Consider the following 57,182-nt stretch of genomic DNA (forward strand, 5'->3'; position numbering starts at 1 on the left):
CAATGACAGGTAGTGCCAATTCTAGTTTTGCCCCTGCTGAGTTCTATAATGCCAAGACGGATGCTAAGAAGGAAGAAATGAACAGGTAGGGCCGTCCCACCCCCACCCCCAACAGGATGCAAGTAAAAAGGCAGGCAGGTAGGGTCTGGCTAAGGGGAGACTGAGGTTGATTAGTGGAGCACTGTCCCATTTGCCTTAAAGGACCAGCCTTCCCCACTGGTATGCAGTTGTGGCTGTTGGCTATTGGGACCACCTGGGCCAAAAACAGTAGGTGAAGCCAGAAGTCAAATGCAGGCAGGGGCAACTAATTCCCCCTCTTCCTTACTGAAGGCAGACTGAGGCTGATGCAACGGTGCTCCATTCTCCTTAGTGGACCTGCCTCTACATGTGGCATTGACAGGGGTCTTCATTGCATTGCCAAACCACTTCAAATCTCATTTGCAATGCAGACAGATATAGGTCCAATAGAAATTCAATTTAAGCAACAATGATGAACTGATCTCTTGCTCAAATTTCACTCTTTCCAGATTTCTCCTACTAAAAACCTTTATAGTAATGCTGCCTTTGTGCCAACGCTTTAAAGTTGGAGCATTAATTGCCCTTCCTTTCTTATATGACTTTTCTCTTCATTGTTATAGTAAATTAGGAACTACTTGGGCTGGTATTAGAAAATGTTGTGAATACTCATGCTAGAATTGTTTTAACAGTGCCAATTAAGCCTTGACCAAAAGCACCGGTTTATTTTTCAGAATTAAAAGGGTTTTTTATATTTAAAAAATCCTGATAGATTGCATGAAAAATACCCTATCATTTTTCTGGCAAGGCACCAGTACTACTAATGTCCCAGTTTAATTGTATTGCCTTAAATGAGCCTTTTTCTGGAGAGGTAGATAAGTTTATTGCTCCCCACCCCCATTCATATATCAATTTTACATTGATCCCTGCCAAGCTTTTGTCTACAGTGAAGAATATTTCTATCATAGAGCGCTCTGAAGGTAACCGTTTGGCATTAATTGCTTCCTGATTTTCTTGTATTCGCTATTAATTTTATGTTTTATTGTGTTCTGGCTATTGTGCTCAGAATGTTTTCTCATTGAAATGATGGGAAATTATAGGGCTAATAGAATAGGCAAGTCATGTAGATTCACACCTTGTGCTGAGGTAGAAGTTCTATATTGGAAACAGAAAATCAGGTGCAATCATATGCATGGTTACACAACAGTAAGTCCCACTCATCGCAATGTGACATAAGAGTACAGTGATACCAGTTCCTTGGTTCTCGAATTTAATCTGTTCCAGGAGTCCGTTTGACTCTCGAAACAGTTCAAAAACCAAGGCGCAGCTTCCGATTGGCTGCAGGAGCCTCCTGCACTCAATTGGAAGCCACGGAAGCCGCATCAGACATTTGGCTTCTGAAAAACGTTCGCAAATCGGAACGCTAACTTCCAGGTTTGTGGTGTTTGGGAGCCAATTTGGGAGTCAAGCCGTTCGACTACCATGGTGCCACTGTATATAATATTGTAGCTGGAGGCACATCCAGCAAATACACTTACCTAAGAAGAGTCTGGCTGGATGAGATCAAAGTCACATCTAGTTCAGCATCTTGTTCACAGTGGTCAAACATTTCTCTATGCAAAGCTCACAAGTAGGGCCACGATCTCACTCTAGGAGTTTGATGGCATTTGATCAGATAATAAAGTCTACATACCCAGATACCCCAACTGTGATAGTACTGATGCCCCAAACTGTAGGGCATCTGGGATTGCCTTGAGTTTCCAGGGATGTATCTTATCTATGCAGACCTAGGCCTGCACATTTGCAGGAAATTCCTCCATCAAGTTATGTAGGTCCTTCTGGTACTCCTCATCTGAGTATGAGGACAAGGGGACTATAAGATGTGCTTTTGGAGAGTTACTTCTCAGACACTCGTATGTAGTTCAACTTGTTTATGATGACAGCCCCCTTCCCTTTTTTTGGCTTCTTTAATTATGATGTCAGGATTGTTTCTGAGTCAGACTGTTGGTGGCATGCTCTGCATAGCTGAGACTGAGTAGGAAACTTGTCCCAAAGTGGAAAGGAGCAGAAGTCCCAGTAAAGGAAGAATGGATACAAAAACGTACGCAATATGCAGAAATGGCGAAACTCACTGGAAGAATAAGAAATCAAGATAACAAACTTTTCATAAAAGAATGGAAATGGTTTATTTAATATTTACAGATAAATTGTAAACAGACAAAAACATTAGCAGGGTTATTGTAATAACCTGCAGTTTCATAAGAGCATATGTTTACAGTAGATAATTAAATGAGCAAGTTAAATGAATTTGGATATGCAGAAGATATTTTTAAAAATAAATTTAAGGAACCGCAGAAAGAGGGGGAAGGAAGTCAAATTTCGAGATGTTAAATTGATTGTAAAACTAATGAAATGTATAAACTTGAAAAGTATAAATAAAAACTAATTTTAAAAAGACATTTGAGAATATTAGAGAGAGAGAGAAAGGGGGCCCTCAACTGGGGCATATTAGCAAAAGCAATCTAGGTAAAATTCAAACGTGTGCTTACTGATACATTTTTGAAAATGATATTGTCAGTGCCTGCAAGGAGTGCCATTATAGCATGCTTAATCACCCATTAAAGTTTTCCAGAGCTAAATCCAGGAACAGAACCTGACAGATCCTATTTATGATGTTATACTGTAATGTTAGTCTACATGTAATGCTTTTATATAGAGGTGCCCATGTGATCACTAGAAAACGTCTGTCCCTGAACACATTGGGCATTTAAATCAGAAATAGCCTTTTGACTGCCATTAATCTGCCTCCAACTTGCTTTTGGTGTAGCCTTGCCATATTTCCTTGGCCATGTTGGACAGGAGAGGCATTTCTAAGGAATAAGGGCAGCATTTTGCTCAAGGGGGTTTACTGACAGGGATGTACAGCAGTGTGGAAGCATTCCTGGCAGGCAGCCATTCTCGAGGGTTTCCACCCAACCCCCAGCCAAAGCAACAGCTTCTGCATTGGGATTGCTTTGTGCAAGAGTTGGTTGAGCAAGAGATGGGGAAGGAAAAGAGAGCAAGTGAGTGTTCCTGACTGTACAAGCACGATAGTGAGATGGACAGGAGACACTAGTGGCTTATGGCTGGTGGGTTCTACAAGTCATCCACCAAATGACAGTGGATTGGTACTTTATCAGCAATTGTGTTTGCTGCAGATAGGCTGTGGTTTCCTGCAGAAAATGCAGTGTTGGAAAACAGGCGTATTTGCTCCTATACCCATATACACTGGTCTGGGAGCCCTGGTTAGGTACAGCCCTATGACACATTAAGGAAGAGTATCTATGCATCTGTTGTGGGGAACACCAACAGTAAGCATGTGCCTGCTTGAAATGTGTAGTTGTGCTTAGATTCTGCTTTGTTAATAGCTGTTGCGAGACACTGTCACTGTGCTTACCTGCTCAGGTAAACTGCCTGATGCGTGAGACATCCTAAAGCCATTTAAGCAGGGAAGGGGGAGTTGAATGGCCATGGCTGCACACTCTACCACTTGTGGGATGAACCTGAGAGAGAAGTCTTTTTTTTTCATTTAGTGGCATAGCATGCAGGAAATGGCCCTTGGATTCCAAGAACACAACAGTGCCACCACACTTTCCCTTCTTGCTCTCCTGCAGTATCAGCCCCTTTGCCACATGCACAAAAGCCTTCATTGCCAAGGCTAGTGCCATATGCACAACATTTGTCTATGTTGCCTGGAAACCATGGTGCAGATCCATTACTAGCTCTGTAATTTCTGTTTGAAAAGCTGTATCATTGCAAACATGCTCCTGATCTTAATAGGAGAAGGGCTTTGGAAGCTCACTGGCACTAAACACTACAGTGGGACCTCGACTTATGAATTTAATCCGTTCCGAATGCACACTCATAGGTCGAAAACTTCGTAAGTCGAGTTTCCCATAGGAAAAGCGGTTTCCCATAGGAATGCATTGGAAACGAAAAAATTCGTTAAGTCGAGGAAACCACATCTAAAAATTCAGAAGTCGAGGAAACTGCATCTAGCAGTGGACGGGTTTTCCATTCGGATGTCAAAAAAATCGTAAGCGCGCAGCCACTTTTTCTGCTCGTAAGTCAAAACGTCGGATGTCGAGTAGTTCGTAAATCGAGGTCCCACTATATTTCCTTGAGTTAGCTACCTGCTTACCTGTGTCAGCTCCTGTCTTTGATTGACAACTGATTGGGGACAAGACTGTAGTTGGATGTACAGCCCCACTAAAATTAAAGTGTGTCCATATTGGTGTCAGAGAATAACAGCTGAAACTAGTGCTGTGCTAAAGCCTCTCTTCCAGTTTCTCAAGTTTCTTCCCATTGGGCTGAGCCTAACCCCCTCCCCCCCGTCTTATTCACAGGGGTGCTTTAGAATTTCAGATCTGGGGTTAGGGATGGAGGGGATTTTTTTTAGAAAAAAAACCAATTTTTTATTGAAAGTTTGCAACATGAAATACAATAAAAGTCAAACTAATCTAAAGAGAAGGAAAGAATAAAGCAAGAACAATAGAAACTATTAAAGAAAGAAATAGGAGAAGAAAGGAAGAAAGAACAGAAAGAGAACATTGTTCTCTGATAAAATCTTTGACATGTTTTGAATAACTTCTGCAACGAAATACTCTACCAAGAATATGGACAATTAACGTTAAGTTAAAAAATATATGCAAATGTGCAGTCAACAAGGTAATGATGGACCCATATTAAGGATGATGGAAATCACAATATATGGAACAATATATGAAAGAATCATATTTTCTATGTAAAAAATTATTTGTATGTGAGGTGATTTGTTTTCTTTTTATGTCTTGTGGTGGAGGGATTTAATATCTAAAATCAATAAACATTAAAATTAAAAAAAAGAACAGAAAGAAAAGAAAAAGGTAGAAAGGACTTCTAACTATCTGTCTGTCAGATATAAATTCAATAGTTCTGCAGAATAGTCAAATGTTCAGTCAAAATTCATATTCAGAAGCTCCCCCTCTGCTTGGTGATTTTCCAGTCTTCGATCCAGGACTCTCCAGTTCATTAATTCTTTCAATTCAAGAAGTCTGAGGAATATTCTCCAAATAAAATTATAAAAGTCTACAATAGTTATCCTCCAGTGCAACATCACAACGTTGCCTCCAATATTAGGAAACATTCGATCCATCTTCTTTATTTCCTGGATGGAGGAGAAATTTGATTCAGTTCACATTTAAAGGTAAAGTTGCCTAATTAACACTTTCCAAAAGAGAAGGGGAACTGAAACGCAGCCATCCTTCCAAAGCTGCACATTTCCAAATTTTGTGGTGCTGTTCTCCAGCAGAGTACTGTGCACAACAATGTATACACTAAGGGAAATGTTTCTGTTAGTGAAAACAATATAGAACGAAGTATGATACTGGGGAAATTTGCATTGCAAAAATGCATTTACAGTATTAGAATAAATACTCATGAAAATGCTGGTGAATTTTCATCATGAGAACTTTTTAAAAAGAACAACAACAACAACAACAACAACAACAACAACAACAACAACTTGCAGACTGACGTGGAAATGTAGCAAACTGAAGATTGGAAAAAATGAGAAACCGAAAGAAATTGAAATTAACATGTTCACATATCCCTGTTTGGCACTGAGCTTACATTATTGTTGGGTTGTGAGGTAGCCAAGAGTGGTGTGTTTCCTCCTCCTGCTTTCCATTAAACATTTCTCCTTTGCTTTGCAGTCTCCCTAGCTGCCCACACTTCCTGATCTGAAAAAGCCCCATGGGAGGAGTTGCCTAAACATCTTCCCCCAGCTTGAAGAAGATGTGGGAAGCGCTGGAGGCTGGTTATTGCGCCTGAGTTCAGTGCACTCAGTGATTTTGTTTCTAAGGGGAGACTTTTACCATTAAAAACAGTTCCACAATGATTTCTTTGAAAAAAATGATATTTTTTTAAAAAATGAACAGCTGTCTAGAGCATGGTGGACAGCTTCCAAGGATTCTCCTGCTTAAAGGAAAGCCCATCTGCAGAAGTTATGGGGTTTTCAGAAAGTGTGGGCACCTGGCAAGGCTGCAGAATGCAGGCCACTGGAGATAAGATTTGGAGAATGAAAGAAATGATGCTCAGAAAGCCGCTTGGTCACCTGAAAGGCACAGCAAGCACAACAAATACCCTACATCCTATGAATGGGACCCCCACTGGAATTTACCCTCCTATTTGATGGTTGGCTTGTATCCAGTGCAGTTCTACATTAGCATCCCATCAGCACAAGGATTCCCACTTGCACCAGGAGGCTCCCCCCCCCATTGCTCCTCCCTGCCCTCCCCCCCATTCACTCCCTAAATCTGTTTTGGGTGTTCCCTTAAACCTCTGGAGCAGAGTTGGGGAGAGCAGGGGGAGGAGATGGGGGGATGTCCCATTGTGCAAGTGGGAATCCTTGTGCTTATGGGATGCTTCCTTAGCACTGCATTGGATATATAAGCCCTTGAATTCTCCCATTAGTTGATGGAGAATGGCCAGAGAAAATGGGGAATAAGTTTTTGGCACAGCCCTAGCTAATTGCCCTTCATTGCCCATTGCTCTATAGTGCTCTTCAATATGCCTGTAAATTAATGTGCATGCCCTATCTTTAACATCTCGGAAGTACTTCACCACCACTACTGCTGGGCTAAAGGACAACAACCACATCCAGAAGAGGATGTTGACTGGCAATATTCTAATACTGGGAAATAATATATAATGAATTGAAAAAAATGTTTAAAAGTACCCTTTTTTTAAAAAAAAAAAAAGTCCTTTTTGTTGGGGATAATTCAGAGGGAAATCCCCAGGTGTCAAAAAAGACTATTTATGTACACCACTACTATGTCTTGTTAGTTAGCCCAAAAATGGAAAATGTGTGAGGTCCCAGCCAAAGAAGAATGACAACTTAAACTAATGGAATATGCGCAGCTTGCAGACTTAACATATAGAATAAGAGAACAAGAAGAATGCACATTTAAAGAAGACTGGTAAATGTTTACAGAATATATGGGTAAAAACTGTTTTCATTTTAAAATGCTGGTAGCATTAAGATAAATTCAACAGTGTAAATAAGTTTTGATAGATGTAATAATGGATTTTTGAATGGTTTAGTTCATAGTGGTTTTCCTGTTCCTGCTGCTACAGTTTAACATGACTACATTTAACAATGTGTTTGTTGTATGCATGCACACTTTCCACCAGAAGAGAAACAATAGCATCTCCCACCAGGGGTGGAGGAAGGGGGGTGCGGTGGGGGCAGGCCGCCCCGAGTGTCTTCACTGAGGGGGGTGACATTTGGCAGTCGCGGGCGGGCGGCACACCAAATGTCCACCATCGGCGGCTCACTCTGCCCTCTGCTGCAGGGCACATGTACTGCTCTGTCCACCCGAGCGGCTATCCCGTGCGTGGGAGGGCACCCTCCGTGCCCCGCCCTCCTTGGGAGTGCGCCCTCCCTGGGCAGCTTGGGCATATGCTCCGCCGCTGCCTCCTACTTTGATATTTTATCCCTTGGCTCAGAAAACACAGCCAAAAAATCTTATGAGCATATAAAGACGGATGAAGCTGAAACACCACACTGTCCCTAGTCTCAGGCGGCAACAGGTACAAACAGCAGGTATGGAGGGCGATTTGTCGGAACTGCAAATGACAGCAATTGAGCCGAAATGCAGGTCTCCACTGCGACTGCAGTGGGAAGCAATCCAAATCTGAAAACAGAACTTTGCATTTCATATACATTCTGATCCAGGGGTGTTTTAAGATGCCAGAGCTGCGGAAAGAACCCCTGCTGACTACTCACTAAGGGGTGCTGATGAGAAGCAGGGGCAATATGCTCTAAGCAGGTGGGAGGGCAGAAAAGCTGGTAGCTGTGTGGGAAAACATGCCTCATTCATGCTGTGCCCATCATCACTTCTCAGCCTTTGGGCTAAGATCGGGTGGTATTGTAATAGATAAAGGGCAGTGGGTCAATTCACACATGCGCAAAGTCACTTGATCGCAAAGTCACTTGTTTCCCCAGCCACTCTGGGCGGTTCCCAACAGAATATTAAAAATACAATAAAAACATCAAACATTAAAAACTTTCCTAAACAGGGCTGCCTTCAGATGTCTCTTAAAAGTGAGATAGTTGTTTATTTCCTTGACATCTGATGGGAGGGCATTCCACAGGTCGGATGCCACCACTGAGAAGGCTCTCTGCCTGGTTCCCTGTAACCGCACTTCTCACAGTGAGAGAACCGCCAGAAGGCCTTTGAGGAGGACCTCAGTGTCCAGGCTGGACAATGGGGGTGGAGACACTCCTTCAGGTATACAGGCCCAAGGCCGTTTAGGGCTTTAAAGGTCAGCACCAAGACTTTGAATTGTGCTCAGAAATGTACTGTATCTGACCTCTGCTCTGGCTCTTTCACACATGCATGTTATTCACAGATATTTCAGGCAGGAAGTGATGAAGAGGCCATAGTATTTTCTCTGGCAATGTGTCTGAAGCAGCTGGGTTTTGGGATGCTTTGTGCCAGTAAAAACCTTTAGTCATCTGGGCACTTGGCATCTAATTAGCATTCCACTCCCATCCCATTTCTTAGCACAAAAGTCAATACCTCATAAAATGTGTGCTAACCTGACTGAGAAGTCTCTTATGATTGTTTGGGCAAACACACCATCATGACTCTCACTTCAGCTCTTGTCCTAACCCTCAAGCTCCATCTTAATCAAAGCTCCTTTTGTGCAAACCAATCTCTGCATCAAACTCTCTGCCTCTAGATGCATGTTCTGTTCCATTTCCCCGGCTTTCGATCTCGCGTGGACAAACAACACTCCTCATTTTTTTTGCAGTGCGGAGGGTGCACACTCCAGAAAAAAACCCCACACTTTTTTATATTTATAGGGGTATTCAGCTGTTTTCTATGCACATTTAGCATTTGTAAAAATAATAATAATTCTGGCCAGAAGCCACCCACTGATTCAAAAGGAGGAAACACAATTATTCAGAAAACACATTAAGATGTATACAGGAATTTCAAGCAACAGGAAACAAGCTCAGATGCTAAGAACAGCTGGGGGGTGAGGTGGGGGATACAAAACATACCTTCCATCAAACCCAAGGCCACCCATCTAGCTTCCTTCAGTGGGGCACCCTCCATTAAACAGCATCAAAGGCCAGCCCAATACATTTTGGCACTTGAGGTGGAGCTCAAAATGGAACCCCCCTCCCCACCAGGGAAGAAGGGGCGAGGGAAGATCTACAATCAGGAACAAGGGGAAGAAAGATTGACAATGGGATCTGCTGCCCCAGTGGAGCCTGACGCCTGAGGCAGTCACCTCACCTTGCCTCATGTGTGGGGCAGCCCTGAGTTGTGCCATCCCCGATGTTGTGATCTCCTCAGAACTATTAGAATTGCACTTCTAGTACCTGCTCTGTACCTGCGCACACTCCAGGAAGTTACTTTCTCAGAAGAGTTTGATGTCTTGTGTTTCTGATGAAGCACCCCAAGGATGAATTCAGATGACATGGTTTCCAGAAATGGGACAGCTCCCATGAGGATCTAGCTCAAGGTTTCAGCAAGAAGCAATTTCCATGCATATGCCAGTCATACAATGTGCGTCAAGTTACAGAAATGGTTTGGGGCCGCTGTCCTATGCCTGCCGTATGAAGGAGCCTGGACCTTGCCTTGTTGGTGAGCTTTGACAAGGTCACAGAGCCAAGATGGTGTTGGCTGCTGCAGATTGAACTGTGCCTAATACAAAAAAAACACAATTAGGATCCTCGATCCAGATACGATACGCAGTGTCTTCGAGACAGCCGTTTCCACATTGTTCCATCTACCCAGTAACCTGGGTTATAAATGGACAAGCATTTATTGTACAACAAAAGCTAAGGATAATCTCTCTGAGGCTAGTATAAACCCTTTCACTTCTAGCAACAAACACTCTTTGGACTTCAATGCCTGGTACGATGGTATCACATCCACCACAGAAAAGGGTATCTTTAATTAAATGAAAACAATCTTTTAGAGAATTGTGTTCTCTCTCTCCCCACCCCACCCCTACCGCCCCAATTTCTCTTTCTTTTAACTTATAAAGTCATACCCACATGTTGTTTGAGATTGTGCTTTATTCCTTTGGAAACAAACGTTAGACCTGACAAGAGCTGGCAGGTACGATTCAAAATGTGCAGAAGTCCCCCCCCCCCTCGCCCCAATCCTGATCTTGAAATGTGTTCTTTGTAATGTGAAATGTTTCAAAGCTATTTTGTTGCTCAGACATTTTTTAATGATGTGTGCCTTGTCACCTCTGATTGGAATAAAGGCATTTAATGTCGGGGTTCTATTTTCTTGCACTGTGGGCATTCCCACCTCTTCCAACATAGAGAGGCTACATTTAGTGCAAGGCAGACATATGAACTAGGGAACTAGGAAACAGAGAACAACTACAGAGAAATTGTTCACGCACAAAAGACAGAGTAACTCCACCAAACCGTCCAAACCCTGTTGTTTCCAGTGTACTTATTTATTCATTTCCATATAATAAGCATGCTTATATATTTGAAGTCTAATCTTTCTCAATGATGTTTTTCTGCTTCTTTCTTTTTCTGGAAGAATGGACTTGGCTCTTCTGACTTTGGTTGGATTATCTGGATCCATCCGTTATAGAATGAAAGAACAGTTGCGCTGGAAAAGTTCTGACTGTTGAAAAGTCTGACCACTCCCATGCTATAGTATCACTTGTTCTATATTACCCCTCGCTATGGCACATTCCACTCAAATACTTATTACATATTAGTCCATATCTTTCAGACTACATTTAGGGGGCATGTGAATTCCACGGCAAGTGCCAAAAAAAAACTACAGAATTTGGTTCTGGGTACCATAGCTGCCAAGTTTTCCCTTTTCTTGCGAGGAAGCCTATTCAGCATAATGGAAAATCCCTTTAAAAAAGGGATAACTTGGCAGCTATGCTGGGTACTGAATCCAGAATTTAATTTTTAAGAACAAGTTTCTAGGCCACATGGTTGCAAAGCTGGCTTGTGGCAACCTCCAGTGAAATCTCTGAAACTGCAGAGGAACCCAGTAAATTTCCCAGTGCTCAGCAGTTATGACTTCAGTGGCTTACAGTGCTATTTGAACCATGTCTACTCAGATGTAACTCCTACTCAATGCAATGCAATGCAGGGTAGTCCCAAGTAAATGGGGTCAGTGTTGCAGTCTTACATAGCTCCTCATCTCTCTCCATGGTTACCTAGGGTTGCCAGACTCAATAGAGGACAGGACTTCTGTGCCTTTAATTGCCCTGCTCTCTTTTGAGTCTGGAAACCTTAAGGAGAAACCAGGAGACCCTTTGCTTGGAAATTAAACAAAGGGTCTGCTGGTTTCTCTTTAAGGTTTCCAGACTCAAAAGAGAGCAGGGCAATTAAAGGCACAGAAGTCCTGTCCACTATTGAGTCTGACAACCCTATGGTTACCAGAAAGAGAATAACTTGTTCCAAATAAGCAAAATTATGTAAAATTTTCGTAATTTATGCAGATCACAGAATTGGTGCAGAATACGGCTAAACATTTTATTTTATTTTATTTTATTAATGCAGAGTATAGATTGCCTTGGTATTACACCACCCTGTCTGTGCCAACTTAAGCTGAGCATTGGGAAGGAGTCATGAGGCTCTGGCAGGGTCCTAAAGCCCACCTACCTCCTTCCCAAAGCCTGGTAAGCACTTGCTCGGCTTTGGGAAGGAGAAAGGAGGACTCTAGAACCCTGTGAGAGCCCTATGCCTCCTCCTTGAAGCTGGTCCAGTGCTAAATGGGCTTTGAGAAGGTGCCTTCCTCAGCTGCGCAGTGTGACCACGCCACTCGCACTGCCCTAAATCTGCCTCTGTACATAGCCAACAATGTGGTAATTCTGTGCCATAGGGCAGTGACTACTTCCTTTACATTATTAATTAATTCCTATATACATCTGTACGTACCCTTGAATAAAACGAAAAAGAGGAAAAACCAAAATGGGACGTTGCAAGCAAAAAGAAGCAGGTTTTTACACATATACCTTAAACATAAGGGGGTCAGTTATATAATGGGAACATGAACATGCTAACCGGCATAGCTGCCAAGTTTTCCCTTTTCTCGCGAGGAAGCCTATTCAGCATAAGGGAAAATCCCTTTTAAAAAGGGATAACTTGGCAGCTATGGCTAACCGGCTGGGTGTTTTTTTATTTTAAAAAAGCTCAATGCTGATTACACTTCTGTTGTCACAAAAAGGTAGAAGGTAAAGCCACAAATCAACAACATTAACATAAAGAGGGGAGGGGAGGAAGAAGCGCACTTCCTGGTAACAGAGAATATTTGCCACATTTGAATGGATTTAAATCACACCTTAGGAGTCAAAAAGCTGAAACAACAAACTGACTCAGAAACGCTGGCAGTTATTTTGAGCCTTCATTGAAGTTAGACATGGTGCTGGGAGTCTGGGAAAAGGTAAGGATAATTCCTATGTTTTGAAATGGGGGAAATTATTATACAGGAAATTATAGACCAATCACTTTAATTTCAGTATTTAACCATATGCTAGAATATGAAACAGCTGCCCTTTGTGCACGTAGCAGTAGTGTGCCATTAGGAACAGCCGAAATGGATTTACTTATACATTGAAGTGGAATGTTTCTCTAGGTGGCATAAAAAATGGAGGGATTGCACCAGCCTAGGTATGGTAAGCTTTGAAAAACCAATAGAATGAAATGCAAGAAACTCTCATGAAAGAATAACTAAACATGCAATGGAGGATAACCAGCTCAATTTCACACTCCTGTAAATCTGGCTAATACCATTTAGAATGCAGCAGGAATAATAAATGTATGGCAAGGAGGACTTCCAGGTCCAAGCAAGGGGAAATGCTTTTGATGGAGACCATTTGGTGTCAGAGTAGCCTGGTTTGGTCTTTTTTTACTCTCACAGCATGCTTAGTGTGTTATCTGAAGCCAGGCTCATGGTTAAGCTTCCTCTTCAATAACCATGCACTGTAGCCAAGGTTTTTGGCTAGGCTAGGCTAGGCTAGGACAAGCTCAGTATGATGTGGGAGGGGGGAAAGACGCTGGAGGAACAAAGTAGCTGTGAGGTCTTCTTTGGGAAGCTGCAGGTTTGCATGGTTGCACTATGCCATAGTTTGACTGACTGTGACACTTGTGACAGTCAACATGTCTTGATTGTAATGCTGGGTTTGGGTTTGGGCTAGATCCCTTGGCATCCCTTCCAACTGGCTGATTTGTGATTCTTAAGATTTCTGTGAATGGGCTTCTGATCAGTGTAGGTTGCCTGAGGCACACCTGAGCAGAGCATTGGACTTGCTAATAGTTCTGGCAAAGCTGCCAGCAAAGGTAAGGTAAAGGACCCCTGGACGGTTAAGTCCAGTCAAATGCGACTATGGGGTTATGGCGCTCATCTCATTTTCAGGCCGAGGGAGCTGGCGTTTGCCCACAGTCAGCTTTCCGGGTCATGTGGCCAGCATGACTATACCCCTTCTGGTGCAACGGAACACCGTGATGGAAACCAGAGCGCACAGAAACACTGTTTACCTTCCCACCTCAGTGGTGCCTATTTATCTACTTGCACTGGTGTGTTTTTGAACTGCTAGGTAGGCAGGAGCTGGGACAGAGCAACGGGAGCTCACCCCTTTGTGTGGATTCGAACCGCCAACCTTCTGCTCGGCAAGCCCAAGAGGCTCAGTGGTTTAGACTTGTTAATAGTTCTGGCAAAGCTGCCAGTACCATCCCTTTATTGGGGGGGATTAGCTGATGAGTACGTTATTAGCCAGAGACAGTTGTAAAAGGGGGAGAGTCATTTTGGAGAAGGGAACATGCCTTTCTTTGATGGCAATGTCATCAAGCTATGTGTGTGAAGAAATCTCAGTTTGGAGAAAGGGAGAATGGGAAACAGGGCCAACGCAAGAATTCTACCACCTGAAGCAAAGCCGCCACCACCCCATATGCTGCTCCCTCCCAGTGCTGACCTCATTCCTCCTCCTCCTCCTCCTCCTCCTCTTCCTCTTGACTTTGCAGCTACAGCAGCAGTGGCAGTGCAGGTGTTCTGTGGCTATCCAGGTTTCCCAGCTGGCAAAGCCTCATTCTGATGAATGACCCTAGGGAATGTGGGGTCCTTGCAGAGCAGAGCAAGGTGGGCCAGGCAGCCTCAAAGAGTGCTGTTTTGCCAGCACTGTCTCAGCAAATCCTTTTTAGATTTATGGGTAGCAAGCAGAGTTTAAACATTAACAGGTAAACCTTAAACTAAGATTACCAGATTTTTTTCAATGAATCTGGGGACAATTTTCAACTTCAATGGATTTTGTATGGGAACTGATTTGTAAATCTGGGGACAGTCCCTGGGAAATGGGGATGTCTGGTAACCTTACTTTAAACAGCATTTGTTGTGGCAAAGCATCAGAGGGGCAGGCAATCTCTGAACCCTTCTTCAGAGCAAGATATGGGTGATCTGCTGCTACTGAAGAGCCCTGTAGGAACACAGCTGACCACTATGCTACAAGAACAAGGGGGCAGCAGCACTCCTAGAGAGCTAAATGGTGGTGATGGGTGTTCAAATTCAATGCCCTTCCTAACCAACTGCCTGATGTGAAGACCTCAGGGCAGCAAAGGAGTGGGCTGACCTTGCTGAGGAAAGGAAATCTTAGTATGCTGGTTGTTCTCCATGAAATCTGACATGGATTCAGTGGGTTTGGGGGCATCTGTTGCAGATTCACGGTGCTAATGCTTAACATGCACCTTTATAAATGCACACAAATATTACACAATGCCAGTAAGCCTCCAATGACCTCCTACCAAAGCAAAGCAAACCCGGACTAGCACTAGAACTGGGGTGTATGCAAAAGTATGTTCAGCCTCAGGGCAAAACATTCCTGTTGTCACCCCATTCAACTTTCTGCTGTTCTAATATTGAAATTGTTGTCCTTATTCTAATCTTGCCACTTGTCTATTCTCATTTCATCTACACATTTCTGATTCCTTCCAAGAATGTCTTTGACTCTTTCTCAAGAAGGTCTTTGGTTTTTTTGGAAGTATGAAAAAAACAGAGAAATAAAATTTGGGGAAATGTAGTGTGCTTCAATGGATGCCTTTTGAAGCCTGTTTTCCTGCAGGAGATCTTCAGACCAAGAATCCTAATTCTTGTTTAGCCTGTATCTCCCAGATGGAGTTTATTAAAGACATTTGCTTTGTGGAGATGGACTGTATGACATTCTCAAAGCTGCTTAGGTTTCTGTTGGGCCATATTTCTACCTGTGTAGCCGCTTTCTGACAGGAAGTGCTGTTGCCCTGGAGCTGAGTCTCCATGGTAACACTTGCTTTTCAGACACTCGGTTGAAAATGCTAGTATGAAGAGAGCGAGACTCATGCTGGAATACTGATTCAACCCAAGTGTCTGTAACACAGACTGAATTTTAATACCACTCAGCTACCCCATGGGCTAAAAATACACACCATTCATTCTCTTCCTGAACTTCAGTAAGCATCTTAAACTGACTCTGCTTTGGCTGTAGCTTCTGCTGAGATTCAGAATTTCTATGAATCAGCTACAATTAAGCCAGAATGGAACACGTGAAGAAGCGTCCAACCAAAGAACTGCAGACTAGATTAAGAATTTGCCATTGTTCATGGGAAAATGAAATGGGCTCTTATCCAGGAACAAGTGAGGTGCATTGTAGTTAAATCTATCTAGACTAATAACACTGTGTACTTCTTGTTTCTGGGATAGATATATTTCCAGAGCATTTCTGACTGTACGCTGCAATTGTTATTGTTATTTTTATTGTTGTTATCTGTTTTTACTGTGTGATGTGGGTATCTCATGAGAGTGCTCTTCCAGCCTAGAAGGTAATTGTTGTTGTTGTTTAGTCGTGTCCGACTCTTTGTGACCCCATGGACCATAGCACGCCAGGCACTCCTGTCTTGCACTGCCTCCCGCAGTTTGGTCAAACTCATGTTCGTAGCTTCAAGAACACTGTCCAACCATCTCGTCCTCCGTCGTCCCCTTCTCCTAGTGCCCTCAATCTTTCCCAACATCAGGGTCTTTTCCAAGGATTCTTCTCTTCTCATGAGGTGGCCAAAGTATTGGAGCCTCAGCTTCACAATCTGTCCTTCCAGTGAGCACTCAGGGCTGATTTCCTTCAGAATGGATAGGTTTGATCTTCTTGCAGTCCATGGGACTCTCAAGAGTCTCCTCCAGCACCATAATTCAAAGGTAATTAAACAGAGCTTAACTTTTAGTGTTGGTATGACTACAGCCAGAAGCGGCTTTGTCATGCTGGCCACATGACCTGGAAGCTGTACGCCGGCTCCCTTGGCCAATAACGTGAGATGAGCGCCGCAACCCCACAGTCGGTCACGACTGGACCTAATGGTCAGGGGTTCCTTTACCTTTACCTTCACCTTTATGACTAAAGCCACTGGGTTACATCCATAGAATCATAGAATTGTAGAGCTGGAAGGGTCATCTAGTCCAACCCCCTGCAATGCAGGAATCTTTTGCCTAATGTGGGGCTCGAACCCACAACCCTGAGATTAAACAGTCTCATGTTCTACCAACTAAGCCATATTTAAACAACTAAATGTTACTTAGAGTAGACCCACTGAAATAAATAGAACTACGTTGTTATTACACAACAATAAACAGAAAACACATACATTTAAACCAGTATAAAACAAAAAGAATCTAAAACATATTCATTTTAAAAAAAAGCAGGGTTAAAACACCCACTGAAGGAGTCCACAGATAATTCAGATCCAAAGGCCTGGCAGAAAAGAAAGTCAGGTTCATTAATTTCAGTGGGTCTCCTCAGAGTAAGATCAGCATTGAATCCTCACCTATGACTTTACTTTGTCCTACTGAAAGCAAGACTTAGCCCCAACTAACCTTAGCTGGATCATGACCATTCATCACCTCCAGTGACAATGTCACATGATTTCACGTTGCAATAAGTTCAGGCACTGGCCTTGTTTCTAGTTTCCATCTCACTGTGCCAAGGCACAGCGAAGATGTATGGAACAAAGCTGTGGCTTTCTGCTTCTCCTTTTAAGGGCACTTTGAAAGAAGGGAGGACCAGCGGCCTTTGGAGAGGTAGTATGGTTAAACATGACAACCTGAACAAATTCACTTGGGCAGTTTTCAGTTTTCTGAAAGAAAATACTGTATGCTCTTTTCTCCACCGACTGCCACCACTGTTATGTCTTGCTTTAATTGAGTTCAGTTGCTCAAATCTCTGCTTTGCACCCCAGATATTTCTGTTTGGCTGGGATGTGTCTTTGAACTCTGATAATGCCTCTTGCTTGTCTGGATGGAGGATAGAGAGGAGAGTGCGATTTGCAGAAGAGGGCAGTAGGTCGCGTGGATCTGTGTTGCTCTCCCAGCTTCCCACACAACCTCTTGCTGCTGCTTCCCAAGAGGGAAAGAAGCAAGGCAGCAGGACGCTTGGCACAGTGGCTGGAGGGTCAGATTGGCTCTGCCGCCAAATTCACACTGTGCCAAGCTCCCTGCTGCCCTGCCCTCCACGCTCTTGGTAAAAGGTAAAGGTAAACAGCCCCTGGATGGTTAAGTCCAGTCAAATTCAACTATAGGGTGCAGCACTCGTCTCCGCTTTCAGGCCGAGGGAGCTGGCGTTTGTCCACAGACAGCTTTTCTGGGCCATGTGGCCAGCATAACTAAACCACTTCTGGCACACGGAACACCATGACAAGTGCCAGAGCGCACGGAAACGCCCTTTACCTTCCCGCCACAGCAGTACCTATTTATCTACTCGTGCTGGTATGCTTTCGAACTGCTAGGTTGGCAGGAGCTGGGACAAAGCACTGGGAGCTCACCCTGTAGTGCGGATTCAAACTGCCGACCTTAGGATCGGCAAGCCCAAGAGGCTCGGTGGTTTAGTAGAAGCATTAGTAGAAGCATCTTCACAGCAACAGCAGTTCAGCAATGGAAGTAATTGCCCAGAGGCTGGGTGGCCTTTTCCCCATAGGAAGTCTTGCAGCAGAGGTTGGACAGGCGTGTGTGCATTTGAAGAATACGACCCCTGAGTTTTCTCCTCTCCATGCCAAACTGAAATTGATGGCATGATGTTTCCCCCATAAGGCAGCCACAATCTAGGCTGAATGTTTCAGTTTCTCTCTTTGATTCTTTCCCACAAGTTTGCGATTAGGCTACACAAATACTGTCTTTCAGTTCTGATTGGGGGGAAATATGTCTGAACTGTGGACTAGAAATAAAAAACAAAGTTGACATCTGTTTGGATTCAATCCTGTTAGATGACAGTTTGGGTTGTTTTCCTAGATCAAAAGTCTTTGTCTCATCAGCTCTTTTGAGCCCCCTTTCAAAGTACTTTTCTTTACCAAAATGTTCTCATTATATTCAGCAACTACTCACAAGTTCAAAAAACCCAGGCATGCTGAGTGAAGATTCTATTTTGGGGTTTGTGAATTCATTCCATTGCTTTCTGCGCTTTCTTCTTTTCTCTTCCTCTGTGGTCTCATGGCCTTTTATCTCATCTCCTATGCTAGCTAGCTCCCATTACCTTTTAGGTTTCACTTATTTCCTTCCTTCCTTCTCCTCCTAACATTCTCTGTAAAATTCGAACACTCTCAAAAGGCTGCTCTTCTGTCTAGTTTGCTTGCCCCCTTTCCTTCCCTGGGAATTGAATCATTACTTTTGTCTGCTTAACAAATCTTTACACACTCTCCTTTGTTATTGTCTAGGGGCAAATTTATTCCAAAAGCTAATTCCTGCCATTTGTCCTCCAGGGCTTTGTGGCCTTGAGGGAACTTTTAAGGAAAACTGTCCCCAATCTTCATAAAGAAAATACCTACTTATGCATACGCACACTTAAATGAACATATACAAGATTCATGGGAGGCCTGGTCAACAGGGGCAAAGCCCTATCTACATTTTGCACTTTACTGCTTAAATATCCTGGATGCCTGGACCCCTTTGTAATTCCTGGATCTAGTGCATATTCAATTGCTAGAATAGACAGGCCAGCCTGGTAAATCGCTTGGGAGATGAGCCATTAAATCAAATCGCTTGGGAAGGTAATGGGCCATTGAGAAAGCCAAATGGGAGGGGGCCCTGCCTTAACTCAGAGTTACGGTAGTTTAGAAGACAAAAGAGAGTTTTGAAGTAAGTAGAGTTTTAGATTTGAGTTTAGGATTTGGCATTTTTGCATGATATCTGGTACATGTGACATTCTGTAAAATGAAGCAAGCTGGAGAGAGAGTCTGAATCATGGCTGAGGTCAGTTTGAGTCCAATAGTGCAACTATGGGAGAAGCAAGACCCTCTTGGGATGTCAATACTGTGAACCTCTCCACCATAAGCTCAGGTTGTATATATGTGTAAAGAAACAACCCCCCAGTCTCCGCTGTGCCTCATTTCCAAAAGGAAACACGGACCCTGGGTAAGCGCCTGGAACCCCTGGAATCTCACACTGCTAGGAGATTGGGGTGGTGTGTAATAGTATCTTTGCAAAGGAGAAGGACAGGGAGAAAACCATAAAATGTTGGGGGCCCCTCTGGTGACCCTCTGGCCTCGAGGGACCCCGTTAGCTGCTCCCCCAGGCCCAGTAGTTACCAGCTGCTGCTGAAGAACATTGTGGGTGGCTTCTGACCCTTAAAGCCTGACTGGAATGCTTGATATTTTAGACACCGAATGTATATAGTTTGGGTACTTCGAACCCGAACTTGAGGCTCTTGTTCCAGGAAGTAAGACCTGCAAATAAACCAAGCTGAAATATTTATTTGAGTATATAGAGACAGTGTGCAGTGAATGGGGCATTCTCTGGAATTCTTTGTCTCAGTGTGGCCACCACAAGTGAACCATTAAGCATGGTATATTAGAACCTTTTAGTATCCTCACCATGTTTCATCTTGTAATGAGCACACACCCTATAAAAATATTTTCAACAGAGGTCCTCCAAACAAATGCTTAGGCCCATCCCAAATCTAACCACACACACACACACACACACACACACACACACACACACACACACAATATTACTACCCCAGATATATGTGTTTGCCGAGTCCCATGGTTCATGTTGCAACCTAGCTTTTTGTTAACACCCCACCCTGCTAGCACCTTCGGCACCTTTATGTAAGGAGAAATTTAAGGCAAACCATTTGAATTCCACTCAGCACAAGCCTTCACTGTGTTTGACAGAAGCATTCCTAAGTGCTGGTAGAAGGCAGTAAGTGTAAATGTATAAAGGAAGTAAAAAGAGTTTCCTTCCACTGCCAATCAAATTTGGCAGGCAGAGAGATTTGGAGAAGATTCAAATGACAGCTCCTAAGTTCATATGGAGATGTCATTAATGCACATACAATCTTGCTGGGCTATGAGATCTTTTCAGAGAGTTGAAAGTGTTTCCCGATATCTTACCCTTTGGTGATGAAATTGCAAAAAACGTGTTTCCTTTGCAGTGGTATCTGTTGAGCATTAGTAAAATGTCATGTAGGGAGCTGGTGGAACATAGCCCCTGCAGAGCTATGTGTTTTGGGTCACAACAGATATCTGAATGTTCATGTTCTAGTCGAATCCAGGGACTTCTAGTCTTTGCATGAGCAATTACAATTGACAACTTAAAGAAGGTTTGTGTAGGTGAAAGGTAAAACAGAAATTTGAGGGTGGGGTGAGTAAGAAGAGGAAGGAGGAAGCCGCAGGAAAGTTCAGGGAGCAGGTGGCATATAGGAGGGAGAGGTACAGGGAACCTGAAACACTAAGACAAGAGCTTAGTCTGTGGAGTTTTGGTGCAAAAGTGCTGCTTATACAGTTCCGTATTGTTTGAGGAACAGCAGCAAACGGTGACTGTCTTACAGGGGTCATACATGGTACCCAAAATAAAGTTATTTTGGCACATGAAGCACAAAGTCCCCCAAGCCCTTTCACCACCCCATGGCAATAAAAAAAAACATACAATCATAATAAATTAAGTAACCCCTTGACATCCAAAATCAGCATCTCGAGGCAGATGCCTCATTCTGCCTAATGGAAGCATATACATAAGTAAGCATGCACAGAGTTGCATTTTTAACTGTATCCTTTCAGTCACTAACCTGGGTTAATGGTTCGATTCCTCCACCTTTCTAATGTTCCTTTTCTTTCACTGGTGTCAAGTTGGATTTGAATGCTGGAGTGTGAGTTTCATGACAGATTCATTTAAGGAGCATTCTGTACTTAAGTAGCTCTTATGACTTGTCCACACTGGAGTTGACTGTGTGTTAGCATTCCCATTTAATTTGTATAGTCCACATAACATTACCCTCCAACAACATAATTCTTCCCTTGTAAATTTGGGTTTACCTGATAGAGGTAATGTGACAAGTTGTGGAGACTCAAGCTTCCAGCCACTTCACTCAGGGTTGCAGACTATTTGTTTCATTCTTTTGGGGTGTGTGGCTTAATTTTCACTTTATGCTACTCCCCTTTCCATGTCTGCTACTTCCTCATTGCTTCCATTACTTTTCTGGCTGTGCTTGGAATGATTTCCAGTGGGGTTTCTTTTTTTCTCTTTTGATCCATCAGATTTGCACAAAACCAGAACATTGCACAAGCAAACGAAATAAAAAACTTCTATGCCAGAATCATATATTGGGCAGTCTGAAAAATTGTGTGCTGAGAATTTACAGCTGCTTTCATTTCTTTTCTAGCATTCTAGTAGGGGCACATCACAAGCTTGTGTATGTGATTCTTTGGATTCCTCAGATTTGCATGAAACTAGAAAACTCCACAAGCAAATCTACAATTTCCTGTGCACTTTTGCACATGTCTTGGGTAGACTAGAAAAACAAAACAAGGTGCACATGCATGGCCTGTCAGTACTTAATTGGCATAATGGAATCAACAAATCAGAAGGCGGATACAAGCACAAAGGGGAATGCTTACTGGTAGGAACAGGAAAGAGTGAAGTTGCTCTTCAATATTCATCCAAATACATGTGGGAATGGACCACATTGGTCTAATTTGCATGGGTGACAAGTGCATAAATTGCTAAATAATAATGCTCAAATGTGGACAAGCCCTCCAACTTACCTGCACTTAAACCAGTGCCTTGGTCACCGAGGAAGCTGGTACCACGTACAGAGCAGCTCCCATATTTTTCTCCGGCATCGAAAGTTGCATCTGCTTATATTGATCAGCAGCAATTTTGGAAACAAGCCCTGCTGTATAATATCATTAGCACCCCAGCAATGCCTTCAATGTCATTATGGACCCAGCAGTGCAGCTTTCAGGCCATCCGGATTTACAAATGGCTTTTCCCCATCTCAGCGGGCACTATACAGTTTCTCTCTGTGCGTCAGAGAGTTTTTATCTGTAATTGACGCTTGGCCATCAGCCACAAAGCTTGGATTGCTCAGGATTTGATGCTGTTTTTCTTTCCAGTTTAATTGAGGGCCTTGGCTTCGGAGGAGCAGGGCTGGTGCCAGCAGCCAGAGAACCTTGGCAGCTCTCCAAGGTCCTTGGTCTCTAGGGCAGGGAGATACAATAAGGGCCGAACCCAGTCTGCTACTGTTGTTGCCAAAGATGGACCTCAGATCAAAGGTTGAGGGACAGCTCAGTTCTGGCTCTTGTCTGCAGCTTGTTGCCTTCCTGCCTGCAGCAGAGGATGAGAAGGAGGCTGTTGCAGGAAAGCTGGAATGACATTTCTCTCAGTCAAGGTCTGGCACTCGAGGTGAAAAACAGCAGCACACTCTGGAACTTGTGGATCTGGCAATCTCTCTGGCTACCAGCTGCATTCCTAGAACTACAGCACCTACTCGCACTTTGCTCGGGTCCTCACCTTGGTCCTCCCGACACTTCCTCACAGGGTCCTCTTGATCTGGATCATCAAGGGTGCAACTGATGCTGAGAAGCAGCAATTGTAGCCTTAGAACTTTTGCAGCTGGAGAAAAAGTGGGGGGCGGGGGGCAGAATGCCCCCATGTGTGTGTCTGTAAGATTAAAGGTGCAGGCAAGAAAATAGTGCTCTCCTGTGGAATATGCTACTGAAGCTACAATTTCACCTCAGCTCATGGAAAGCAGCAGGGCTGAGTGGGGTTTGGGTTTAAAGCAACGTTCCTCAGTTCCAGTCCCATTTCCTTGAACAGCCTCAGGCTTTGTGAGAGTTAAGCCGCCCGGCTGAGACACCCTGCATTTAACACAAACAGAGCAAGCTCTCATGCATTGCAATCTGTGGGAGCTGGATCCAGGTTGCTGTGTATGAGGATTCCCCAGCGATGCAAACAATCTAGCATAATAGTATTGGGAAGGATGAACTGCTAGAGTTCTCGTTTGATGCTGAAACACGTAATTGCTGGGGGATGAAATAGAAAAGGGGCGTGTCTTTGCTTTGCCTCTTGGCTGAATCACAACAACCTCAGCCCCATCGCCGCCACCCTGCCTGGAGCTTCTCAGGCTTCATAGGGAGGCTGCCAGGTGACTTAGCCAATTCCACTGCTGCTGATAAACAGATAGCATGCAGTGACATCCTTGCGCAAGCCCTTTCAATTAAGCGAGGCTATGAAGTCGGGTTAACACGTGAAGTGAGCTGTGCAAAAGGGAGTTGGCGTGTGCCTTCGCTTTTGCTGCAGGATGCAGAAGAAGACCATGCCGTGGGCACCAGAGTCTTCTTGGCTAGATAATTACAGTCCATTTCACTGGCACAGCAGCTCAGTAGAACTTCACTCTAATGGCTAGGTAGCTTGAACCTTCCCAGTAACCAAGAATAAGGCAACAGCAGGAATACCCAAAAGTTAGAATTCAGCTCCCACATCTCTTTATTAAGATTTTAGGTACAGTTTGACAGGAAGAGGCATGTGTACAGCACAGGAGATAATAGTACTAAATACTGTCTGGGATGCAGTAGTAGCACTGGGGGGAAGCAACATAGCCACCTCTCCAGTTTAATGGTCCTGCCTTTTTCCTGTTATAATAGTCCACAAAGCTACTCTGTCAGGACTTCTCCTCTCAACGTCTTGTGGGTTCCAGTTCCCAAACAATTCCACGAATATCATTTTTAGAAAGGGAACATTTCCATTGAAGAAGTCTGGCGCACATACGGCAGAGTCTAAAAAAACAAGCGCTGCAGACAATGCTTGGCACTTACATACTGAAGCATCTGCAGGAGCCTGCAAGAAAGTTATCTAAGATTAGCAACGTCCATCTATGACAAGGTCCAGGAACCATTTAAGTTACTACAGTGGAGCTCAGTAGCTATGCCAGCCAACAAGTCAGTTAACACAATAAAAAAAATTAGAGGATGTTGCTGCTGATGGAAGAGAGTTCAGGTGCTGGTACAGGACGAGAGCCCATGATGACACTGGCAGTGTGGAGAATCCCTGGGATGCCTCTGACATGTTTTCACACATTGAATACATAGCAAGCAGGATTACAGCAAATAGGAAGGTCCTCCCGGCTTACATTCTCCCAGTTTACATTTCTAACAGGATAATTGCTCGAGCCAATCCCAGCTTCTAGGGACAGTCACTGAGGATTCAACAGTCCTGCAAAAACAAGCATTTTCAGATTCCGTCCCAGTAAAAGATTCCAAAAAGGGGAAAAGAAAAGGGGGAAAATAGTTTTCCAATCAATGCTTCGTTTATGCTTGTCTCTGTGTCCCATGACAAAAGCTTTCCTCGGAGCTGGTTAGACAGGAAGGCATCTTTTCAGCTCTTTTGATTTAAGAGACCTGGCACTGAAAACACTGTTAGATACTTTTTTTCCTCCCATTGATTCCTAGACATGAATGGCTTATATATATATATATATATAAGCATAGTAAGGGAGAAAATCATAGCTGTGCGCTGGAGAATCCAGAGGTGCTTCAAAGGGAAGAGCGGTGGTGAGTCATTCGGCCTTCTAAAGGCTGGAGAAACTGCCCAGACAGCACATATGGTAGCTTGGCTGAGTCAGAGGGAGAAGACAAAAGCTCAGTGGAGAATGACAGCACCATGCCGAAGCAACCACAGAGAGGGTTAAAGCATTGTTACCCTACCTATATGCCCCTGACCCCAGACAAATGCCTACTAACACCATATTATCATTTCTTAGACAAGAAGTAGGACCTTCCAATGAATAAAAATTCTTTTCATAGTAGCATCTGTCTAAAGCCAGGACAGACTCCATGCTTCAGACCTCATGTAAGGATTTTGGAGCATGTATATTTCTGTACAAGTCACTAGCTCTGCATGGAGTGGCTATTTACTTAAGCCTTATTCTTGATGGAACTTCAGGAGAGTGTTGATTCAGCCTAGGTACTGTGCCGAAAGCACATACCCTTTGATGCCTAAAAGGTGTGCATGGGGCTGGGGGAGCTTGATAACTCTGCTGTAGATAGGTAAAGGTAAAGGGACCCCTGACCATCAGGTCCAGTCGTGGACGACTCTGGGGTTGCGGTGCTCATCTTGCATTATTGGCCAAGGGAGCCGGCGTACAGCTTCCGGGTGATGTGGGCAGCATGACTAACCTGCTTCTGGCAAACCAGAGCAGCGCAAGGAAACGCTGTTTACCTTCCCGCCGGAGTGGTACCTATTTATCTACTTGCACTTTGATGTGCTTTCGAACTGCTAGGTGGGCAGGAGCAGGGACCAAGCAACGGGAGCTCACTCCACCGCGGGGATTCGAACCGCCGACCTTCTGATCGGCAAGCCCTAGGCTCTGTGGTTTAACCCACAGTACCACCTGCGTCCTCTCTGCTGTAGATATTAGGTATTTAAAAAGTAACATCAATAAATGCTCTTATAACACACTGCCTTTTGCTGAGGACGCATGTAATTTCTCTACCTGATTCCTCTGTGGCTTGAGCACTGCACTCTACACTCTGGTTAGGCTGTCATTTGCCCCTGGGAGTGAGCCCACTAAAAATATGCAGGACAAACAGCCTAAGATTATATCCTAGGCAGGTATCCCAATTATCCCAACTGAGGGGTCAGATTGCCCTTACTTTGAGTAGCAGAATATTTCAGCTCTACCCATCTATTTCATTATACAATATTTCAAATCTTTCCCCCTTGTTAACTATACAGAAAGGTCATGTATGAACAGAATATATATATATATATATATATATCACACACACACACACACACACAAAACCAGTTGAATGAAATGAAACTGAGGCTTAAGAGCTCCTGTAAATTGCAGCAGAGGCTGCTTGGGAAGTAAATTGGAAAGACACTTGTCAGTTATAATGCCCATATCAATCAATAATCACTGTTGGTCTAGTTTCTATACCATTGATTCAGGAGTTCTAGGAAGGAAGGAAGGAAGGAAGGAAGGAAGGAAGGAAGGAAGGAAGGAAGGAAGGAAGGAAGGAAGGAAGGAAGGAAGGAAGGAAGGAAGGGAGGGAGGGAGGAAGGGAGGGAGGGAGGGAGAGAGAATTTATTTTATTTTTAATTGTTTTGAAGCAGCTTATATTAGATATTAGCAGGACCTGGGCAAGTAGTAGAGCTGGATATACAGTATAAAGCAAAGGGACATCAATAGAACAGAATTGTCATGTTCTTTCAGAGTGGTGTTTTGGTAGGAATTTTGAAAACATTCTCATAGTTTATTTTATATTTAGAGTAAATGTTGAAACAATTCTGATATTTGACAATGCTATAAACAAACAAAATAGAAATATTTTGCATATCTTTAGTAAAAGGGCCCGTTTGAGGCAACTATTTCTCATCATGTTTCAGGTACGAGAATTGAAAGTGAAAACGCTTAGAATGAACAGCTCCTACCCTCTCTTTTCTGAATGACTGCGAACCAGACAGTAATAGATAGAATATGCCTCTTGCAGAGAACCTATTTGGATGAGAAGAAAAATTATTGCCTGGATTCCCCTCAATTTACAAGCCAGATACTTAGGTGTAGAGAAATGGAGTGGCTTGCCCAAGCTTTTATGGCATTCAGTCAATAATTAAATGCCAATATCTGGATTTTTCATCCACAGCCTTAATTGCCAGGCCGGTCTTTGCTTGGAATCCACTAATGGTTATCCTTCTGTTACTGATATCACAGCACAGTCAATTATGAGAAGAATAGCTTTCAGTGTGCTCATAACCCTTTTTACGGATGTAAGTGTGTGCCATTAACAGCTTTATAAGAGCTATCCAGCAAGTGCTGCTCTCCCCATTATTGCAGCTTTTTGCTGGGTAATGCTTCTTCTGTTGAATTTTGCCTGTCATACTTCTTTTGGAAGGCATTAAGCAAAACCAGGGTGAAAGTGGCAATTGTGGGTGTGAACATGAACATTAATGAAGTATCTTCTGCTTCAAGCTTTTGTGGGCTTTTAATCTGGCCATAGTCAGAAGTAGCTATGGGTAGATTCACACAAAGAATCACAGAACTGTAGAGTTGGAACCCTGAAGACCATCCAGTCCAACCCCCTGCAAGGCAGGAATATGCAGCTGTTCCATATGGGGATCGAACCTGCAACCTTGGTGTTATTAGCACCCTCTAACTAACTGAGCCATGCATCATTTATGTCACATCTCTTGAAGACTAAACACTCTCATTTGCATCTGGCTGTGTGAACTCTGTGGATCAAAAGTTCTGGTGTTTGTGATCTGATGTCTCTGCCACGGTGTTTCATTTGCAATAGCTGTTTCACACATAAAATGCACCATGTGGTGTGCAGCCATCAAGTGATGGATGTGTGGACTTGCTGTAAGCTTATTGGGGCCTCTACCAGGAAAGAGACTTCCCACGCAATTCTCCTGTTGCTTATAAAAATGAAGAGGAACCTCTTCTCACTCTGCAGGACAGAGAGGCTCTTTTGGTACCTCAGCTGGCTATCTGGATTCATAGGTCTTAGTAGCCATGACAGCACTGATACAAAGACTCAGTATTTGACATATCGAGACTCCAAAATACTAGGGCTGCTTCACAACCAACGTTTTCCCAAAAGGGTAGAGTGAGGAAAGTGTGAACTAGAGATGGGGAAACTGTGACCCTCCAGATGGTATTGGACTCCAACTCCCAACAGCCCCAGCCAGAGTGGGCAATGGTGAGGGATGCTGGAAGTTGTGATCCAGTAACAACTGGAGGGCTACAGGTTTTCATGTGTGAAAAATGCACGCGTGTAGTTTTAGCCACATGCTTGGAAGCTGTTGCAAGATGCAAATTTCAAGCAAATGTACATGTACGGTAGCAAAAGAGACACTTGTGCAATTTCCACACACAATATTGTAGGTATCCCCCTCTCCAGTCTGTTTATTAAAAATGTAATAAAACCCTCACCCAAACAATTTGAAGGAAACAAACCCCGTTTAAGCTCCTGGAACCCCTGGAATCATGCATTGCTCAGAGATTGGGGTAGCATGCAACAATATGCATTTTTGTACATACGGTATTCCTTTGCCAGAGAACTGCATTGCAAAATTCAGAGAAGTGCACATTTCAAAGGATGACTGCGCTTTGGTTTGCATGTTGTTTGTAAAGTGCAAAATCAGGTAGGCTTGCCTTTAAATGTGAACTGAAATGTGATTTGCAAAAGCAAAGCAAGCAGACCCAATCAAAGTGCAGGTAAGGAGAATTCCAACATTATCCCCTTGCATGCAATGGCAGTTGCAATGGCACAAGTAATGTAACTTCAAAAGAAGAATAGTTATAGTAATTGGGAGGGCAGACAGCATAAGAAGAGTCTGGCTAGATCAGATCAAAGGCCTACCTAGTCTATCATCCTCTTTCCACAGTGGATGACCAGGTGCTTATGAGAAGCCCACAAACAAGACTCTCCTGCTCATGATCCCCAGCAACTGGCCTCTGATCCTGTTGGTAGTATACAACCATTTGACTAATAGCCTCATCCTCCATTAATTTGTCTGGTCTCCTTTTATAGCCAACCGGAGACGGTCACTGTCATTCGGTTAGACCACTTACGCACAAGGTTTTCCCTGAATGCGTATGCACCAAATCTGAGCCCACTTCCTGCTTTGTACTGATCTGGGAGAGTTTTCTATGTAGTGTAAGAATAACACCATCACAAAGTACAGGCACTTCCTTCTTGGTATAGAAGTGTATTAACCTCCCCAACTAGCACGTCTTTCTTGTTTTATGGGCTTAAGATGCTTTCCCAGGTCAGCCCCTCTGGGACTGCTCTGCATTCAAACCTCAGTCACTTGACACATTTGTAGCTGATTGGTTGCAGGCAGCTGCATCCTGTTCCCAGGGATGGGTCAGGAGATCAGCAGTTGCACGGGTGAGCATGGCCTTTCCCAAGGGATGAGATCTAATCCATCTAAATTAGCAGGGAAGGAAATACCTTTTGGGTTCAGCAGCCTGCACAAAGTTTGAAATTAGCAGATTTAGCATAGCATGCCTAACAAACATCTCTCTTGCTCCTCTTCCTGGTAGGTCTCAATAAAAGTAGGTGAACCTGAAGATCAATTTAGAGCTTTTGGACTAGCAAGACAGCGGTGAAGTGCTCTCACTGGCGTAGGAAGTCGCTCGGGCACCCGGAGGCAGGGCGTCGCTACGTAGCATGCATGTGCGCTAAGTAACGGGGTGCTGGCACCGCTGCTTGCGCTGCCCCCCAAAATATGGAGCTGGGAGCAGGCTGCTCCCTCTGCTCCCCCCTTGCTATGCCCCTGAGTGCTCAAGCAAAGACTATGGTAGCCAGATAGCTGAGAAGTAAACCTTTATCTTTCAATTGATCTATCAAATAGAAGGTGAGGTAGCTGCAGATGCTGCTGGCTTTTGTTGGCCCTCCCTACTCCACAGCCTCCTATGGGGTATCCATGTAGCCCTGGTTGGTGCTGTAAGTGGGGTGGGGGGAGAATGAAAGGTGACAGGGGGGGAATGTAAGATCAACCACTATCTTTCACTTGATCTGTACATTTAATGGTAATTGCTCGTTCTCTGGGTTACAGTCTGGCAACCCCTTGAGACTCCATCTTGATCACTTGAGTCTTTCTTCACCTTTGGATCCTAAGTGTGTTGGTGTCAGGGGAAAACATTTCAGATAAATAAACTTAAAATTGCAGCCTTCACCGGAAGATAATGAGGAGGGAATGGAGGTTGTGTAATCCCTCTTTTGTGGCTTTGACTCTGTGCCTCTGGCCTTCCATTTTATTCCATGGAAGTTTCTTCTTAACTTGAAATTTCCTCTCACTGTGTCTCTTTGGGGAAGCTCAATCTAAGGAACATTTTGCACTTCCATTGTGTGGATATTACAGACAGGCCCCACATGTTATGTGCTTGAGAAGGAGAGCAGGGCAGGGTGGGGAGCAAGACCTATTGATTTATCAACAGCGAGGAGGCTTCCAATAAGCCTCTTGGTATCTCACTCCCTAATTCTGGTTTTTGTTCTCACAGCAGCAGGGCTATTAGTCATGCTTTATATACCAAGTTGCATAATGCCAAGTCTAAAAATTGCATAGCAGAGCTGCATGTCAGTTCTAATAAGCGCTGCCTGAAATAATATTATCCTTGCTGATTAGGAATATGCTTGGTCCACAGAGGATTTTCCATGTCAAATAGCAACAGGCTTGTCCTTGGTTCAAACAGAAATCAGATTCAGACCCCCGGCTATCTAACACCAGAAAGCCAGTAACAGAAGCCATCTGGCTATGTATCGCCCAATTATGGCTCCTCAACCCACTTGGTTGCTCCCACTCTTTCGTTCAGTGCCAAAGACCCTGTGAAAACAACTATCAAAATATTTTCCACATCCGTTTCAATCCCAGTGTCCTTTCCAGGTTTCCTGCAAGCACCTCATACAAGCACAGAAGTGGAATGGTGAAGGAGAAGGCTCATTGGGGTAATTTAATTGGACTTCCTGCCTGACAAAGGCCACAGCTGTCTCATCAGTAACGAATAAGCTGCTTGTGACTGTGCTAAACCCCTAGTCCTCAGGGCACACACACACACCTTATTTTACCCTTGACTGCTATATTAACAGATAATTGCAACTCATCTATGGGGAGCTAGAAGCCTGCAGTTAAATGACACTAAGCAGCAATTTTCTACAAGTTGGCAAAAACCTATTAAGGAATATATGCAGCAGCCCAGCTCCACAAAATGTCAGACCACAAAACCACCACTGTGTATGCTGGCCTACCAGGGCCTTGATAAAACTTCCTAGGTTCCCTCTTCCTCCCTGCTTTCATTGCCTGCCTGGGACTGCAAAAGCAGAGGTGTTTTATGCACCCAACAGGCCACAATATAAAGCTGGAGGTCTGTGGTGGACTTTGGGGTGGGAATTGTGAGTTGTGCAGAGGTGCTCTAACAAAACACAACTGGCTGCTTCCTTTGTTGTCCTCCCTAACTGTTGAAATGTAAGTTTCTGAAGGAGCAGGGAATTTTCATTTTTGCTATGTTAATAGACTGTCCCATATAAAAACAAGACATAATGAAACTAAGGACTTTGTCCAAAGTAGCACTAAGAAAGACTTCCATCAGCACAAGGATTTCTGCTTGTGCAACAGAACTTTCCCCTCCATGGGTCTCTTAAATCTGTTTTGAGGTTCCCCAAACCCTCCGGAGCAGATCTATGGAGGGGGCAGGGGAATAGGAAAGAAGTTCCATTACACAAGGGAAAATCTTTGTACTGATGGAAACACCTTAGTTGAATACCACTGAAAGTTAGATATCTCCCAGCTCCTCAACTTGCTCAAAAGCTATTTTTCAACTAACAGGTATGGCAGGTAGGAAGGCAGCTAATAGAAATGAGGGTGTGTAAAAGTGCATAGGAGTTTATTTATGCGTGTTCAGCATTTAAAAACCCTGGGTACTGGACAGGAGCTTCAAGTTACACTGATTTTTGTTTCAGTTTCAAGGTCAAGGGGATTTTCACCATAGCTGCCAAGTCTCCTGTTTTCCCCGGGAAACCCCCGTTTTTAAAGCAGTTTCCTGCTGTCCTGTAATATCCTGTAATTCCCCCGGATTTCTTCCAGTGCTGCTCTGCTCATGTCTGGGCACCGGAAATCGGGCAGCGCCGGCACTGGAATTCGTTTCTATGCATGTCCGGACATGCGTAGAAGCGACTTCCGGTGCCGGCGCTGCTGATCCCGTACTTTTCTAACTAGGACTTGACAGCTATGATTTTCACTGAGCAGCATAGCTGCCAAGTTTTCCCTTTTCTCGCGAGGAAGCTTATTCAGCATAAGGGAAAATCCCTTTAAAAAAGGGATAACTTGGCAGCTATGCTGAGCAGTGCCCTTTTCTTCCCATGTTTCTGAGTTATGTCCAAATGCTGAAAAGTTCTGGCTAACCAGCTACCAAACCTAACAGTGCACAGGTTGTCCACAGCATTGCTCATTTGGGCATCAGTTCTGTGCTACTGCACCCAGATGAAAGTGCAAGCAGCATGATCTAAATGCCTTGCCTCAAGTGGGCATCTACAGAAGCATCTACATACCAAGAGCTGGAAGTCTGTACCACCCCCGCTGGTCACAGAGGAGACCTGCAGTGTACAAGAGCAATGAGGGTGGTGAGATGTGAAGCAGAATAAGGCTCCTGTATATAGATTATTTGGGTTTTATGCAGCCCTCAATGTTAAGCCATTCCTTTTGGATGAACAAAAGATGGAAATGCAGAAACCAATAAAAAAGAATTCCAGCAAGGATTAAAAAAAAACATTTGCTGATTCAACTCAGTGGTGCTTCAAAAAAAATCTATTGAAAATATCCCAAATGATGGTGTCATAACAAAACAGAAGGAATTAACAAAGCTGACAGTTGATTATTTAAATATGATTGGGCAAACTACACCTCCTACAGGTAGGTAGCCGTGTTGGTCTGAGTCGAAGCAAAATAAAAAAATTCCTTCAGTAGCACCTTAAAGACCAACTAAGTTTATATTTTGGTATGAGCTTTTGTGTGCATGCACATGTGTGCATGCACATGTGTATCTGAAGAAGTGTGCATGCACACGAAAGCTCATACCAAAATATAAACTTAGTTGGTCTTTAAGGTGCTACTGAAGGAATTTTTTTATTTTACACCTCCTACAATTATTTTAAAATTAAATTAATCAAGGGTGCTATTTCAGCTCCCACATCTGATCAGATTGGACTCTTGTGCACACCTGTGATGGACCGTTTTGGCCCAATGGGTGAGAAAGCCCTGAGTGTACCTTAATAGCATTTCAGCAAGTGCAACTTGACCTGCAGGGCTGAGAATAGTTGTGTCTGCTAAAATTCCCTCTTCTGCGTAACTGTTAATGTTCCAAATGCCACACCCTCCTTTGGATTTGATCACCTGTAGCGCACCCAATCCCTCAAATGCATGCCTGCGTGACTTCTGACGTGCAAAATTGGCCTTATTCCCCATTGGGGTGCTGTGCAGCTGAGCCAATTACAAATAATGATATTCTTCTCAGATACACCACAGTGATGACAGGCAGCATATATCATTTCTCTGATCAGCTGGATCCTATTTTATTTCTCTCCAATGAACAGAGTGTGCGGTATTAAGCATATTTACTGCATGACTCACTAAGTGTTGAGAATGGCAAGCTTAATAGGTAAATGAATACACTTAATTTTTTAAAAATTGCACAAGTGCCAAGTATGCCCCTATGGAACAAGTGCCTGACAAACCTGCCGGATGTAAGCAGCGGATTATTCACTGGCGTAATGCAGAGTTCGTTCAGAGCTACCAAAGCACAGGAATTACAAGCTGGTGGGAGTCTCTGCATTTTATCTTTCACCTTCCTCAAGTTTCAGAAACAGGAAGCTCAGCCACATCCGAGAACATCACATCCCTTTGATGTTAAAGGGATATGTGCAGCTAGAAAGCAGAAGCTGAGGAATCTTCCAGCTCAGGCCATCTAGAAATCCTTGATCAGTCTCCACCAACGTGGTCCCCTCCAAATGCTTTGGACTAAAGCTCCCATAAGCTGCGGCAAACATGTCCATGCTAACTGAGGTGACAAGATAACAGGATAACTGAGTTGGTTAGAGCATGTTGCTGACAATGCCAAGGTTGCAGGTTCAATCCCTGACTGCTGCATATTCCTGCATTGCAAGAGCTTGGACTAGATGATCCTCAGGCTCTCTTCCAGCTCTAGGATTGTATGAGATAGCTATGAGGCAACACGAGGGCAGCAGGTTTGACTACCATTGCAAGGCAGCAAAAGCAGAGGCCACCTTCTCACCTGCCTGCCCTGGGGCAGCCTTAGGTGTCCTGCTGGTTGTTTGTTTGTATCTATACTGTAGCTTGCAATGGTAATAAGTATCAGCAGTACAATATTTGTGTGTTTGTTTGAGAGTAGGCAAGAAAGGAGGATGGGCAAAGACACCAGTGGGGGAAGAGGGTGGGTGTAGAAGGAGGGGATGTAGCATGACAGAGCCCAGCCTCTTAGGCATTTCCATTCTCCACAGCATAGATGGGAAGTAATAATCAGAATAAAAGGTTGGCAGCTCATTTTTTGTGCCTAAAGCTGTGTCCAAACAATAGCTCTCCATGGCGTAAGTTCAGCTTTCATAAGCTAAACTGTTAGCGTGGGAAGCAAATGGAGCAGGTGTTTTGAAAAGACAGCTATCCTTAAAAAAAAAAGGCTCACTTCAAATTGTATACCTTATGCTGGCATACACCAGCTGCTGTCATTGTTACATCTCCACAAGCCTTTGGAGCCAGGGGTGGGGGATTTGTAGTCCTCCAGATGCTGTGGACTCCAACTCCCATCAGCCTCAGCCAGTGTGGCCAACAATCAGGGATGATGGGAACTGTAGTTCACCATCATCTGGAGGGCCACAGGTTTCCCAGTCCTGCTTCAGACTGTGCTTGCAATTGTGCTGTTTCCATGGTGTGACCTAGTTTTGAAATGGATGCCATCAAACTAACAAAACTAACAAAATGAATTTCAATAGGGACAAATGTCAGGTTCTGCACTTAGGCAGGAAGAACCAGCTGCACAAATATAAGATGAGGGACACATTGCCAGTAGTACATGTGAAAGGGATCCAGGGTTCTTGGAAGACCACAAACTTAACACGAGTCAACAATATGATGCAGCAGCAAAAAAAAAAGAAAAAAAAATTAATGCTATTCTAGGATGCATCAATAGAAGTCTAGTGTCCCGGTCAAAGGAAGTAATAAACCACACCTGGAATATTGTGTCCAGTTCTGGGCACCACCCTTTAAGAAGGATATTGACAAGCTGGAACGTGTGCAGAGGAGGGCAACCAAGATGATAATGGGTCTGGAAACCAAGCCTTATGAGGAATGGTTGAAGGACCCATGGATTCAAGTTACAAGACAGGAGATTCCAACTAAACATCAAGAAGAACTTTCTGATAGTAAGAGCTGTTCCACAGTGGAACACACTCCCACAAGAGGTGGTGGGCTCTCCTTCCTTGTATGTTTTTAAGCAGAGGCTGGATGGCCTTCTGACATGGATGCTTTAGCTGAGATTCCTGCATTGCAGGGGGTTGGACTTGATGACCCTCGTGGTCCTTTCGATTCTATGATTCCACGACTTTAATGCACAACCAACCTGGAAATGCCAGAACCGAAACAGCAGTAACCTCAAGTATGGTGTTGGAATACAATTGAACTGTACCAGATTGCACTTATTTGCATTTTCTCTCTTGATATCTGTGTCAAGAAGGAGCAAGTGAAACCCCTGTCCAGACATAAACAACTGATATGAAAAAAGCACATGATCCAGAGCTACTTCTGGAACAAGTATAAGAAAATTTGCCAAGCAATAGATGGTTGTGAGAAGGTGTTTTTTTTTGTTGTTGTTTTGTTTGCTCTGCTAATTGCTATGAGTGCAGCTTAACTAGACAGGCAGCTTTCCCAGCAATGCACACAGACGCTGGTTGAAGTCACCCTAAGCGGTTAAAAATGGGTTTTGTTTGTTGCCAGGGAACTGCATGAAGGCATTTCACAAAGAGATCTGTGCCACCAGGAAGGGAGCTGAGATCATTCTTTGGTATCACAATACTTCATAGGTTCAGCGTGCAGGCACTCATCACACAGAAGCACACAGATTTATGGGCATACATTAATGCTGGAGAAACAGACATGAAATGAGTTGCATTGCCTCATGATCAATTACTCACTTCCACATCCATGTATGTGCACTTAGACATACACCATCGAGCTCAGCTGAGGACTGCCAAAATCAATAGCAGCCTTCTGCTGTTGTGAGAAGCAGCACCCAATATAATTCCTAGTTCTGCAGAGCTATTTACAAGCACAGGAGGCCCATCATGGACTGAATCCAAGACCCTCAGTATGCTTTTAAATGATCCTTTCTTGGAACAGAGACCCACTACACCAGGCATCCTCAAACTTCGACCCTCCAGATGTTTTGGACTACAATTCCCATCTTCCCCAACCACTGGTCCTGTTAGCTAGGGCTCATGGGAGTTGTAGGCCAAAACATCTGGAGGGCTGCAGTTTGGGGATGTCTGCACTACACTCACAGAAACAATGGTGTGATTTACATTGTGCATCAAATTACGCAAACAAACACATTCCCTTGTCCACATATCTCACATGTGGTTTGCTCATCTGCATTTTAAATATAGTTAATATATAAAATCCACAAATCCCATAGTTAGGGCCTTTCCAGATGATGAGTAGGGGCAACTAGACTGTTATAAGCTAGCAATAGAAACGTGTCATGATCTAAATAGCCTGCTCAAAATACCCTTCTTAGTCCTCATCTGGATACCAGTCCCAAATGAAAGTATCATTGCAACCTTGTTGATGCTCACCTCACCATGCTATGAAAGCACGGAAGCTCCCCTGCTACTTCTTTGCAGGTAGATGACACCAATGCCAGCTTCTCGTGTCTCCAGTTGAGCACTGGAGCACGCAGCTAGATGTTTTCTGAGACAGACACCTATCCTTTCCTGTTGGGATAAGCCCAAGTGTTCACTGTGGGATGCTACCTCTGAAGGCTACACACCCCATGCTGGTCCCTGTCAACGTCATAGGTCAGACAGGAACAGGAAAGGCTGACCTGCAGATTGGGAGACAGGGATGAGCAGATACTGAAACAGTATCTGGTGATCCCACTCCAGATTTGTGAAGGCTTTGCTCCTTAGCCTTTTCTTCTCCTAAAGATGATCTGCAAGGCAGTGGAGGTTTAGGGTCAGAGTTTTCCTTCTCCTAGATGAACAACCTTCCAAGGTGGACAAGTCCCAACTTGCCTCTACATCACATGTAAATACAGCCTCCCTGACCATTGGACCCACTATTGGTCTTACCTGCTGGAGCCTTTCTTTGCATGCAGAGGACGTCCCTAACTTACCAAGGGTTTGAGACCCATTGGCTACCCACTCCTGGCTTAGCCGGCTGGTCGAAGCCATTCCCCAGGGTGTGACTGCTGCTGCATGTTGACAAGGCTTCAAATCTAAGCAGCTGGGGAAGGGAGGGGAAACTTGGGGGGGCAGTGGTCGTTGGACTTGGCCAATGATCAGGGAAGATGGGAGCTGCAGTCTAGCAACAAGAACAGGGCCACAGGCTCCCTGTTCCTGAGCTAAGGCTTGCTTTTCAGTTCTCAACAAAGAGGCAGAGAGCCAGCAGAACTGCTCATACTAATGACTCAGCCTTATTTGATTATGTTTTCTCAACTGTGTCTGTCTTAAAAGTACTGCCAATAGCTGCTGACTGCTGGTGTTATTGGAATCAATAAACTTACCCTGTTACTGTGAACTGCTTCTCTTTTTAAAAATCTACCCACTGCTCTCCTCCTATGCTTGCTAGTGTAAATCAGAGCTCAACTGCTCTGAACTCATAGGATATTAACAAGGACAAGAGTTGTAAATCAGAGGGAAAATATGCTTTTATTGCTGAGAAGGGATATTAAAAAGCCATTTGGAATAAAGGCTGGCAGGCATAAATAGAGCAGAGGCTGAAGGAAGTTAACTAAACAGGTAGATGGGCTTAATAGATAAAGTGGAAGGGAATCAGATAAATGCATGTAACCTGAGTCTCTCTGAAAAGGCAAATCTAAATGGAAAGATGTAAGGGACAGATGCAAGAAACTGCCATTCAGGTGGCTTGGGGGTTAGATAACTCCATACCCTCCAACATTTACCCTATGAAAATAGGGACGTTCTAAGGAGAAGCAAGATATTCTGGGATCAAATCAGAAATGGGGGTGGCTTCTGTAAATCCTGGACTGTCCCTGGAAAATGGAGACACATGGTGGGTGTGGAAATGTTCTGATTAATGTAACAATTCTAAGGATTGCCCCCCCCCCCATGTGAAATTTGATACCACAGCTAAGCAGCTACTCACTTTCCAGAACAATTGCCTATATTTGTGTGTATGTATCTCTCTCAATGTCCTCACCCTATTGTCTCATTTCTCCTCCATTTTCACTGTTTCTCTTCTTTCTTTGCTTTAAAACAATGCACATTTCTGCCTATGCATCCACATACTCTGCCCTACACGTAGACACCTCATTTTATTTGTTTGTTTTTCATGACATTATACAGCCCCAACGGTTTCTATATTCCCTCAGAGATGGAGGCTGCATGCAACCTGATATTTTTTCACACTCCAGTGCAAATGTAAGAGTACATAGGCGTTATTTGGGCCTCTTCAGCATGTAAAATAGCTATTAACCAAAATAACAGCCTACGGTCAAAGAGGAGGAAGCACACAGAGGCAAGCACAAAGAGTAGTTAAAGCGACATCAAGGAAGAACAAGGGGCAACAAACCATGAGGAAAGAAACTGTGAAGGACCATCTCTAAGGGGCTTTGGTGTGGACATATGGTGGGGCGGATGGGTGAAGGAATGAAGAAGAGTAAAATCAAATACAGCCACTCTCAAAGTTTGATGAAAATTGAAAGAAAGTAGGAGGTGGGGTGGGAGGTTATGAAACCCAATCTGAACATCTTGGCAAATCTGCTCCAAGGACATGAGTTACATAGCCTAAATAGTTGGAGATGGAACAGAAGCACAGACCAGGTGTGGCTTTGGTTAAAGATAGTCAGTTCTGATGAGCTACCTGAATGTAAGAGGAGAGTATTGCTTCTTGTGTGCAAATGGACCCGCAGCCCGAGTGTTCATATGCCTTGAAATCTCTTGTTGACGTGAGGGGCAAGGCAGCTACAGCTTCTCTCATGCATTACCTCCCTGATCTTGCGCTCCATCTGCTTCCCAACCATACCTGGAGTCTTGCTTGCCACAGCAGGTGTCAGAGGAGGGTTGTTGGCAGGACCAAGAAGGTAGAGGGAGGGAGATGTCACGGCTGCCCTGGTCACATCCATGCCATTTTCTGAAGCACTCTTAGGATACTTTAACAGATGTGCCTTTCCCCCAAGGCATCCTGGGAACTGCAGTTCATGAAGGGTGCTGAGAGGAGAACCCTCGCAAAGCTACAATTCCCAGCACACTTGACAAATTACAGTTCCCAGGGTGCTTTTGGAGGGAAGCCGTGACTGCTAAAGTGGTTAAATATAGGCGGTGGATGTGACCTTTGTTTACTGCTTCACTGGGAGACTTAAATAAACGTCCTCTAGGTCCCAACCTGGCAACTCTATCACAGGCAGGAAAAGAGCATGAAGGGTTGTGGGCTTTAAAAAGCAGCGTTTCCTTCCCTTTTCAGCTGTGAGAAGGACTGCAAAGCAGCCCAGCTGGGACACCTGCCTCATGAATGTGCCTTGTTCCTTTCGTCCACAACCTCCCCTCCATCCTCCAGCGTTTGCCTCTAGGTCTCCTTCATACCTTTCCGGATGCCACCATCAGCAGTGGAAGAGAAATCTCCAGCACTCAGAAGAAAGCAGGTAGCTGCTTTCTTGTTTTTGTCCCTGGTACTGGAGCGCCTCATCGGCTGGTTCTCCTCGTGAGGTGGCGAAAGAGGCTGCTCCTCGTCCGACAGCACCACGTTGGCATCGCCGTTCTGCTTGGTATCTTGGAAAGGGGAAAGAATAGGCAAAGAGGTAAGTGTTTCGGGGGGGAGGAGACTGGATCTGTACCTGCTTGGCAACTAGGGAAAGAAGCAAACAACACAGAAGGTTCTGGAAAACCTTCTGGCAGGCTCAGTGAGAGTTCGCTCCCCACAGTGTGTGATGCAATGGGCTGGCCGGCCTAGTGGTTAGAGTGTCGAGTGGGATTTAACTGAGGGAGAACTATGTACACCACCTCAAGCTCCTTGGAGAAAAATGCAGGATATAAATGCAATAAATAAATAACAGAAGTGTTGTGGCGGGGAGGCTTTTGTCCCTCAGCTCTTCTTTCACTGCCTGCCTTGCAAGCTGAGGAGTTCTGTAGAGAAAAAGAGAGGCAGTGAATCTGAAGTAAATCTTCACTTTGCTGGACAATGTTAGGCATGTGCTACCGAGAAAGCCAACATAGCATAATCAGCGCATCCATGCTTGCAGCAGGGCTTCTCCTTCCTTTTCTCCCTTGCACTTCTCTCCCAGGTTCCCACCAAGGTGGGGGGCTCTGGTGCAGATTTGGGGATATGTGCAAGGGGTTGGAGGGGAAGGAGAGAAGCCGAAGTCCCATTACAAAAGCAGGTTTTTGTTGTGCAAGCAGGTAGACCTAAGAACATAAGGTGAGACTGCTACATCAGGCCAGTGGTCCATCTAGTTCAGCATCCTGTTCTCACAGTGGCTGACCTCTGAGAAGATGCACAACGGCAAAGGTCCTGGGAGAAGATGAGGCAGGCATGGCAGCTGCACAGTATGGAGGGGAGTGGGGAAGGGGGGTGCTCTCTTGATGCTTAAGCAGCAGCCATAGTGTGGAGACTACATGGGCAGCACAGGTTAGACCAGGCATCCCCAAAGTTGGCCCTCCAGATGTTTTGGGACTACAATTCCCATCATCCCTGCCCACTGGTCCTGTTAGCTAGGGATGATGGGAGTTGTAGTCCCAAAACATCTGGAGGGCCGAGTTTGAGGATGCCTGGGTTAGACCTACCAAGTTGCAACTCCGTCATGTACTTGAAATCCCTCAGTGCTGTGGGAGACAAGGCAGTTTTCTCCCACCATCTCCCTTCAGGTTTATACCATCTGATGGTCTGGACATGATCCTGGGATGCTTCCAATACAATCTAGGATCAAATTCTTGTCTTCCAGATTTGGGTGGTGGTGGTGGGGGGTCTGCATTCAGCTCTTTCACCATTGCAAAACATACCATACCAAATGCTCCTCAATACTGTATCAAGTACTGTATTGCTATAGAAAATGTAATGCATATGGAAAATTTGACTCTAGAATGCAATGGCTTCCAGTAGCACAATGGGGCATCTCCCCCACCACTCTGCTCTGCCCTCACATGCCCCACATCCCCAATTGGTTTGTGGGTTTAGAACCCCCGGAATAGGGCACAAGGAGAGGAGAGGGCAGATGGTTCCATTAGGCAAAGAGAAATGCTTGCACTGATGGAACTCCTCCCCATAAGTCTGTAGAAAGAGAGAGAGCTTGCAGAAACTGCCTGCCAATATAGCAAATGTTACTGCTATGGCAATGGCTCTATGGTTTCTACAGAAACTGGAGTCCCCTGCAAACAGCTTTCTGTATCAGGTACTTGAAAAGCCTCGTATAAGAAGCCTCTGATGACATTCCTTCCCTACAGTCCTGTTCCAGTTCATAGACAAGTGTGCTACTCATTACCTCATACCAATGCCACAGTCTGAAGAAACTAAGTGAGCTGCTCAGCCACCATGCTCTGACGTTCTTGGATTCCTAAAGAAGGCCAGTTAGTGCCAGTTATGCTAGTTGTGTCATACCTGGTCCAATTTTCCACCAATAACAGAGCTTGCATATCCGGCCAGCTTCCTTCATCTGGGTGGCAGGATTGGCCCTTGAGAATGGCTACAATCAGCCTGCCATTGAGCCTCTTTGACAGGCCAGCCTAAAAGCATTATCCAGCCACTAACAAGATGGGAAAATCTTAAGAACAATTTGAAAGTCTGGCTTCCTGCTAGCAGTGATGTGGAGGATGAGCCAAGGACTCCCCCCCCCCCCACCGAGACCTGTGTCTGAAAGTCCTTTGTTATTATCTAAATCTAGAGAGAATCCATTCAAGGCAGATCCTCAGCAAGCATATGATGCTCCAGTTCTACTGTTATCAATGCTCATCTGAGTTCCATTCATGCCTGTGGACATGCACATGTCCAGCTCAGTTTCTTTAGGACTCATTTACGGGAAAGGCTCTTGCATGCAAATTCTTGCCTGTGTTCTGCAAAGGACAATAGAGTGCTCTCTCTCTCTCTCTCTCTCTCATCCCCTTTAAGTGGTGCTGTACACTTAGGATCATCACAGAGGTCCCAGAGCACTTCCGACTGCTAGACAGGAGCCTGCAAGAGGAATCCCTTAGGGAGCCACAGCCCTGGGCTGCAACTATGCCTCACTTAACAACAAGTGCCAGCTGCTGAAAGGGGAAAGCACTGCAACAATCAGAAACAAAACACCTGCCTGTCATGTTCACAGGCTTTCCACACACATGACACATATCAAGGGCTTCTTGGCTGACTCTGGGGTGCTGAAAAGCACCCTTTATCAATACTTCTTGCTGCAGAAAAGGTCAAATGGTTCACAATATTGAAAGTTGATGGGCAAGGAGACCGTGCATCTTCTTTTGCTTTTATATGGTCAAACTGCGCAAACTGCTTAACCTCTTTGAATCCCATGGTTCAAAGCAGTCGTGGGAAGTACCATGAACAGGGGATTGTTATGCCTCCCCCCTCCCCCCACTGTTTCCCTGTGGAATCTTGCTGCACTATTAACAGCAGCAAATAGCAGCTTTGGGGGGCAAATAGCAGCTGGGAGGGGGTGATTTTCCACTGGAAAACAGCATAAAGGGAACAGCTTAGCTCTCCCTTCTGCCCCTGCCACCAGGGCATGATCCAGATGAGGGTCCCCACAGATTCAAAAAAAAGAGAACACCCTTGGTGTAATGTCCAAAGGAGAAGCTTGCAGGACTCCCCTGAGAGAGGCATGCCAACATTGCCCCTTGCAGTGATCCATGTAAGGTACTTTCCCCTTGTGTTTCACATGATACAGACTGGCTTGGGACACTGAGATATGAGAGCAGTTATGCTGAGGATTCACTCTCTTCAGCAGTTCAGGGATCTCTGTTGGTGATTTGGCACTTGGAAAATTAGCCCTTCTTCGTGTGTCCCAACCAATTGAGAATGGGCCTTTTCTGCGGTGGCTCCATGTTTGTGGAATGCTCTCCCCAGGGAGACTTACCTGGTGCCTTTATTGCCTATCTTTAGGTGTCAGGCAAAAACATTCCTCTTCTCTCAGGTCTTCGGGTAATTAAATAATCTATGGCCTTTTAAACTGTGGGGTGTTGTTGTCCGCCCACTCTGGGCAGCTTCCAACAAAACATTAAAATACAGAAATCCATCAAACATTAAAAGCCTAATCAGGAAAAGACCCTGATGTTGTGTAAGATGGAGAGCACAAGGAGAAGGGGACGACAGAGGACGAGATGGTTGGACAGTGTTCTCGAAGCTACCAACGTGAGTTTGACCAAACTGCGGGAGGCAGTGCAAGACAGGAGTGCCTGGCGTGCTCTGGTCCATGGGGTTACGAAGAGTCGGACACGACTAAACGACCAAACCACAACAAACAGGGCTGCCTTAAGATGCCTTCTAAAGGTATGGTAATTGTTGTTGGTTTTTTATATAGTAAACTGCCCTCTGATCCTTAGATGAAGGGCAGTATAAAAATTTAATAAATAAATAAATAAAATTATTAAATAAATAGTGCAAGCAGGCAATTGGTGAAAACATATCATAATGTCTTTGATCATTGATCAAATCATTGATCATAAGGCATCTCTGCCCCCCACCAGCAAACACTAGCTAATTTTGACGCTACATGGAGCCATTAGATATTGAGAACAAAGTCATTCATTGAATAAAGCTACTTCTCATTTACATCAAAGTAGAGAATTTGGCTCAAGATCTAGCAGATAGAATGAGACCATGCTGACATGTTGACCAAGTCAGAAGCTTTGGCTAAACATATCCAGTTACCCTGATCCATAAACACAAAGGGGAACATTTAATAGAGGGACGTGCTGAGAGAATTGTTCAAAGCCAACCTCTGTTTTAACTATGAATTCAGCATCATTGTATGAGTGGCCTAGTGGAGGAACATACATGATGGAGAATCTACCTGTTTAGTCTCCGCAAGGTGTTTAGCTGCTTCTAGTCTCCTACCACCAATTTCTCTCTCTCTCTGGCTTTGGTTCAGCCCGAGATCTTGTACCTCACCTGATCTTTTTCTCTCCATCACCCCTGCTGGTGCAGCTGCCGGAGGGCTGTTATAACTCTGAATGCTGTTGCGGGGTGAGTTGCCTTCTGACTTGCAGTACGTTGGTGAATCAAGTGGCGCTGGGCGAGGTATGTGCTTCTTCTTCTTCTTTGGCAGCTTCTGCTTGGCCATCGCCAATGAATAATACATTCCAAAATTGTTGACAATAACTGGGACGGGCATGGCAATGGTAAGCACCCCCGCCAGTGCACAAAGAGCCCCCACCAGCATACCTGACCAGGTTTTGGGGTACATGTCGCCATAGCCCAATGTGGTCATGGTCACCACTGCCCACCAGAATCCAATGGGAATATTCTTAAAGTGGGTGTGCTCACTTCCACTCGGATCAGATGGCTTGGCTCCAATCCTTTCAGCGTAGTAAATCATGGTGGCAAAGATCAAAACCCCCAGAGCCAGGAAGATGATAAGTAGGAGGAACTCATTGGTACTGGCCCGAAGTGTATGGCCCAGTACCCGAAGCCCCACAAAATGGCGTGTCAACTTGAAGATCCGCAGGATCCGGACAAAGCGTACTACCCTCAGGAAGCCCAGCACATCCCGTGCAGCTTTGGATGAGAGGCCGCTGAGTCCCACCTCCAAATAGAAGGGCAAGATGGCTACAAAGTCTATGATGTTAAGAAGGTTCTTGATGAAGACCAATTTATCTGGGCAGCAAACGATGCGCACTAGGAACTCCAGAGTGAACCACAGGACACAGACTCCCTCAACATAGGTGAGGATGGGTTCCGTCTCCAGCTTTCGCATCACAAAGGTCTCAGTTGTGTTGCCCGTCACCAGTGTTTCAGTCACGTTAACATCTATGATGAAGGCTTCGTGCGTCTCCAGGCAAAAGGTTGTTATAGACGCCAGAATGAAAAAAAGCGAGGCAAAAGCAATTATCTGCAGGAGGAGGAGAAAAATAAGCTCAGTGATTAAAATGAAACAGGCCATGGGAGAAGGAAAACAATATATGTAGAAAACAACATCTCTCTCTTTCTCCAGTACACTTATTAATTGCTACAAAGAAGATACAGAATAAAGATGTGTGCTTGATTTGAACCTAGGAAGAGGCATAGGTAAAGGTGCCCCTGACTATCAGGTCAAGTCGTGTCCGACTCTGGGGTTGCGGCGCTCATCTCTCTCTATAGGCCGAGGGAGCCGGCGTTTGTCCGCAGACAGCTTCCAGGTCATGTGGCCAGCATGACAAAGCTGCTTCTGGCGAACCAGAGCAGCACAAGGAAACGCCATTTACCTTCCCGCCAGAGTGGTACCTATTTATCTACTTGCACTTTGATGTGCTTTCAAACTGCTAGGTGGGCAGGAGCTGGGACTGAGCAACAGGAGCTCACCCCGTTGCAGGGATTCGAACCGCCAACCTTCTGATCAGGAAGCCCTAGACTCTGTGGTTTAACCCACAGCGCCACCATAGCCATGATCAAATGACAAGCTTGGAGTTTTTCCTCTACCCACTTGATGTGGCCATGCTCTCTGAGGAGAGGAGGAGTCTTTTTTGAATAGATCCTCTCCTTCATGAATGAATTTCGTTTTCAGTTCCAGCCACACCCCCAACTCAGTGAGATTGATCAGTCAAAGAAGTTGGAGGGAGGAGACTGTGGAAACAGTGAGTGTTCATACCTCAAAGTTATGAGCTTGCAGGCAGGCTGTCTCCTTTTTTTTTTACCTTCAACACTATGCTAACCTTAAAGGAATAATACTAATAAGTATGTGCCAAGATTAGGCGAGAACTGAACATGCCATACTCAACTTCCTTATTGCTTTATGATGTCCTTTTTGGACCAAATTGTCGGGCAACGTGAAATTCCCATGCCTCTGATGGCAATGAAACTTGTCAGCAGTTTTGGTTTCTCCTGTATCCCAAAGGCCAGCCAGTCTCACACGCCACTGATACTAACAATAAACAGGAAGAGCTCAATTACCCAGTTGGGACTACTTGTGTGTGTTTGTGCTCCAGCCTCATTCTTGTTTGTTTTTCCCCCCTGCACATTAGTTTGCCAACCAATGCATGGATTAAAATGATTCATACTACCTAGGAGCATAATCCAAAACCCTAAACTGTGAGGCTACATGTACTACAGAATATATACAATATCTACCATTTAGATACAAGGGGATCTGTTGTGAAATTCACAGATTTTAGTTTGGCTTTTCCTGTCCACATGAGAGCAGACTAAGCCAGATTATTTGCTTGAAGGCTAAGGCTAGGCTCCTGAGTAAAACTAGTTCAGAGAGCACAGAGGAGTTTTAAGTTTCTTTTCCCCAAACAACACAACTCTCCCTGTCACTTGGCAAACTGCCTTTGCAATTGATAACTTTCCAGAAGCAAGGGCTGGCGGTTACTGGGCAAATCAGTTTTCCTCCATGGTATAGGAATAAATGCCAGATGAGTTGGCCATCTACTCAGTTGGCTTTAAAAGGGGATTAGACAAATCCACGAAAAGGCTATCAATGGCTATTAGTCATTGGCTGAGTACTAGCTCCAGTGTCGAGACAATATGCCTCGGAATGCCAGTTGCTGAGAATCCCACATCAGAAAGTTCTGTTGCGCTCCTGTCCTGCTTAGTTGACCTTTAATTCAATGTGTTTCACAGAAAGTTATCAACTGAATTTCCTGAGATTATTACTGTAAATATTTAACATATTTATTTGCATTAAACTCAGATTTAATTTTAAAGCAGGCTAGTTGTGTGTGTGTGTGTGTGTGTGTGTGTGTGTGTAGCTGGCATTAAGGCTGCAGCCAAACGTACGGTACCTGAGAGTAATTTCCACTGAAATGTAATAGAGTGGTCCTATGTATATCTGTCCACAAATATTCCTCATCCTCTCAGCTAAGTGTGTTTAGAATTAAAGAGTTACTTGAGAGATTTCAGTGGGACTTGCTACTGAATATATATGCATAGGTTTCTGCTATTCACAAGGTAATGGAAACTTTTTTAAAGCAATTAAAAAATAAGAATAGTTCAGCCTGCTTTGACACCCTGCCTCCAAAGCTGATGGCCTTTCCTTTCTACATACTAATGAAGAATTCAAACTCTTGGCTGAAGCTCCATAGTACACAAGATGTTTCTGAAAATGAATAACTGGAACAAATGTGAAATAAGCACACATGCGCGCACGCACACACACGTGTACACCATTTCTCTCAGAATAATTTGATGCTTTATTTAACAAATCAGTGCACCTAACAATTTTACCAAGCTGGTGATGAGCCTTGCAGAGCTTCTCATTTTTACTGCTTTGCCTCAGTTAACATCTAGTGATTGCATTGGATCATTGATTTTGGCTCAAGAGGAGACTCATCAGCCCTGTGATATGAAGGCAAAATGTTGATTTCATAATACTTCATGGGGTCGTGGAACAATTGCCCCAGCCCACAAGCACAACCCCATTAAATTAGCCATCTCCACTTAGATACCTGGGGTAAAGTTGATTCCCATCTGTTCTGAATGGTGGATCAACCACTATCCTAAGTGAATTTTATGAAGTAAGCCAAATTAATTCTTTGCATTTGTCTTCACATATAAGGCACATCCCTGTGCCTAACTTTCACAGGAAGGGAGTCTGAGAAACTGAGGCAAATAGTGATGTCAAGAGATGACGTTCAATGTCCTTTTGACAAAATAAAAGCTGACAAATCACTGCATCCAGGTAGCCATCACTTGAGAGTTCTTAAATAATTCAAATGTGAAACTGCTGACTTTATAATAAAAACATGTAAATTGCCCCTAAGAGCAATCTCCACACCTGCGAACTGGAAAGTGACCAATGTAACATCCATTTTTCATAAGGTATTCAACATCTGGAGAAAATGGTAGAAAACATTGTTATACAGTGGTACCTTGGTTTACAAACATAATCCGTTCTGGAGGTCAGTTTGTAAACCAAAACAGGTTGTAACCCAAGGCACGCTTTCGGCAATGGGGCCTCCCAAAAAAATTGTTCGTAATCAAAAAAAAAAAAAGGTTGTAATAATAAAAAAATTGCAAACTGGGACATGCACTTCCGGGTTTGACTTGTTTGTAATCCAAAACATATGCAAACCAAGATGTATGCAAACCAAGGTACCACTGTGCAAAATTACCAAACATGCAGAAGAAATATCCTTGCTGAAGCAGAACCAGCATGGCTTCCACAAGGGAAAGTCCTGCCTTAATAACCTACCAGAGTTCTTCAATAATGTCAACAGGCATATAGAAGTGATCCAGCGGACACTGTCTACTTAGACCAGGCACCCACAAATTGCGGCCCTCCAGATGTTTTGGCCTACAACTCCCATGATCTCTAGCTAACAAAACCAGTGGTCAGGGATGATGGGAGTTGTAGTCCAAAACATCTGGAGGGCCGAAGTTTGGGGATGCCTGACTTAGACTCTCAGATAGCTTTTGACAAAGTACCTCATCTCACCATAGAATCCTGAGTAGGCTTAGCAGTCGTGGAATAAGAGAGGGTCAGTAACTGGTTAAAAAATATGAAGCAGAGAGTATGGATAAACAGAGGGATATAGAAAGCACAGGCTCCCAAGCACCACCATTGGAACCTGTGCTTTTAAACTTGTCCATAGATGATCTAGTGTTCCTGAGCAGTGAGGAAACCTGCTGACAATACCAGATTGTTTAGGGTGGTTAAAACAAAGCAAACAGAGATTGTGAAGAGCTCCAGTAGGATCTCCCCAAACTGGGTGAATGAGTAGTAAAATTGGAAATACAATTCAATGTAAGCAAGTGTAAAGTGATGCACATTGCAGGAGTGGGGAAACGCCTTAATTTCACATATATAGTGCGCTTGTTCCTGTTTTCTAGACCATGTGCTTTCTTGATTACACATAGAGTCATTGAAGCCTCTTCCTGTGGCTTGTATATGCATTGCTGGCATGTTCGTTTCCTCTTTTGGTGGTTTTAGCCACTCAGGTGGAATCTACACACGTTTTAAAAAGCTGTGAAAATGCTTTTTTTTTTAATAAAAAAAGTTTTGAAAGAATTTATTGAATTTTCCCTAGCTCACCATCGCAATCTAGCGTCACATTTCTATATTGCACTTCACAACACACTTAAAAGGTTCTATTTACAGCTGTATAGCTGAGTCCTCATTGTAATTTCTAGGGCTGCCCCCCGTCTCCTTCAACAGCAACAGTAGCTAACATGATTGACACTCTTACTAAGCATGATGGGCTCTTTTTGTTACATTTCTGTGCAGAGAAAAGAAGAAGAGGAAGAGGAATTAAACCCCACCACCACCACCACCACCACCACATTATTGTAATTGTCTCTCTTTGGCCTGGGGTATATTCCAGGTGTGGAAGTGTCATTTTGGTGGAGCCAAGCCTTTTCAGGTATTGTTCCTCCTCTTCTGTTTCTATGCAGCATGCAATGCAAGAAAAACAGTCTAGCAGCTTTATTTATTATCTCATTCCCACCCTTCTGTTACTCCGAGGAACTTAAGGGACATACACCCACACACCCCAATGTTTCTCCTCATAACAAGTCTGCAATATAGTTTAAGCTGACAGAGCACAACTAGGCCAAGGCTGCCTAGTGAACTTCATAGCTGAGTGGGGAACTGACCCTTGATCTCCCCTTGTCTGTGCCTAGTCTGACACAATTACCACAATATCACACTGGCCAACGCTGTCGGATCCTAGTATCTCTGCTACTACTGAAACATTTGCCTTCTAGTGGCAGGCAGAGTGTGAGCAAAGGACCTCTGCATGAATTCCTGGCGAGCTCTGCCCACTACACAGCTCTGCCTTTACTGTTCTTCACAGTCCACAAGTGAGTCAGGATGCAAAATTATGTCTGGCTGTGAGCAGCAGAAATTAAGGTGGGAGATCTGCTTTCATTTGGGGCTTTTAAACTCTGCTCACTCCTGCTGAGCAGACTGCTGCAATGTTTCATGTCCATGATTACAGCTGTTTGTGTAAGTCTCTAGCATGCCATGCCTTTGTTCATCACCACAGGGGTACAGGGCTCCTTCCCAGCACAAAGCGCCAATTCCTACTGTTACTCCAAAGTCAGCTGCTTCCTGCAGCCAAAGCCGCTTTCTCTGCATTTTGTATGGAGGAATCAATTGTGCTGAGGGACTTCCTAACTAGAGTTAGTGTAATTCCGGAAGAAGCGTGAACTCTGTCGTTGCCCTGTGCCTCATTGCCCACTTAGTGTTCTGATAAATATCTTCCATAAGTGTGTGCGGGGGAAAACAGCTCTCAAAACCCATCCTTCAGAAGCCAATGCCACAGCAGGGATGCTGAGCTCCAGCCAAAGCACCAATACAACTGTCACTTTGGGTGATGATGCCACAGGCTCCTCCCCTTCACAGCACAACCTTATAGACCAAGATGTCTCATGGTGTTGGTTTGTGGCAGGAGGGAGAGATTGGGGGCAGACTAAGAGTAATGGGGTCCAGCCAGAAATGGGGCCTGTCTGGGTCAAAAAGGCTGAGATTCAACAAGCTGATCCCAATGCCATCTGCTTGAAAAACCCAGACATTCTTGCTTTCCAGGGAAGCATGAATAATATTGATTACAATGAACAACATGGCCACAAAGGACTGTCTTTTGCTCCTCACGTTTTCATACAATTACATGCAAAGGGCAACATCTTTTGAGCAGGAACACTGAAGTAGTGAGGCTGAGTGACATCACTTTTGTACCTTTCTCCTTATGTTGTCTTAGTCAAGAAAAATACAGAATTATTATTAACAAACAACAACAACATTTTCTGCCCTGAGAAAGCAAATCAAAACATCATGTACCCAATGAAGAACAAGGGTTAATAAGGCCAGTTGAGGCCAGCTAGAATTTATTCCAGTGATGAAAAAGATGGAATCTATGGCGGTCTTTGGAAAGTCATGCCTTAGTGGACAACAAAGATCAGAGATATAGTTTCTGAGACAAACAATGCATTGACACTTGTTTCTTTCAAAGCAGGATTCCATTAAGGGGAGGGGGAGTTATTTCTACACCACCTAAATGAAGCGCAAGGGCACTTTCTAAGACAAACCATTCATATTTCATGAACCATTTAAAACACCCTTCTCAACACTAGTATGTAACATTAGCAGTACCGGATACTTAGCTGATACAAATTGAGATAATCTTGCTGGAAGTATTGAGAGCTTGAAATGAGTTGAACAGCATCTCATCATTCAACATGAGTTGAACAGCACCTGTTTATACCATATGAGGATCCTTATCACAGTTATAAGGAAGTTTGGAGATGGGGGTAAATAAAGTTTCCTGGGTCAACTGCACTCAGCTTCCCCAGAGTACAGCACAGTCCGCCAGGTCATGCCATCTAGCTAATGCCTGCCAAATCTTAATACATATCCTCTCCCTTTTAATTTAAATGCTTTTCGAAGCCATTCTTCTATGGCCCTGTGCCTTGGTCCCTGGGAGAGGACAGTCACATTTCCTGCCAGATTCTCCATCTGGCAGTGACAGTGAGAACCCCTTAGCTTTCCTTTCTCCAAGAAACTGAAACCTTCACCAAAAAAAAACAGGTACTAAGATATTTTCATGGGGTGCAATGACTGGGCTGATCATATTCTTAAATGGTTTGCAGGGAGAAGGTAGGGACAGATGTACTTATCACTACATTGGGGCTGATTTTTAAGTTTCTAGCTCTGATAATCGTATCATCGGGCATCACCGAGGTCAATGGCTGGGGAAAGCATTTTCCAGGAGAAGACGAGAGACAGGCGAATGCAGTGTGGGAAAATCCCTGGAGGCTGTTTTCAGCAAGTCTATTTTGGACCCTCTCATAAATTGAGAGGAGCTTTGGAAATCTAAGACCTTTGAGACTACAGAAGGGGCCTGTAATGCCATCTTTGGAATGTGTTGTTTCAGGATTTGGCTGTTTGGCTGGAAGAAAACATGTTGGATGGATGTGCATACCTGCAATGGAGGATAATGTTTCATGCAGCTGATGAAGTGGACCCCAATCCATGAATGTTTATGCCCACCAAAACCTGTAAGTCTTTAAGGTGCCAAAAGAGTATTTGCTGCTTATGATGGTTATAGAGAGTCCAACCCCCCACCAACGCACACATTTTAATGTGAACTCTGCCAGGATCTAGGCTGAGCTCAGAGTGTTCCCTTGCATTTTTTACACCTCTAAATGCCAGCAATGCTTCTGCATGTGAGGCAGAGAGAGCTAAGAGTATATGTGCCAGCATTTACATGATAGGTGTGACTAAGGAACCAGAGATATGAACCACTACTTCTTGAGCATAAAAGCAAGAGCGTATGGCTGGATGTGAATAATGCATTTGATTTATGCGTACATTAAAAAGCAAAAGCATGTGGAGATTGCCTCTATTAATTTGTGTGGGTTTGAATGGGAATGAAGTGGGTGTGTCTCCATCAGCACACATGAAAAAGTATCTCTCAAAGCGAAAAAGCAGGCAAGTAGCAGGTGGCTTCCCATCAGGCTGTATTTCTTGTTCCAGAACTTGCAAACAGGTAGCAATGGCAGATATCACTAATCTGCTTGCAAGTTAGAATTCTAAGAGATGAAAAGTAAATTTACTGCTATCATGGGTGAAACCAGGGGGTCGCATCACAGCTTCCTTAAACAAAAGGAAGGCTTGTTTTTGAATAGCAGATCAAAGAGGACAATAAATAGAAAGAAAAGTTGGGTCGGGTCATCAAGGGCATCCTCCCACCCCCAGCTTCTTCTTTCTTTGGCTGCTTAACACATGAATTTCTGTGCACATGGATGTAAGCGAGTCAAGAGAGATGTGTGAAAGGGCACATGTAAGTCAGTGGTGAACCTGGGAGAAGCATAGGGGGGAAATATATAGGTCAGTGGTTCCTAATCTGCTAAGTACTACAGACTCCTGTTTTTCAAAAGTCATGGACCCACTACTTATGAAAATTTTGATCTCTCCATGGTAGTTTTTGTTATGTGATCCCCACTGATAGAGGTAATTGTTACTGGGCTTTCCTAAAAATATTTTAGATCTTGAATCCCATGAGTGGAAGAGGGGACAGCATGCGTAATGTTGGGACAGACTGCACCAAGGTTGCCTTGGGAATCTGAAGGCCTTGTGTTTGCCTACTGAGAGTTGTGCTGGGAAGATCATTGTCTGGGGTGGGGGGCAAGCCACATCCAGGGTCTCTCCATGCAAATTCAGGGATGCTGTTTTACTCCTCTAGGTGTGTGTATAAAAAGAAAAGAAGCACACAGAGAAAGAGAAAATAAGAACGGAGACACTTCCCTCTCACTTTGTGTCAGCAAGGGAGAGCAAGGAGAGAAGGTCACATGAAGGGAAAGAGGAAGAGAAAATAGCAGCGAATGAACAGGAGGGTCATCACAAAGAAAAGAAAGAAACTCGAATCAAAAGCCTTCAAGAGTGGATGAAATCCCATACTGCCCATAACAAAAATGTCTCAAACTGAATGTAACTCATGGAAATCATTTAATAAAAATATTTTGAAACAAATTTTAAAAATGCAATGTGAAGCAATTGTTGTGTCTGGAGAGAAACAGAAGGCATAACAATGGGATGGCACAGGAAGGGTAACTGAGAGGCGAGGACCCAGTCAAACCTTTGTGGGTCTGGCCAGTGTGTGGAGAGCCCCCCCCCGCTCTCATAGGTGCCCCCACCATTTCCCCATCAACTCACCCTGGCTGCCCGGGATGAATAGGGATCCTCAAAGAGTGCCCACATCCGGGGCTGCCAGCTGCGGCAACAGCCTCCTGCTCCCGTGGCCCCCGGTGGCCTGTCGTCCATGCCCAGGCGCTGCAGAGACATTTCCCGGGCTCCTTCTTCCTCGTTCTCCTCGCCAGCCCCGCCAGCCCCGGGCTCCGGGCTCTCGAAGATATCCAAGGCTTCCTCGGCATCGCGGTGCTGCCGGTAGGTCATCCAGCAGCAGGGCTCCACGTCGGTCTCGTCGATGCCCCAGTAGGTGAGCTCCTCTTCGAAGAGGGGCCCGCAGATGTCGGCGGGGCAGTGCAGCTTGCCCGTCCGGTAGTAGTTCAGCACGTAGGAGAAGATGCCTGGGTGGCGGTCGAAGAAGAACTCCTTGCTCTGCCCGTCGAAGTCGAAGTTGCTCTGGGCGTCTGGGTCGGCCAGCCAGGCCAGGCGGGTGCCTGGCAGGGTGCGCAAGGTGCTCTTGTACGTCTCATGCCGGGTGCCCCCCACGTTGATAGTGATCTTGTCCGACTCTTCGCATTTGGCCATCTCTTCCTTCAGGCATGTTTTGGACGGTGGCTTGTTCCCGGATTTGCGCCCGCGGTAAGAGGAGACACACACCGAGCTGATCATAGATCAGGTTAGGTGGCCCGCAGGTGCCCTCCGATGACCCTTCCCGTCTGGCAAGGAGCTGCGCTGGGCGGCTGGACGAGGGCGCGAGCTCTCGATCTCTTCCTGGCAGGCAGGCAGGCAGGCGCGGTGGGTCTCAGAGGTGGGCCGGGACTAGCATTCAGCTCGGAGCAGGCACCGTCCTCCGAGAGAGAGGGGGAGAGCGTCTTTGTGTGCGCGCGTGTCTCTGTGTGTGCGTGCGTGGAGGAGGCCAACGGGAAGTCTTCTGCTCCTCAGCCACCGAGCAGCAACAAGTGCCTCGACGGAGAGGGAGCCGAAGATCAGACACGGAAGGAAAGGGGCCTGCCGGGCGAGCCGGAGAGCTACAGGATTCGGCCCACCTGCTTTGAGGCAGAACTGAAAGCAGATGGCAACGGAACTGGTGCGCGCTTGTTTATCGAGGGCACAGGAGTCTGGTAAAGAAAAACACCGTGTTAGGAACAAATCAGACGGATATTGCAGCAGCAGGAACAGAAGGAGGAGGAAATCATCTCCTCTCCTCTTTTCTCTCTTCTGGTCCTCAGCAGGTTGCTGAGTCTTCCCAAAGAGGGCTTGACTCGACTTTAAAACTTTGAAAGAGCTCCAGTGTTGGATTCCCACGCTGGTTCTCTCTCTCTCTCTCCACAGATCAGCAAACAACTCTCACTCCCGGGGTCTCGCCTTTCCTGCCGTCTTGGCTTGCCAAGCTTCGCCTTGGCTCCCAGGCAGCTCAGACGCGCAATCAAGAAACAAACAAGCAAATCATGGACGTCTCCCGCGCTCTACCGTAGGAAGGAGCCGCTGCCGCTGCCGCTGCCGCTGCCGCTGCCGCCGCTTATTTCCTAGACGTGAGCCGCCGGGCGAGGAAAGCCGAGCGAACCAGGCGCGCCATCCGCCGCTGCTTCTGCTTGGCTGAGCTGGTTCCCCTCCAGCAACCCCCAGGGAAGGAGAGAGGGGCGCGCGGCGTCCGCGATGTCCAAGCAAGGCTGACTTTCCTCTCGCCTTTCCTCCACCTGATGAGAAGCAGCTTCAAGCTCCCGGCAAGAGGCGCTTTCTGTCCGAGGTGGCCGTCGTCGGGTCCAGGTGGGACTGCACTTTCCTCACAGCTCCTGCGGAGAGAGACGGCGAAGGGTCTTGCCGGCCTTCAGGTGCGCCTGCGAAAGAACTGGAGGAAGCCGAGCCCGCTCCGAGCTGCCTCATGGTCGGATGGTGGGAGGGCGAGAGGGAGGGAGGGAGGGAGGGAGGGAGGAAGCACCGCGCACCGCCTGGGCGACTTGGCCTCTTTCTTGCCACCCCTCTCCTCCGACAGGGCTGGGAGGCGCAGCCTGCAAGGGGGGGGGGCTGGTCACCAGGGGCAACTGGGGGGCCGCCCAGAAGTTGGGGGCGAGAGGAGAGGGGCCATGGACAGCTGCAGCCCGAGTTGTGCTCCCCACGCCAGGCGCTCTGTTGCGCGATGCCCGGCGGCGTCGAGGCTCCACGGAAGAGCCGGAGCGCACAGCCTCCTCCTGGCCTTCGGAAGGAGGCAGTCGAAGGAGGCGGGAGCATTTCGCCTCTTTGTCCAGAGGGGGCGCTCTGCGGAGGGCAGCGCGAGCAGGACGGCTCCGGCGGCTCCGCAGCCAGTGGCTTCCCGCCGCCTGTTGCCCGGATACTGGGCGCTTCAATTCCCAGCCCGGCTGGGCTGGGCTCGTCTCCCTCGCCTCGCAGGAGCTGCGCGGGGAGAGATTAACCCCGTCGGTGCCTGCGCGGTTTGACAGCTCCGGCGCCGGAGGGGGTGTGGACGGGGCGGGGCTGCCTGAGCTCTTCGGCGCGGCTTCCTCCTCCGGAGGGGGGGCAACTCGAGACGGGGAACAAGCTGCCCTCGGAAGGGAGGGGCGAGCTGATGCGGAGAGTCCTATTTGGGGTCGGAGTGTAAAGGAGCGCTGGCATGAGAGAGGGGGAGAGCGAGGCCATCCCAACCCCCCACCACCACCACCAGTGTAAATTTTCCGGCATTCAGATTCAGAGGAGGAAGTTGCGGTCGTGAGAAAGAGGGGGAAGGAGGGTCGTCCTCCCCCCAAAAAAACATCACGTGGGTCACACAACGGCACCTTTCGGTGTCTCAGAGGAAGCACCTTCAACGTGGCGAACATCCTGCTTTGCCGGCCCTCAGCTGGAGGTTCTGAGAATGGGGCATCCCAGCTCCCAGCCCCAGGATGGCATGTGAAAGCAAAGTCTAAGTAGGAGAACACACGCTTGCATGCCTAGAGGTCCCAGTTTCAATCCTTGGTCTATCTGGGTGGGGAGTTGGAAAAGTCTTCAGTCCGAAATCCTAGATATCCGTTAACCAAGCCGTGTAGACAAGGCTGTACTAGATGGATCAATAGTCTTGACTAGGTTATAAGGCTTCTTCCTCTGTATCTATGACCCGGAGTCCCTCTGGATGAGCTGTTTATTGAACGGCTATTTGCTTGTACAAAAATCATAGGGACGTTGGATTCTTTCTGGTCTTTCTTGGGAGTTTGTTCTGATTTGTTTGTGGGACAGTTATAGGACAATGAGCATCCACCCTGATTTGCTTGCAGGGTGTTCCCACGTCTTCCTGTTAGTCATTCATTCATCCCATGCTTTTCAAAGCATTTCCCAAACTGCATAATAATAATAATAATAATAATAATAATAATAATAATAATAATAACCGATTCGTT

General features: G+C 45.1%; 1 protein-coding gene across 4 annotated transcripts; it reads right to left on the minus strand.

The window, feature by feature from the left end:
* Positions 1-4,454: 4,454 nt before the first annotated feature.
* On the minus strand, positions 4,455-56,119 carry KCNC4 (potassium voltage-gated channel subfamily C member 4). Of its 4 annotated transcripts, none has more exons than XM_088674128.1 (4): positions 53,842-56,051; positions 44,163-45,102; positions 39,656-39,841; positions 4,455-5,200 (listed from the first exon to the last, which is right to left on the minus strand). In XM_088674128.1, the coding sequence occupies exons 1-4, from the start codon at positions 54,481-54,483 to the stop codon at positions 5,169-5,171; spliced, it is 1,800 nt and encodes a 599-aa protein (XP_088530254.1). In that variant the 5' UTR covers positions 54,484-56,051; the 3' UTR covers positions 4,455-5,168. The 4 variants fall into 4 exon arrangements, with proteins under 4 accessions (XP_088530254.1, XP_034979044.3, XP_088530255.1 ...); XM_035123153.3 differs by lacking the exon at positions 4,455-5,200 and adding an exon at positions 23,784-24,533 and having other exon boundaries at positions 53,842-56,119; XM_088674129.1 differs by lacking the exon at positions 4,455-5,200 and adding an exon at positions 23,784-24,158.
* Positions 56,120-57,182: the final 1,063 nt, after the last annotated feature.

The sequence above is a fragment of the Zootoca vivipara genome, chromosome 7 (genome assembly GCF_965207765.1).
Source record: "Zootoca vivipara chromosome 7, rZooViv2.hap1.1, whole genome shotgun sequence".
Lineage (NCBI taxonomy): Eukaryota > Metazoa > Chordata > Lepidosauria > Squamata > Lacertidae > Zootoca > Zootoca vivipara.

Coding starts and splice junctions, on each gene's coding strand:
- KCNC4 (XM_035123154.3), bottom strand. CDS start 54,483: ATGATCAGCTCGGTGTGTGTCTCCTCTTACCGCGGGCGCAAATCCGGG. Junction 45,103..53,841: donor ATTCATCCCGGGCAGCCAGG/GTGAGTTGATGG, acceptor CTCCTCCTGCAG/ATAATTGCTTTTGCCTCGCT. Junction 24,934..39,655: donor TGATGGTGGCATCCGGAAAG/GTATGAAGGAGA, acceptor CCTCTGACTCAG/CCAAGCTACCATATGTGCTG.